This window comes from Cydia splendana, chromosome 3, assembly GCF_910591565.1.
Source record: "Cydia splendana chromosome 3, ilCydSple1.2, whole genome shotgun sequence".
NCBI lineage: Eukaryota > Metazoa > Arthropoda > Insecta > Lepidoptera > Tortricidae > Cydia > Cydia splendana.
In genome coordinates this window covers 12,804,060-12,865,007 of record NC_085962.1, presented here as the reverse complement: position 1 = coordinate 12,865,007, position 60,948 = coordinate 12,804,060, and the positions used below count along the sequence as shown (strand labels likewise).

The following is a 60,948-nucleotide window of genomic DNA, read 5'->3' as shown; positions in this document are numbered from 1 at the left end:
AGAAAATTTCATATCTTGCAGCAAATGGGCCGCTGCCGATCACCACTTCTCGTGTTGACTACGGATTTGCCGTGTAATAATTTTCTTGTACTTTGAACATTAATATATCCTGCTTATTAATCGAAAAATGAAATATGTACCTATACTTATGCGCCACGGCGACAATTATTCAAACTTGGATACGCGTGTGGAAATTCTGCAATTTGTTTGTTCACATGCGTTATGTCCAGGATACTTGTGTTAGTCTAAGAATAAAATAATTATCATTCAACGTTGTAGTTTTATTTTGTAACTTTTTCCTTATCCAGACTTTCTCGTCGCTCAGCGACTATATTTTTTCGAATTCCGTAGATTCATTTCCAATGTGCTCGATAGTCGTGTGAGGCACGAAATCTGTGAATTTTTTTTTATACCGACTAGCGACCTCTTATCCTCTAAACTAAATGATGTTGCGTTGGTCTAAATTATGGTATGGATAATTTCTATGTATCTTGTATAAAAAATTCTATGTAAGTATAAAAAACCGGCCAAGTGCGAGTCGGACTCGCACACGAAGGGTTCCGTACCATTATCTATAAAAACGGTCACCCATCCAAGTACTGACCCCGCCCGACGTTGCTTAACTTCGGTCAAAAATCACGTTTGTTGTATGGGAGCCCCACTTAAACTTTATTTTATTCTGTTTTTAGTATTTGTTGTTATAGCGGCCACAGATCACGAGATACAGCCTGGTGACAGACAGACGGACGGACGGACGGACGGACGGACGGACAGCGGAGTCTTAGTAATAGGGTCCCGTTTTACCCTTTGGGTACGGAACCCTAAAAAGAACCTTGTGGAAAGGGAATAATCATAACTTTACATTTTTGAACCTCCCTCACCTATACCTACTTAAATATGACTTTGAAATTAAGGAAAATGGTTGCTATGAAAAATGTGTTCACATGATGGATCGAAATTATAAGAAGTAGAAAAATATGTTGTAAGGAACCTTACATCAATTAACTTGAATGCTTCAATAATTTTCCTCTATTATTTATAGGTAGATTAATTCTATATCGTTACGGCGGATTGGCACTTTTAAGACTTAGGTTTTTGTATTCTTCGAGGCATATTCTATAACAACTTTCTCGGGGGAGCCTCACCCCTAGAGAACGCGTCCCCAGGTGGCGGATAGGGGAAAGCTCGACAGACATGCAGGGCAGGAGGGAAATAAAATACCTCCCGCGGACCAACAGGCACCCTCGCCGGGCCACTCGGACATATTCTGAGACCGGGCCGGCGAGGAACAGCGGCAGCAGGCAGGCTGACGCGCAGAGGACGGCGGCGGAAGAACACTTAACGTGTCAACGGCGGCATCCTAAGCCCCAGTTAGCAGGAGGGGTTACTGTCTTGGCGTCAGGTGGCAACCGGCCGTAAAAATACATAGCTAATAAAACCATCTCCTAATCTAATGAAAAGCAAGAAAAAGAAAGATACGATAAGGGCTAGGGCGTCCCCCGTAAGCGACGGACAAATGAAGGCGCGAGGAAATGCGAAAAATGCTAGGGCGTTCCCCCGAAGCGACGGCAAGGTCGCTGTAGCGCATACTCCAAAAATACGCATCGCGAGTTAGAATGTGGGCTCCATGACAGGACGCAGCTTGGAACTCAGCGAAGCATTGCTCAGAAGGCGCGTCAGCGTCTGCTGCGTGCAGGAGACGAAATGGAAGGGGTCGAAGTCACGAAACATAGGTAACGATTACAAACTAATCTATAACGGCACAACGACCAACCAAAATGGAGTCGCAATAGCAGTCAACAAGGACTTTCAGAGCCGTATCATCAAAGTGAATAGAGTCAGCGATCGAATTATAGCTATCAAATTCGCTATGGACGACAAAACATGCATGAACGTAGTGTCAGCTTACGCGCCTCAAACTGGACTACCGCAATCGGTGAAACAGGCTTTTTGGGATAGCCTCCATGACCTTTTACATTCCATCCCCCAGTCGGAAACAAAATACATTGGCGCGGATCTCAATGGTCATGTTGGCGAAACATCAACTACCCACAGCGACATCCATGGGAACCGAGGTTTCGGAAAGAAAAACTCTCAGGGCGACGACATACTGAACCTCGCAGTAACATTTAACATGGCAATCGTTAACACCTTTTTCTCTAAGCCTGAAGAACATCTCATAACGTATAAAAGTGGCGGAACTTGCAGCCAAGTAGATTATATACTAGCAGACCGACGCATGCTAAAAGACCTTTAGAAATTGTAAGGTAATACCAGGAGAACCCTTAACATCGCAACACCGTCTGCTCGTAGCGGATCTTATGATACCAAGGCCAGTAAAAACAAGAATAGAAAAAGATCCGAAAATCCGATGGTACAACCTGCAACGAAAAGAGGGCGAAAAACTATGTGCAGAACTGGGTGAATATTTGAAAGGAATTGACACGTCTAACACCACCACCTGCATCTGGAATGAGTTTCATCGCCTCTGCACGGAAAAAGCCTCCGCACATCTGGGGATATCTAACGGAACTGCTCGACGCGATAAAGACCCATCCCTGTGGAACCCAGATGTACAAGAAAAGATCCAGATCAAAAAGACCTTCTTTAAAATCTGGCAACAAACAGGAAGCGACGCTGATAAAATCACATACCAAAACGCAAAACGAGATGCTAAGCGAGCAGTGGCACATGCTAAAGCTGCGAATAGGGAAAAACTGTACACTGAGCTGGAGAGCGCGACCAACGAGAAGCAACTATTCAAAATTGCTAAGCAAAGACACCGAGATACCCAGGACACAGGGCCAATAAAATATATAAAAGACTCACAGGGTGTACTCTTAACGCTCGACAACGACATAAAGACAAGATGGAGAGAGTATTATTCGGAGCTGCTAAATAACACATATCCCTGCGCCCCAACTACCGAGCTGTCTAGCATTGCTGGCCCCTGGAATGAAGTGACACACGCAGAAGTCAAAACAGCTATTGGTAAAACGGCTAACAATAAAGCAGCAGGCCCCGATGATAATCCGGTCGAACTATGGAAGAGCCTGGGAGACGCCGGTGTATGTTTTCTTCAGATGCTTTTCAATAAAATCCCTCATGAAGGCATACCGGACGCATGGAGAAAAAGTGTACTCGTTCCATTTTTCAAAAATAAGGGAGATGTTAGGCTCTGCAGTAACTATCGTGCCATAAAGTTGATTTCGCACACTTTTAAAATCTGGGAACGGGTGATTAATGAAAGACTGCAGAGATTGACCACCATCACAGAAAACCAGTGTGGATTTGCGCCTGGGAAATCGACGACCGACGCTATTCATACAATCCGATTACTGATGGAGGCTTACAGAGCAAAGAAAAAGGACTTGCATATGGCCTTCATAGACCTGGAGAAGGCATTCGACCGCGTTCCAAGACCTTTGATCTGGCAAGCACTGCGCTCCCAAAATATCCCAGAGTGCTATGTTAATATTGTAAAGGACATGTATGAAGGCGTCTCTACAAAGGTACGATGCCCTGCGGGGACCAGCGAAGAGTTCCAAGTTGAGGTCGGAGTTCATCAAGGATCGGCAATCAGCCTCCTACTTTTTAACTTGGTGATGAACTTTTTGACAGCAGAGATACAACAACCTGCGCCTTGGTGCATCTTATACGCGGATGACGTCGTCCTAATCGATGAAGACCCGACTATTCTGGAAGCAAACCTTGAAAGGTGGAGAACGTCCCTCGAAAACAGTGGTCTCAAAATCAGCAGAGAGAAAACGGAGCACATGTACTGCAATTTCTCCGGGACGACTACTCAACCCACCATTAGCCTGCAAAACTCCACCCTAAAGACTGTGGATTCCTTCAAGTACCTTGGCAGCATGCTGTCAAGAAACGGCGATATAACACCCGACATAACGCACCGTATAAATGCTGGTTGGCAGAAATGGAGAGACCTGACAGGTGTCCTCTGCGATCCCAGAATGCCTCTAAAAATAAAAGGCAAGGCCTATAAAACCGCAGTAAGACCTGTTGTGGTCTATGGCGCGGAATGCTGGCCGACTACCAAGCTACAGCTGAACAGAGTGCACGTGGCGGAAATGCGGATGCTTAGGTGGGCCGCAGGAGTGACCATGCTCGATAAAGTGCCTAATGTCCGCGGAAGCTACAAGATCAGGCCAATACAAGACAAAGTCACAGAATCGCGCTTACGCTGGTACGGCCATGTCATGAGAAGACCAGATGATCACATGACAAAAAGTGCGTTAAGCCTCATATCGGGACCATATCCTCGTGGCAGTGGCAGACCCCTTACTACACCCCTTACTCCAGTAACAATTTAGATCCAGCAACGACCCAGAAACGATATCTCTGGAGAAGGAGGATTAGGAGAGCCGACCCCAATTAGAAATGGGACAAGGCCGGAAGAAGAAGAAGAAGATATTCTATAACAATATAACCAAACAAAACGGTTCGAAAAATAGCGATTAAATCTAACCGTGGCTCCAATGCTGTACCTAATTAGTCTAATTACTAACTGCCCGATTCGAACTTTAAGATACGTCAATTAATAGATCTAGAAACTATATGGATTAGATGCGTTAGAGTGTCAAAAGTGACGTTTTTGTTTGAAGAAACGTTACATTTGACACTGACATATCTAATCCATATCGTTTCTAGATCTATTTGCTAACGTACCTTAAAGTTGGAATCGGGCCGTAAGAAGCGAGTGTTCGGTAAGCGAGAGGAATTATCCCAGGAATAGGTATCAAGAGGCTATGGCTGAGGCACGCTAACTAATGCATTTGCATACGGATTTCGGTGATTCGGTGCTGCATGATATCCGATTAGAGGATTTAACTGCATGGATCTCACTCGTCCACACTCAAAATACTTATATTTTATTTTATTAATAGTGTTATGTTTCTGGAAACGCGACGCTATCGGTAGGTATGATACACGTTGTTTCCGATTGTGTAATTGTTCTAGTCGGGATATGGTGTTTGTGTTTTGTGATTGTGAAGTGTAGTATGTGTGTGTGTGTGCGTAGTGTGAAGTAATTTGAAAAGGAAGATATTGAGAAATGAAGGAATTAACAAATGAGTGATTTCGTTTTAAGTGCCATTGAAAGACTCAAAATAAGTAGTTGTCCCATCATGCATAATGACCTAATGTGACATTGGATTATAAGGAGTTAAACTTCAGTGAGTTTCAGGTCACATACTTTGCACATCTGGAGAGTCAGTACCGAGCGTCTTAAATTATCGATTTGTTATTTTAGGTACCTACTTTTCCTCTGAACAACTCGACTCTGTTAAACTATGAAAGTTAAGCTGTGTACCTAGTATACAATTTCAGAAGCAAAGCACCTCGCCTCTTGGTCCAGAATATCGAACTCATGATTAAGCTTCTAAAATGGAAGCTCTGAATTATAACGATTTAATTAAGATACAATATCAAATTTTCTTTTACTGGAAACCAAACACAACATTTTATAATCTAATAATTAAAACTTCGGCAATGGTTTGTATTTAATATTTATTTGAGATTTTAATATTAAGTACTTAATTTCAGTTGTAGTAATATTAGGGAACGCCACGCGATTAATCTAGACATTAATTAGAATCTTGTTAAGATTTTAGAATCAGTTTATTTTTAATTCGACCGCATAAATCCAGCGGAGTAGGCCAGAGGCTGCGTCACAAACAAAATATTTAAGCGAGAACTTTACTCGTAGGCTCCGAAAGTTGCTTTAATTAAATCTTGAGCGACAATTTCAAAACATCTGGCTCGAAACTTGGGGCTGGGACACGGAACTGGGTATGACGGTGATGTCGCATTATACGTACAAAGACTTGTGTACTTACTGTTATAAAAAATAAACGCGTTTGTTAAAATGTCAAATGTGAAATGTCAATGAATAATTATATCTTTTTTCTCTGTTTTTGGCGCTAGAAGAAGTCTGCAAATGTATTTCTTCACTATCCTTCCTGCGTATTGTCATTATAGAAATTATTTTTACACAATTTAATGTATCTTGGCCTTTGCTCGTTTGATTTTATACGTTTTTTTAAATTATTATTAATTTGATTTTATAAAAATATTTTCCAGAAAGGAAAATGGTGTTTACATTTGTATCAAGCCAGTTGTCCTCTTTTTACAAGCTTTTATTTAGTTTCACCTGACCGTTGTCTGTCGGTCTGTAATCAAATCTTGCAAGTTAAATTTGATCCACTTCCCGGTTTCCGATTGAGCTGAAATTTTGCATACATATGTAAGTCGGGTGACAATGCAATATTATGGTGTCATCGAGCTGATCTGATGATGGAGACCAGAGGTGGCCATAGGAACTCTGTGATAAAACAACGAAACCTAATTGTGTTTGGGGTTTTTAGAATTGTCTCGATGAGTATTAGTTGCATGTGGAAAGAAAAGTACAGTCAGCGATAAAAGCTTGTACCAAAAATGAAATTTTTGCCAAAAACTTTATTACATGCTTTTATTTACTTTCACCTGTCCCGTTGTCTGTCTGTCGGTCTGTAATCAAATCTTGCAAGTTAAATTTGATCCACTTCCCGGTTTCCGATTGAGCTGAAATTTTGCATGCATGTATAAATCGGATGACAATGCAATATTATAGTACCATCGAACTGATCTGATGATTGAGACAGGAGGTGGCCATAGGAACTCTGTGATGAAACAACGCAACCTCATTGTGTTAGGGGTTTTTAGAATTGTCTCGATGAGTATTAGTTGTCTGTAGAGATGGGTAACTACCCGGGTAAATACCCGAGAGCGGGTATTTACCCGGTAAATACCCGATATTTACCTACCCGCGGGTAAATACGCGGGTATTTTCGTTTTTCTTCTAAATTTGATGTGTTTAATGGTATGTTAGTATAAATAAGATTAATATAAGTATTTTTTTATAATGTTACATAAAATGTATGTTCAAACTAATTACGAAAACGTTGCCTCATAACTTAAACTTCACCTCATAGGTGAAGTTCGATTTTAACATATCAGTCCAATTATGAAAATCGTGTTAAATCATTCCCTGGCTTCCGGAAATGTTTTAAAATGCTTTTAATATACATTAGAAAGATGAAAATAAAGAATACTTATGAATGATAATAAAAAAAAATTGTGCAATATCCCAACTTGTGAAGCTTATAAGTCAAACACAGTCAGTTTTAGGACAAAAACGTATATAACCTTTTTTGTAGAAAATTATGTCTACTTTAGTTTGTACATACAACACTTTTCGATATTAATGACAGATTCCAAGAAATATGAAAAAGTTCACTTTTGCCCCCCTCCCCCCAACCACACCCCCCGCTGACTGAAGTTGGAATGTGTATTATCAACGTATAAGTACGATAATTTACTCAAGTTTAAAAAAAATACTCTTATGACGGCCTATTTTTTTATTTATCAAAATTGTACTAAAAATTCCTTAGTTACAACTGCAACTGCAACTAAACCATTTAATTTTAAATGACACACAATAATTACAGCTATTAACTCGGTTTATATCTCCACTTTAACACAAATCAACATGTGCAACGAGAAATGAATCTACCCGTCCATTTGGGTAGATACGGGTAAATACCGGGTAGATGGGTATTTACCGGGTATTTACCTGGGTGGGTAAATTGGGTAAATACCCGCGACCCATCTCTAGTTGTCTGTCGTAAGAAAAGTACAGTCAGCGATAAAAGCTTGTACCAAAAATGAAATTTTGGCCAAAAACTTATTTCTTAAGAATTTTAGCCACTTTTCCTTATTGTATAATACGCTTATAAACGTCGAGTAAACAATGTGCGTGCAAAATTATTCATTTGATGCCTCCGTGCACCGTGGTGTCGCATGCGCACGAAAAAATGGCACGCGATAGTTTATTGGCCTAAGGCTAGTAGTTTGACTGTCATATCGGACGTTTAATATCATTCATTTTTACCTCAAACATAAAGCCTCTATAAAGAAGGCCTCAATAAAGATTCAAGCATACATTTTGGAGTAAGTAAGGCTTAATAAACATTTTGTGGTCGCAAACATTCAAGCGCCGCGCCGCTCTGTCAAGAAAATGAGAAATCTCTAAATATTTTTAAGTTTCTGTCAAAAAATTCATTTATAAAACTAGTTTTTATCGCCAACTGCTTTTTTCTTTCAAGAACTACTCATTATATGCAATCATATGTACGTACGTAATCATAACTACGTCAAATCTCAGCTCAATCGGATACCAACAAGTTGTCGAAAAACAAATTGCAAAATTTAAAGACGTACTTTACCGATTTTTATTATTTTATAGTTTACGGACTTTTTTGTGGGTTTAGATTAGATTATCAGTAAAAGAGTAGAGGGACCATAGTAAAAAACATCCAAGCGACAGAATGACAAATTTAAAATATTTAACGGAATTGAGTCTCCTGCTTTTAAACTTTGAAGTATACCGGTCTATTATATTTGATAAACAATACCTGCAGCGTGGAATATCATTAAAACACTCTCAATATAACTATGACCGCGTTGCGCAGGCTGAAAAAAAGAGAAAAAACCGATTATCGTCAAGATATGCATTTAGCTCGAACCTGCAACTGATGCAGATACTCTGCACGCCATCGTTGCCAGAAGGACTGCATTATCTTATCCAGGAGGGCATGTCGGTCACGTAAACTCTAAAATTGATCAAAGTAACCTCGGTTTACGGTAAAGGTAGAGTTAGACCAAGAAAAGTCTGCAGCGATTTTGATAGCCCACGTAGTGCAAGTGTTATTTTAAACGTCAAACTTCTATGAAATTATGACGTATAAATAACACATGCACTGCGTGGGCTATCAAAATCGCTGCAGACTTTTCTAACTCTAATAAATAATAAACCGAAACCAGTTCATGTAATACTCTTCAGAACGAGTAATATTTACCCAAGTACCTACCTTTCAATTTTAATAGTGACTGTCATTAGTGCAGTATTTTGTGATAGCATAGCTTTTCATTAAACATTATTTTAAATGTGGCAAACTATTGTCAACCCAAACGAGTTTGATATACGGTTCAAACTATAATGCGGTAGCATAATTACAAAGACTTACCATTTTCACAATGAAATTGCTGTTGCAATGCCTAAATTAAAGTTTTCAATTGCTATTATTTGCGTTGTGAATAAACGTCAACATCATGCTTGTTTTGTTTATAATATTCGTTGGAAATTTTATATTTCATACCCGACGTGTAGCTGCTCGTTTAATTTTTGTTATTCGTATATGTACATTTGTATTTTTGATGCATGAGTGCTTCAATGATGTTCGACGCTGTATGTATCGTTTATTTTTAATATTAGGTGTATTCGGTTAATTTCGGAAATCAGGTAATTCCGAAAATCATTTAAAAATCATTCATATTTCGTTGCAATAAGAGATTTTTCGGTAGCTTACTTCAATGTTTAAAAACAGTTCCTCAATTCCGTCAAATATTTTATGTTTGACATTCTGCCACGTGACAGATATCGGTAATATCATTTAGTCTTTTTTTGTTCTTTTAAATAATTTGTAGCCTCGTTTTTATTACACAACAACAAAAACAAAATATTTACAATTAATTATCATCATATTTCCGTAGAGTTAAAATCACAATAGGCATAACTAACTCTTCATAGATATAAGGTTAAGCTTAACCTTATCGCATAACTTCAAAAACATTAAAATACATTGTGTTTCTGTAAGAATATACAACCAGCAACATGAGATGCCCATAGTGTTTCAGGGAGTAACGCACTTTGTCGCTTCTCACCCACAGCCACACGTATTGAATGAAAACACATGTATTTTACAGTAAGTTATTTTTGAAACTTATTTTAGTAAGTTACGGTATATAATGCCTTGGCTAAATTTGACGTGGAATGGATATACCACATAAGGTTATTCTTGCTCACCTCTCACAGACTTGAACAAAACGAAACACCACCAATTTCATTGGAAATTCCACGTTAGAAATATCGACTACTCTTGGGAGGTCTTGTTATTTTGGCGATAGACAAAGAAAGAGGAATTCGAAAAATTCAATTTCCTAACAGTGAATTTAGTACAGAGTGTAGAAATAACAGGCCTTCCATCGGCGCGGTCTCGAGGGACGGGGTAAGAATGTAAAACATAGAAAATGGGGAGAAATTACACGTACAAGGTTCTCAGATCGCGATAGGGGTGTTTAGTGCTGTGCATAATCAAGGAGGGGTTCGTGAAAAATCGAATTCGATATTTCCCTGTCAGTTCGTCTTTAAGTGTGGGATTCTGGGGGTTAAGTGGAATTTTGGCCGTTTAGGGCGGGGTGAAAGGGAGGGTGGGCGTGATGGTATGCACTCGAATTTAAACAGGATCGAAATTTGACATTAAATGTGTTTGATTGTATGTACAGATGTAGTGCATAATTGTTTTCCATCGTATTTTAGAAACGTTTGTATTTGTCATGCTACTTCAGTCAACCTTAGTACTTTTTGTACTGAGACTGACTGAAATAGCAAGATACGTTCGAACGTGTAGTAAAACACGCGAGCTAGTTCAACACTGATTTATTATCTATGAATGTAGGTAGATACAGTATTTTACAAGTACCCTTAACACTTTCGCAACCAGGCAAAATTTCAAACAATACCCCAGAAACCGACAGTACTCGCTAGTCGGGCAACGACGTGCAACTCAATGCCGCACGCCGCGAACCCGCTAGTCGGGCAAGCGGCGGACGCTCAGGGCTGTGACAAGTAACTTTCGTATAAGTACGTGGATAAAATTAAATCTGCTGTCTCATCTGTTTAGGCTCCCCGTTTTGTTCTTCTCCTAATTCTAACTCCTATTGATACATACCCGTGTATGCAATTTCACGTAACCAACTAATAAGAATTTTTATTTTGTAATCGCATTAGGTAAAGTAAATAAAAATACAAAGTGAAGTAATAAAATATAATAATCAACTGTACCAACTTTTCGACCACATAATAATCAGAAGACTTAAATTTTTTTCTGTTAGTGGCAGTGGCAGCCCTGAGGTAGTGAAGATGCAATGCTTGCCCGCCTGTCGGGCACTTCGGCGTCGCGTGTAGGTTTATAGCTCTTGCCCGACTAGCGGGTATGCCGGCATCTGAGTAAAGTTTACGAGTGCCCGAGAGTCGGGTACGCGGTGTCGAATGTGTTAACTAATATACTACAGAACGTTTCCGTGAAAATACGATGGAAAATACTTATGCACTACATCTGTGATCTAACGCGTACTAGTCTGACGTTATTGTTATTGCAATAATACCTTCGTGTTTATTCCGTTTCACTATTTTTTACTTACCTATGATGGGAGAGTATTTTTAATTTATTTGATATCTATATACTTATTTAAATTTGATATTTTAATTATAAGTCTATAGTAATATCCACTCTATCTATCATCGCAGCTAGTCAAAGAATGGGTGATAAAAACATTGTATTAAATTAACGGCAGCCGAGTTCTCTCCAATGCAATTCAATTAAAGTGAAATGCAATAAAAGCGCAGCTATCGGGAGTAATTAAAACGAGGCTAATCCTGATAAGGATGGGCAAATGAAGATTAGGGGACTGAAAATGAATATGAGAATGACAACATAACATTGAACAATAATGAAGATATTCAAATTGTGACGATATTTTGTTTACGAGGTACATATATTATTATTAATATACGACATTGAAAAATGTATAAACTTATATTAGTATTTAGATTGATAATTAAAAATACATAATATACCTATATAAGATCTCAAATGTTTTAGAACCAAGCGACTGACTCTGGTTAGCAACATTGACGTATTACTAAGAGAAGTCATACCAAACAATGAAATTGTCGCAATCGCAACCTGTACCACGCGACCAAAACGTCGTAAGCGTCATGGTCTAATAAAACATGGTCTTCTATTCCCAGAGTGACACGGGCCTACGTCACAATAACATTGCCACTTTATTTCAACATAACATGTTACATGGGTACATTATACCTATGGTTAATAAGTTAAAACATTTCTTTATAATTTTATAATTTTCATTTATATGTATTTTATCTTAAATTTTACAATAACACGTAATTTTTAATTATTCGTTAGCAATATCTTCCGATTCACGAAAGAAATTTCAGACGTTCGGGTAATTCTGTTTACATTACTGGCAACACAGGATAGCGCTGTCACATTTGACAATTCGGATCTAGATAACTTCATGCCCTGACCGTCATCCTTGTCGAACGCGTGTTAATTGTTATTTCCTTCTCGCTCAGTGTCAGCAGTCGCAGTGTTTTCCAAACTTTTCACGTCGTAAGCTTGGTAATTAATGTGTAACTGTGAATTCGTTTTTCAAACGTTTCTCTTGTATAGATAAATAAAGTTTAATTGAATACATTAGATTTGTTTTATTTTACTATGTTTCTACATGAATAACTTAAAATTAATGCCGTTAAAATAATTTTCACCGTTGGTTAAAATTCTCCCACATTTTAAAGTTTGAGAACCTGTAAACAGCATGACGACGTAGGCCCGTGTCAGTTAGGTCATACGCGAATCTCGGAATAGAGTACCAGGCGGAGTATATTATTATACCATGGTAAGCGTATAATTATAATAACGATAACGAGAGACATACGAGATGCAGATCTCTCTATCGCTCGCTTTTTCATCTTTTCTATATTGGCGGTAGACTCTGTTTTCTGAAAAGTCTTTCCCTGATTGATCGAATAATAAATTCCATGCTGGTTAAATCTAGCCACGAGTCTATTACTTAGTAACCAATTACTTGCGAGCATAAAATCTGATCAAATGCCGGAGATTAGTGATAACATCGTTACGTCTCTCTCGAGAGAACTTGATGATATTAATAGTTTCATTTCATTTTTACTGCAGGATAACGTAATAAACGCATCTTCTACATGACAGCCATTTCTGGTGCCACTTTTTGCGATTCCGGTGCCGATGGTGATAGTGGTTGCTTGTTTCCTGCCATATAAATAGATAAATAATAAAATAAATTACTTATAAAATTATACTTATTTAAGTCTCAATACTCAAAGCCTTATAAGGAAAATACTAGTTCCTTCAATTGGATATGGAGGCCGCACACTGCTCCGAGGCCAAGAACATTTGGTCTATAAACTGTCCAAACACAGACCTGACTACCAATCCCTGCTCGCAGAGGTAATGGAACAAGCCGTTCTGTCAACTAGTACGGAAAAACCTTTTAATACAACCACCAACAACAACAACTAGTTCGACAGACCGAGCTCGTCTCCTTGCGACTGCAGAGTGGGAGTCAGGACTGTGGCTGCAGAGGCTACCCTCTCCAAACATTGGCACTTTTCTAGATAACACTAGCTAAACCACACAATAGAGTACTGAGAAACAAGGTGATTTAGATTTACTTACCTTACATGGGTTGACTACACTATAATTATATTACATATATATACTTTTTATTCGTCTCGTTAACATTTGAATACTTTGTTCAATTAATTTATTTAAAAAATCTAAAAATTCAGCGTTTAAATATTATTATGTAGACGAAGATGCCCAGGTCTTTAAGCACGAGTATCAGGGAGTATGCAGTGTGAACACAACATAAAATATAATAGCCCATTAAGACACACTGCGGCACTATAGAGCCGTAACTGTTATGTTCGCATTAGGTGCCATCTTAATATTGTGCCGAGAGAGCTTGCTGAAAAAAGAACCCTTATCCATTATGTAGTTACATGGCATCTAACATAATAAGTAACGGGACCTTTTAATGAATATTATAAACACATCATAACTTGAACTCCTTAATTTAGTGATCCAATAGACTCGAGCCCTTTAGCTCTTTTTTTAGGGCTCGCCTCATCTCTTGACGCCTAAAAGGCTAAAAGCCTATTTCTATTTAATTAGTAAAATAGGCTTTTAGCCTTTTAGGCGTCAAGAGATGAGGCGAGCCCTAAAAAAAGAGTTAAAAGGCTCGAGTCTTTTGGATCACTAAATTACCTACTATTATATTTTATGTACATTAGTAAATATCTTCTCGCCATTCGTAGCATTTAGAATTTAAAAAATTATTACTTTGGGCTCGATTTTGAAATTTCGATCGCTCGATTTCGTCTTCTTTCTTTAGGTAATACTATCTCCACTACTAGCCATTTAAATTCTCTAATAGAATTAAAAATGTCTGGTTAATTCCCACTAAATTCCCAATTTCTATCTCTCGTATTTCAAAAATAGCACATGGAAAAGGCTTCCACAGATTTTCGAATGTTGGAATCGAGCGCTCGATATTCAAAAATCAACCCTCTGTCACAGAATAGCCCTCTGTCTGTCTGTCTGTCTGTGACAGAGGGCTGATAGATAGATACAGAAGACTCACTCTCTAACAAAACGCGTCTGTTACGATCAGGACAGGTATGGCCGCTAGGTGGAGACAGCGCCACGCGCGGCTTATGGCTAGAAAATTGGTGTGGAACGGATGTACTTTTAGCTACCTGTTGCAAAGCGACTAAATCTCGGAGTGAGCCACGCCTGCCTCTGTTCACTTTTTTCTTTTTACGTACAAATTGATCTTGATCTGATGAATCAACGTATAGTCTGGTAATTATAGCTTCGTCTGATGAGTAGTAACGTAGTATGGCGCGGCTGCTACGGCATCCTTATTGTGTTCCTCATTATAATTAGTTTACTTGAGAAACAATTTTGTATCGAGTGATGAAATCTTCAACCTCAGTAGTAGTAGGCACTTAAAATATTATTATGAAGTACCTACGTACCGGCTCCCGTGCTAAATACATCAGTTCTGTTGCGCGCCTAATGCACCCCATTCTCCAATAATGTCCTGTGTCATAATTTGCACTTTAAGTATTTTGCTACCTAATTTGCACTTTAAGTAGGTACCTATTTTGCTACCTAACATATCGGGAGCCAACTTTAACAACATAAAAGTGTGGAGTGTATCACATTCTAAATGAGTGTCGGTAGCATAAACACGATTGAATCGAATGCAAGTATTTTACAATGACACCTTTGCCTTATTATACGTTTTACATTTACAAGGAAAAAAATATAAATATGAAGGTTCAGTATTTTCCTAATGTCTGATTGAAAAAGGATTTCTGATTTAATAATTTGTTATGGTATGGATCTTGTCTTAAAGCACGCTCATCTTAATTCGTGCATGCGAAATGCAATGCAAGATTTATTCTGTGCCTGTACATTGTGCTGGTGCATGGTGCTCACATACCTGCATTGTACACCATGTACTTTGTATACAGGGTGATTGGTAATTCGTCGTATTCCTTGAAAGGAGTTATTCTATGGGTCATTTGCAATGATTTAAGTCCAGTCAACCAGGGGTCAAAACTCATTGGTTTTCAAGTTATTTGAGTTTTTAGTTTTTTGTTTAAAAAACCCGCCTTTCGACTAAAAAGTGGTAATTGTGAATAAACTACTCAAATTTGGATTTAAAAAAAGCATTCATCTAATAAACTACTGATTACGTGAAATAAAAAAAGATTGCCAAAACTATCCAAAATTAAAAAAAAAAAGGATTTAAAGTCACAATTTTATGTAATTTTCCCAAGGTTTTGTAACATTTTAAGGCATTACTTTAAAAAAAAGTATGACACTGCGTATAAAATACAGAAATGAGTTACTCAGTTCCTCAGCTTTCCAAAAACGTACGATTGTCGACATTTTCTCTTAAACTTTTTAAAATAATAATAATAATAGCAGAGCAGGCGGAAGACTTGACCTAGCGTACGTGACCATTAATTGGTTTGTTTGTGTCACTTTATTATCACCATGGGCTTTATTTGTCCCTTAATCGGTTTGTTTATGTCATTTTAGTATTTCCTTGGGCTTTATTTGTCTTCGTTACCTGACCTTATCTTATTTTCTTGGGGTAGGGGTCACATGTTTGCCTTCGGTGACACAAACTAACTAATTAAGGATCATTAAGGTAATTAGTTTCTACGTAAGCATTTTTTGTCTTCGGTACTTTATCTTATCTTATTTTCAAGGGGTGGGGGTGCTGTATGCGAATCCTGTATATTCAGTTGCGCACTAACTTTCACTAACCACAGCTGGCAATTTTTATTTTTTAAGATTAATGGTTATACATCAAATGAGGCATCAAAACGTTTGTAAGGGGAAGCGGTTGCCCACTATCCTTTGTATAGTTTAGTTTGTGCCGAGGCGATGCGATGTTGTTACGATACGAAGTGTGTGTTACAGTGTGGTGTTTCATACAAGAATAGCAGATGATGAGCGGGTCGGGCTCAAGCGGTGTAGCGTTGTGTTGTTGACAATGTTTACTATGGTGGGTGCTTCTAAGATCCCTCACGTCCCGTCCGCTACCGATATGGCGGGCGACGCAGCGAATGATTGTGTGTGGATAAATTTTATCCCCACGCGGCATCGGTCAGGTGGCGGCGGGCCATCGAACCCCCAGTCTTACCGTGGACCTTTCTATTGCATCAAAATACAACACATGCCGCTTATCGCCAATCGGTGTGTAATAAACTGATTGTCGTGTTAAGAAAGTGTTTCCTTAATGACTGTATACATTAATACCACGGTAATTACAATCGGAGCACTTCATTAAATTACTGATGACAGTTACGATTACACCAACTAGATTGCGAACTAGCGTTAAGTATCATATGAGTGAATTGTAAAAAAAATTGTACATAGCTAAGCACCTGTAATTAGTCTAAAGTTAATTGATTCCATTGTGTTACCACAGTTAAGCCATTTCTATTTAAGTTAGATGCATGAAAGTGTGTTAGCGTATGCTATAGACATATGTGTACCTACGAATTAAGTACTATACAATACAATTTACATATTTAATTTTCGTAACACAAATGATCAATTAAGTTAAGACTAATCACAGCTTCTTAACTGCGCTTAATTAAGTAGGGGAGACCGAGGAGAGTTGTGACATTGTCGATTTTTTGGAATCTAATAACTGTTAGTGAGCTCGCAACAGTGTGCGTTTGTTAGCTCGCAACTTGAACTAACAAACGCGCGCTATTGCGACCTAGTTTTTAGTTAATAGATTCCAAAGAATCGACAATGTCACAACTCTCCTCTGTCACAACTCATCTCGGTCTCCCCTACGTAAAACAATTTTTTTGCAATTCACTCATATGATCTTCATGTTTTTTTTAACTTATTTAGTTTGTTTATATTGTAACATCGAGTGGTTCAAATAAGTTTCTTCTTTAATATATGTAGACATTAGGTACCAAATCTTCTTAATGTAATAGTGTTGCGATGTTTTATCTTTACAAGTTGGCACCCAAACATCCGGCTCTATAACGTGAACAACTATGAAACTGCGAGAATTAGCTTCCGAACTAACTCACTCCGGCCGATGTTACGTATACTGAACATAGACACACACTCCATGGAAGAGCTGCATTGAAATTATCTTGATGATACCTACTGCCTCAACAGCTGCAATTTTTAGGGTTTCGTACCTCGTAACGAAAAAACAGAACCCTCATAGGATCACGTTGTTATCCGTCCGTCGACCGTATGTCTGTCAGACCTTTTATCTCGGGAACGAGTGGAGGTATCGAGTTGAAATTTAAGTCCCTTGTTGAAGCGGTGAATAAATCAAACTTCTATTTAGTTCTAAGTTAACTTTTGACGGTAATGTAAAAAAGTTATATTCCCAAAACATAATTTAGGTACCTAGCTACATACGTATTAGGCCTATATCGGTCGTATTATGTGCAATTGGACGACTAATGATTGAGTTGAAGAGAGTGATAGAGCGAGAGATGCCTGTAAGTAGTAATATAATGTTGTTATGTAAATTTGTGCCACTGTGGCTTTAGCTGTTTAAGGTACAATTGTCAATTGTCTTAAATAATAAATTATAATCGGTATAATAGAAAAGAATAATGACATTTCCACGGCAATATTAGATCCGTGGTAACATGTAACCTATACTCGTTTCGGTCAGTGTTGCTTTAGTTTACTAGTTTGTGGACGCCATTGGGAGACCTGCTACTCGCACGAGTACTTGCCCTATCGACTAGCAAAGCCAATGGAGTTTGTGTATTCATAGAGTAATAATGCATCTATAGGTAACTAAAGTTTGGCAATGTAACAAAAGTTTAACCTATCAGATTTTAAGTTGCCGGGCAACATTTTACTATTACCATACTAGCTTTTGCAGCGTGGAATTATTAATTTAGGTAGATAGCTATTATTTTATTCAATCTGCTTTTTGTGGATTCCCCATACAAACTTCAACCCCCCTTTTCACCCCCCTAAAGGGTGATTTCTTGAATGAAAACTACCCTTTGTCCTTCCCCGGGACTCAAACTATCTCTATAGGTACCAAATTTCAACTAAATCGTGCACCAGCGCCGGTGCTACACCGCGCGGGCGGGACAGTTCCTATTGACAAAGTTTGTTGTGCAGTTGTTGTTAAGTCCCCATACAAAATTCCACCCCTTTAAGGGATGATTTCTGGGATAAAAACTACCATATGTCCTTCCTCGGGACTCACGCAATACCAAATTTCATCTAAATCGGTTCAGCGGTTTAAGCATGAAGAGGTAACAGACAGACAGACTTCCTTTTATAATATTAGTATGGATAGATGGGGGGGCTTCTTTGAATTGCTGAAAATAGGAACATTGAAAACTCTCGTTCTCAAGTAGTAAAATTTACGTATTTTTGTGGATAAAATTAACAAAGTAATATAAAATATATATAATAGTAATATAAAATAAGTAATATAAGTAAACAAAATAATATAACGCTTAACTTTTAACGAGCGATGTGTTTAGAGATTAGTGTAACTAGCGAGTTTAACTAGCCGTGAAAACTGAAAGCGAGAGTTCAACTAGACTCCGCCATTTTGCGTAATAGGTGAATTAGAGGCGCGAGTTGAGTACACAGAGGTCCTGGCCTCTTGTTTAATACAAATATATTCTTCATTACTTTTTGCATACCTCGCGTAAAAAGTGCCAATACTTATATCCGATAAAAGCGAAAAATTTCAAATTGAATCACGAGCATAACAAGTGGGTCGAAAAGTGGAAGCTTGAGCGTTGCAAGGGTTTCATAGCACGATGGTTAAGAGGAAAAGGGACTGTAATTAGATATACCCATAACAGCCGTAATATATACCTATATGAAAAATATAACTGACAAACAGGGACCTAAACACAGGCGAAAACCAGTAAATGTCAAAAAAAGACTGCTAACATATTTTTCACCTCAGCAGCTCGAACAAGGGTACTTTGCTTCTTAAAAACAGTGAGCAAAATGCGATTTTGCTCACTGACTCATTTTGTCTCACTCAGTGAGCAAAATCGTATTTTGCTCACTGAGCGTGTTTCACTCAGTGAGCAAAATGCGATTTTGCTCACTGAGTGAGACAAAATGACATTCAAGTGACCTTTATAGTCAAATGTCATTTCAACATGCGGGGTCTAATACAAGTTCGATATACTTGGGTTCTATTATCTCTGTCCCTCTAGGTATGTTCTCACTGCTTAGGGTGAAAAATTTTGTGTACTACACGAGATCAAAGTTATTTACATCTCGTGCGGTTTTGAATCCCTTACTACGCTCAAGATTCTAAATTAGATTCACTCGCTACGCTCGTGAATCTATTATAGAATCTTTCGCTTGCACGGGACTCAAAATAAGCACTCGAAGAAATATCCAACTTTGATCTCTTGTTGTACAAATAACTATAGTGTTATACTCATGGTTACTTATTGCAGTTATTGCGTTCTAGTACTTAATTTTTAGGGTTCCGTACCCAAAGGGTAAAACGGGACCCTATTACTAAGACTTCGCTGTCCGTCCGTCCGTCCGTCCGTCCGTCCGTCCGTCCGTCCGTCCGTCCGTCCGTCCGTCTGTCACCAGGCTGTATCTCACGAACCGTGATAGCTAGACAGTTGAAATTTTCACAGATGATGTATTTCTGTTGCCGCTATAACAACAAATACTAAAAACAGAATAAAATAAAGATTTAAATGGGGCTCCCATACAACAAACGTGATTTTTGACCAAAGTTAAGCAACGTCGGGAGTGGTCAGTATTTGGATGGGTGACCGTTTTTTTTTTTGCTTTTTTTTGTTTTTTTTTGTTACATTATGGTACGGAACCCTTCGTGCGCGAGTCCGACTCGCACTTGCCCGGTTTTTTATCTAAGTAAAGGAATTATTCCTTTAAAAAGTTACCTAGCAGTTACCAACATACGAAAAAGATGAATGCTTATTGTGATGCAATAATGAAACAGTTTCGCTTGTTTTTCCCTATTATAGTTGGAGGAAATAATTACATGCCAAGTTATGAATTCCGTTTTTTAATCATAACTCGTAATTTCGCATTTAGTGCTTATTCTGTTCGTACAGTCAATAACAATACCGCATTTAAATATTTAATTCATCGTCGACACGATTTTGTTGGTTATTTATTATTTATTACGGTTCTTATATCTACCTACCAACGTATAATAAACAAACATGTAACAAACAAAGATATACAATGACATGCATACAGACACGTAATAAATACGATTATGTACCTATCCTATCCTAATGTACCTACTTCAATGATTTTCTCTTGGACTCGATACCAAGTAGCTTTATGAGAGCATTATAAAGGGTGGATTGCTGTCATTTGCTGTACTGTGACTTAAGTTTCACATTTTAATTGTTCTTGTACAGATATTCCTGCATCTCATCTAAAAGATTATACTTATATACTCATATTTACAGGACTGAAATTCACATAATTGCTTTTTATTTCCAAGAACGACAATTAAAATCTTTTATTTTTGGGAAATGGTTCAGTCAGCGAAACAAAAGGAAGTACCTATATTTTTTGTAGGTCATTAATTGGGTCGAAAATTAGGTAATTACAATCAGATCACTCGAAATGTCGAAAATAACTCCAAATTTTGTGATTTATGATGCTCTGTCTAATTGGAATATCATATTTAATATACAATTATTAAATTATGGTCCTTATAATCCAGTAATTTAATAAGCCTTCTTGCCAGCAAGTGAAATAAATTTTAAATTGAAACTAAGTATCCTTAATCGCTAAGTTCGTGAATCTTCGCCACTGCTCGTCTACCGTCGGGATGTTAGCCAACTCCGCGCCGGTAACTTGCGCAAGAGTGGATAATGAAGCCTCCGGCCACACCGCCTCATCGACTGACCTCACGAGGTTGATGGCATTACGATGAAATTATAGGGGGATATCGGTTTGGCAACTGACTTACACGCACTTTTCATAAATAAGGTATTTAACTCAGAAAATGCTAAAGAAATGCTTGAAACAGGTTTATTTTACTCAAGGGAAATGCGTATTAACGAATAATTTTTCTTGTATTTTACAAGCTTTTATTTAGTTTCACCTGACCGTTGTCTGTCTGTCTGTCGGTCTGTAATCAAATCTTGCAAGTTAAATTTGATCCACTTCCCGGTTTCCGATTGAGCTGAAATTTTGCATGCATGTATAAATCGGATGACAATGCAATATTATGGTACCATCGAGCTGATCTGATGATGGAGACAGGAGGTGGCCATAGGAACTCTGTGACGAAACAACGCAACCTAATTGTGTTAGGGGTTTTAAGAATTGTCTCGATGAGTAGTAGTTGTCTGTCGTCAGAATAGTACAGTCGGCAATAAAAGCTTGTACCAAAAATGAAATTTTTGCCAAAAACTTATTTATTGACATCAAGTACCTACATAAGCCATCAAACTGCTTTATTGTTTTTTAGTTTAAACCTAGTGTTACATGATAATTACTTTAAATCATTTATTTTACTATGATAATTAGTGTAATTGTAAATTTTATTAAGTTATTAAGTAACGTGTCCTGTATTATATGCTCTAGCAGGGTGTCATGTACCTACTAATATAAATAATAAATATTAAAATAAATTTCCATATTATGTGGCAGTTAGAATAATTACCTACCGGCAGCCGTTTCTAACTATCACCTTTTACTTAGTTGTATTTTCAAGGTGACATAAACCATAATAATATGATTAAACATTAAAGGCATAATATCTCATAAATATTAAAATAAATCATGTTATAAAGACGCAATAAACCCATACAAATAGGACCTAATAAGGAAATAAAAGACCATGGCATGGTCCAATTGGTTTGTATACAGGTGGTTGGTTTTTATATTGGTGGTTATTATAAAAAAAAATTCGCGATTTCGGAGTTGGTCCCATAGTTTGCAAAAGTTGCTCAGTATAATTCCAAAACCTCCCTGGCAACGGGAATGCACTTATTTTTTGGCCACCGTGTATATTAAGTAAATCTATAAAAAAGCGAATGCCGCTCCAGGGCGTGTCTGACGTTTGACATGTTTTATACATTACCCCCCAAACACTCCTACCACAAATTTGCCGGTCGCTACATGCGCGCGCGACAACCAGTCTCTCTGCGGCCGTTGTGCAAACAAGTGTTAAGATTTACTCGTAGGCAAAATGTGCGGGGAAATGGGAAAGGCGGTTCTGCGGGCGCTGACCGGCGCGCTGCTCTGTGGGCTCGTGTCGGACGCTGCATATTTGCAGGTACATATAACGAAACCTGAAATAGTTCATTATTTGTTTCATAAGGGGACAAAGTTATTGTTTAAACTCTCGTGATAATGTTGATACCCGAGCTAGCGAAAGATTCCAAAATGGAACCAAGAGCGTTGCGAGTGGTTCGAAAAGTGGAATCTTGAGCGTAGCGAGGGTTTCAAGGCGCGATGATTAAGCAGAAATTAAACACATTTTTTTTATCACACCAATGCGAGGAAGATACTAACTGTAGAACAATTAAATTAAAATTCAAATGAACGCTACCCTATTAAATATAAAATAATCACTTAAAAGTCAATTCTACCAGCCAACACGAGGAAGCAACTTAACTTAAAATGCAACTTTCTCAGCAGTTTTTGAAAAATAAAGTGAGCCTTACGAGCTGGTGTGGTGAAGAAATATAAGTACCTACTGCTTTTGTAATTCTAATAACTTTAGAGTAATAGTGGATTATGTCACAAGGGAGCGAATTGACATATTTACGGCGAGGGCATACATTTAATTCTAAACGAAGCGAAGGATTTCATAATAGAATCCCGAGAGTAGCGAGGTATTCTAAAGTAGAATCCTGAGCGTAGTGAGGGATTCAAGTGTGTTACGCCCAATCCAAAATGGAAACAATTTTGGCACGTGACTCGTACGTACCTACAGATAAACTCAAGTAAAGTTGTATTTAACTTTTACAGAATACCTATCCATTTAGAATGAGTACATACCAATCGCTAAAGGGTAAATTTTTGAAGAGGGTGTTTTTTCGACATTTGTATGGCAATTCATTATTTTTGAAAAATCTGATTTATAGTCGTCGTTTTAGGAAGGGTTCTTAACAACAAAAAATATACTGTTCGGACGTTTAAAGATCGACAATTGTATGGCACTATTTAGCCATTTGTAAGGCGCTTTTGACATGTATAAGGCATTTTTTTGACATTGAATGGCAGTATCAACATGTATATGCCACTATTTATTATTTTTGTTGCATTTATAAGACCCTGACGACATTTGTATGGCATCTTCTCGACATCTGTATGACACTATGTCGACATTTGTATGCCACAATTGACATTTTTACGGTCAAAATAGCCGTATAAATGTCGCCATACAAATGTCGCGACATGTCGCCAATAATATTTATAGCGACATTTCCTACACAATACAACCGATTCACTTATTTATTTTACTATATATTTTAACACTATATTTACAACTATTATTATAAAACAAACATTTTTATTTCAACTATGTACCAACGTATTAAGCGTCCATACAAATGTCATTGTGGTCGTACCAAAATATATCGAAAGAGATTCTTACCTGTTTTTAAATATTATAAACTGTTTCCGCGTGCACACTCGATGTCAATCGATGCCCAACTAACCGCACTATTGCATCGTAAATTTAATCTAACCGTTATTCAATAGACAAAGAAGATTATAGGGGGTATATTTAAGTCAGAACAAAACAGGTGCCGCGCGGGACAGCGATAAAAAGGCTTCCCTTGTTTTATTAAATAACGCATTAATTTATCAATATGATTAAATCAATTCTCTAGAAAATGCTCTTTATAAAAATACAAAGTTGTTTATAATACGTTGCCTACATCCAAATTTGTTTTTTTTTATTGCGCTATGCCGCCACTGGGACACGCGAAAAAGCGGCAAATTTCGCCGTTTTTGGAACTTCGAATGCGATTTTGTCAGAAACAAATAATATTTTAGCTACAGTTGTGCATGATTTTTAAAGCTTATAATACATTGAATGAAAATATATACATACCCAGTCTTATAGTCCTATGGACTTCGAGTTTTACCCGTGGGACAGCAAAAAATGCCTATTTGAAAATTGACCCTAAACCTATAGGTAGAATGATAGAATCTCGATAGCAACAGCCCAACGATTTTAACAAATATTAGCCAGACCGAACGGTTTCGATGACATGTTTGTTAGTCTAACGGCCCGATTCGGACAGTGTCTATAAGATGTCACAGCGATACGATTATGATCTGTCAGTGTCAAAAGGGTCATTTTTTGAACCGAACACGTCACTGACACTGACATATCAGTATCGTATCGCTGTGCCATCTTATAAGCTTTATTTGAACCGGGCCGTAAGACTGTGGCGAGCTGAAAGTCAATCAACTTGTTTTAATAATAGCTCGTGACATGGCGACTATGTTTAAAGACCACCACCATCTGGTCTATCATGAAAAATGATAATTTAATGTGCGAACTGTAAGTTTCCTTTTCCTTGCCTAGTTATAAATTTCTCCCGATGTTAATTACGTGGAGGGTAATGAACTAATGAACTAACGTACGGCAAAGGAGTATTTGAATTATGTAACTAAATCATATTATGAACCATATTATGGAAACTATCACCGGTAGGAAGAAGGACGCAACCAACATTTTTTTCTTTCAAACTGAGTTATTTATATTGTCGTGATCAGCAAACAAATCCGCACATATTAGATTTTTTTATTTTCTGTTATTATATTAGTAAGTTTTTATACAGTTACAGAAAAGTTTTAGTTTTCGGACTTTCAACAGGTATTCATTTTCTTGGTATCTTCTTCACGTCAATTGCGTCCTTCTTTCTACTGGCGGCAGTAAATATAGATTATAATATATTATAATAAATACTCACACATTATTTAACTCGTTGAATTGTGTATGATTATACTATTTCACTAATTTCGTACCAGCTTATAAATACAAAATGCAAGGCAGAATGGCAGACCAGTATTATTATAATCAAATCTTCTATCTTTTTTATTCAAATGTGATGAAAATATTAGGTAGGTATAACATGAGAAAAAGTCATTAAGGCCCTCTCAGGCTTTCATTTCAATATATTTAATAATTACTATTTTCATCACATAAACAAAAGTGAATATTCGAAGTTTCATAATAACTAGGTAATTTCAATGACATGAGTTTGGAAAAAGCATTGTTACATAGCGGCTGTCCACGCATGCGTAAGTAACTTGTAAGTGGATTCGGATTGGTAAGGGAATTGGAGCAGGATTCAGTTTGATCTCTATGTATGTACTTACCTACTTATTAAACAGGAGACATACTCGTAATGTACATATAAACAAGTACTAAATGCATATTTCAGTCAGATGTTGGTCTATGTATGATCTTTACCAGGGAGGGAGGGCCCATAGAAACAAACGCTCTTCAGTCCTATTTTAATAAGGCTTGTTAAATGAAGTCTGTAACAGGCTACACTAATTCATTCTTTTTTCATTTCATACAATGCGAAAAATGTTTAATAATATTTGTAAGTAGGTACATATTATTATGCAATAACAACAGTTAACAGTAAACGGGTCACTGAAGGCTCAAAGGAGTCCTGGCCAAGATGGGACACTGATGACAACACAGATTATGGAATGTATGGTGAAGAGGAAGCCCTCGTCAGACAGGTAATGAAGGACTTTGGAGCAGGTTACCTCGAACCAAAGGAATTCAAAACGCTCACTCCATCATTTGGATTATTTTGGATACATGAAGATGCTCGAACAAGCTCTTGCATAAAATATCCCGGGTCGAAGGGCATCCCAAATCTTTAAGATAGATAAGACATCGTGCAAAAAACATCAAAGTTATAACGCCATCAGTTTTAATACATGGAAACCCGTCCTATCCAAGGAATTCTGTATTGTATTGGATATCAATTAAAACTACCTACAATTAAAAGAAAAAGCAATGATTTTTATGACACATCAGAAAACTGCGATAAACTGGGATAAACTGCGGCCTCTTCCTGATTTGAACTTTTAACTGTCTTAACCATTATAAATCTGTATCGAATTAATTCTGTAGTGTTTTTAAATTTGTGGGTCGTAACCCAAAGGGCGTCGCGAACAATTTTCTTATCTCATGGGGGCCCGTCATAAAAAGTTTGAAAACACAGGATTAAAATATATGTACTTAATTAGAATCAGACAAACGACTATACATGCATTAAATGGTAATTTCAAATTAAAACTCACTATTGTACAAAGGGACGAGGCCCCTAATATTTTAAAAACTTTCACAAAAGCGATTCATAATTCGCAAACAGTAAACTTTTGGTAATTGCCGTTTAAATCAGAGTTATGGCAATTAAGCTCGGGATACACCGAGTATTTGAAGTCTCAATTGAGAGTAATAGGTACTAACTTTATATAAAATGGCCATTACAATAAGACAACCTAAAAAGTACATACATTTTCGCTAAAACATAAATTTTAATACAAAGTAACTATGGTTTCAATTACCAGGGTTGTCATAGGACTGTCATTATTGTCGAGATTCCATCCTTTGAATTCCTGTTGCGCTTTGTTTGATATGGACAATATTGCTTATTTTTTAATGTCGTCAGTACTGCCAATTGCGATTGCGAAAATACTCTTACTATAATGAATCTCTATCTACCAATACGATCAATCTCGACACGTGTTTCGCTTTTATAAAGATGCTTTCATAGCATACTGGTGATATTGATGACCCCATCTTAGGCCACAGAACTCTCTACCTATAAATAATAGGCATACAACTATTATCTATAAATACATATAGTCGGTCAAACAACTTTGTCAGTAGTAAAAGGCATGAAATTCAAATTGTTCATAGGACGATAACCCTTTGCACCTACATTTTTTATATGTGTCGCTTTTTTCTACTGACGGAAATGGGTTGACAGATTATAGTTGATAATTAGGTAACAAACATGTTGCTTAAGTGCAGAAACATCATGAAAATAAATTGTATCTTGCAGGCAAAAACCGTCTAAATACGTAAATTTTAGCGTTATTGAGTGAAATAAAAATCAAACTATGTCTAGTTACTGTGTGTGTGGCAAAATCTATGGAGCCACGGCAATTATTAGGTAGGTACATATTATACGGTGTGCGTCTGTAGTGTAACCAGAAAACTAACACCGGCATAACCCATCATTAATATGTCCCCTATGCGCAGGCGACCTTTAAATATCTAGTAGCAATAACTCTCTTCTCATAAGGGAGCACTAACTTTCGCAATTTTCTCTCCTCCCAGAGCCCTCAAAGGCAAATTACTGTTGGTTGAATTTACTCTGAATTTCGTACCAGAAGGCCTGTTTTTTAGTTCAATTTCTTTGATCAAGCTGTTCAAAGTGGAAATTGTTTCAAACTTGGAGTCGCTACAGAATTGGTATTCAGGGGTAATTTTACAAATTCTCACCTCGAACGAGGTTTTTTTTCACGCTTTCATTGAATTATGAGCGAGTGTCTGTTTGATCTCGGAAGTCGTTTTCATTAACCAGGAGTGAGTGTTTTTTAGAAGTGTATGAATCTTGAGAATATATTATTTATATTTATGTTGTAAGAGATGATGACAGATGAGTGGTTTGGTCTTTTATAGCCTGTTTTAGTCTTTTTAAACTCTGTCGTGGTATTTATACTAGTGGCTCTGTGAGCTGTAGACCTCGCGAGCAGAGCTTGAAATAACATGGTGCTAAGAGCTTTAAATACACCGTGTTTTTTTTGATTTCCGTTAATTTCAAGGGTGCATTCCTGAGCTTAAATCAAGTAACTTTCTCAAAGACACCGATGTTCTAATTAAGTCCATTTCGGAGATAATCCATAATTTATTTTTTTACTGTAAGGCCTCTACAAGCGTGTACAGTTGCCTTAGGGCCGGCTTACATATTGATTAGTGTTTAGAATGAGTTCATACATTTGCTACTAAACTTAAGTACAATCTCGGTCGATTGATGTACGAAATGACATTGATATGTCACAGATTTCAATTGTTTGGTTGAGTTAAATGTAATGCCCGTGTTACAACAACGCTATATGCTACATTTAATTACTTTTTAAACAAAAAAAAAACAAAAAAGAAAACAAAAAAAAAAATTTTTTTTTGAAAATTAACTATGCCATTTAGTTCTTATAAACGTACTTAACTATACCCCGAAGTTAACGGAATTCAATAAAAACACGGTGTATAGTAAATTAAAGAAAAACAATACGAAATTTATGTGTAAAAAAATACAAAAAGTTATAATATCCCAGCATACAATTACTGGGGATCGAACCCAGACCCTCTGTGCAAACAGAAAAAGCGAACGTTTACAAACTGAGCCAAATAGTTCTTAGATGGGTTGACGAAATTTAGCTACTCCTTCTCAAATTAAAATTAGTTAAAATTAAATATCTAAATACCGCCTAAACCAGCGATAATTTTTTTCTGCATTTTTTGCTATTAACTCTGTAAACATGTCTCAAAAAGAAAAAAGTCTTATGATATCGATACGACTATTTGTTTAGGCGCCAGGTATCACGACTCCGCCATTTTTAAAAATTTCCAAAAACCGGATTGACAAAAAAATTTTATTTAGTCATAAAATTCGGTCACAAAATTTCACGAGAATCGGTTAAGAATTGCGACCTGTAGAGGAGAACATCCGGACATACGAAAGCAAAATGCCCGAGTCAAAACGTAGACCTTCGCTTCGCTTCGGTCAATAAAACAAATAATTTGTACGTTTCTTTTAAGTTACACGTTATGCTTAAACGCCTGTTTACAAGACTGTTTACAATGTGTAAATAGGCTCTAATACTTGACAATGTAGGTATCTGAATTTAACTATAATATATTATTTTACCACGTCAGTTAAATGAAAAAGTTGCATTTTATTCACAAGACTGCCAAAGTAAGCTAATGCAAAATTTGAGTTGTTTCCTCATGTTGGCTGGTAGGATTAACATTTAAATGTTGATTTTGAATGATTACTCGTACTCTTATGTATTAGCGTTCATATGGATTTGATTTGGAATGTTTATAGTTAATTTTCCTCGCGTTAGTGTGGTGAAAATTCTTGTGTTACATTAGGTAGAAAAAATTGTTTAACCCTCGTAGTACATTGAAACCCTCGCAACGCTCAAGATTTCGCTTTTCGAACCACTCGATGCAATGGCATAAATAGGCGAGTCTTTAAAAGCAATCTCTTCCGTGTGAGTTTCAGTAGGTACCTTGTGAAATTTTGTGTTGGTAATAAAAATAAATAATATTTAATGATTTTATTTTAGTAGCACCTATATGTTGCTCGTTATATCACAAAATATAAAAAGAATACTGTTGTTATACTGATACTTTAGTATCAGTTCTAATTCAATTTATAATTTCTTTTAAAGTATTTTGCCTGTGATTAAAAACTTGTTAACATCATTTTCAAGCCCTCTTACACGGATTTCAAAGTTTCGAATAAAGAAACATCAACAAATAAGGCAGGAATCATTAGTTTAATTATTTAAGACGCTGAAGTTTGAAGTAATAAGTAAGAAAATTAAAAGTTTGTTAGCGTGTAATAAAATACTTACCCGCCATGAAGTTTTTCTGTGTTCTCACTTAGGGCAAGTTTAATATTAAACGTTGGTGGATATTAAGTTACGATTTTTTATACCTGACGTTAAAAACGAAGTTAGCATCCGCACTTCTGAGCTAGGTACTAAGTAATGCAATTATATATATTTTTATTCATGAGTGACTGTCATTCCTACTCACAGTCTTGGCCGTAAAATAATAATAATTTCGTATCAAATCAATAAAATAAAGCATCAAACTTTATTGAAATCATTAGAAATGTAAAATACTTAGGTATGACGTAGTTAATTAGGTATACTCTAACCATACAATTTGACATAGTAGAATAAAATAATAAAAATTACATTCGTTCCACAGTTCTAAAGTCGAATCGAGCAAGTATTATGAATTTTATATATATGTATATTTCCAAAGATCTAGTTATTTTAATAAACTGTGCCCTTGTACCCTTGTCATATAGGCTGTCCCTAAAATCAACACCAAGACTTAAAGTACTTATAGAACAGTTGATGGGCTACAAGATTAAGCAAATTCACCCTTAATGAAAATCTCTTTTTTTGAGATATCCTTTAAGTCTTGGCGTTGGTTTTAGGGACACCCGATATATCGAAAAGTACTCCAAAACGAGCCTGAGCGTTTGCGCAACGCCGGGCGGCCGTGAGGCGCGCGCGCAGGGCTTTTCGAAAGGTCTGTTTTGCAATTGTCTGGATGTAGGACTAGTTATTTAGAGGGATCAATTTCGCAATTTGTATTTATTAGCAAAAAAAAAAAACATATTTATGCTTTATTTATTTTTTATGGCCAGTATTTTAGTTCAAGTACACTGAGGACAAGACTATATATATTCCGTATAATTAAAGGTGCCTTTAAGACTCGTACTTTGTTGCAGTTGACACCTTGGTTTGTTGAGTTAGTTAAATACATGAATGTTTTACATTATAAGGTAAACGCAGCTATCAACGCCCCACCAAAAATCTGCAGGTATTGCCGACCTATTGAACTAATTAGATATGTTTTCGTTGCCTGAACTATTTCAGAGGTAGGTAGATAAACATCCAAAAGCGTTTGTTCCTTGAGTATTGGGTACTTTTACGTTAGTTTGAGTGGTAGTCCGAAAAAAAGATAAAATACGCGAATCAAGCCGCGGAAGGCGTGTACGCAAGTCTTGTCATACTGGCGCTTGTACCTTCAAGTAAGTAAGTGACTTTTCTGTTTAAGACACTTATTTTAACAATTGACTCCTGTACTTTACCTTTTATTACTAAATGTGTTCTTTCTATTGTAAATTCTTGATTTTGTATAACAATTTATTTAAAAAAAGTCATGTACAACCATAAAACATTAAATTTTAATTGGACGGGAATAGCTTCATTACTTTTAGTTGTAGCAGCTATCAACGACCCGTAAGTCGGTAATGACCTTAACATAAGGTTTAGTTTTTCTTCCTTTTATATTATTATATCATAACAAAACAATTATTTTAATGGACCCGTTTAAATTTAAATAATTATTCTTTTTAAAAATCTATTACCGACATACACGTTATTATCTAGTTTTCTTCTTTCAACGTTGTAAAATTACGCAAAGTTATGATATTTTTGGAGGACCGATGTTGTGTACTAACAAGATTCATTAATAACTTTTTATTACTTAAAACTGCGTGTTAGTGCTTACATCAACAATTTGACACATGACATCAATTTGATATATTTTATCAGATCATAATAAATTCAATTTGATTATTTCTTAAAGGTAAAATTATTGGTACTTATTGGTGGCAAAGAAGTGGTACCTACTATTTTGATTTTTTTTTAATAAAAAATAAAATAATATATAGATGCAAATATGTATTTGCATTTTTATTTTGTTTCATCACTGGCTGGGCACATACCTTCTCTTATACACGATCGGAATTAGCAGCTTAAAAATCGTTAATAACTTCACAGCCATTTTTATGGGTCGGTAATAGTAACAATCGAGTCAGTAACTTTATAAATTATTTTTTACATTTTAATCCTTTATTTATGTATAGGCAACTTAGTAATTACCTTTTACAAACATGATACTAGCATATAAAAATGGAAAAGTGAATTTGAGGGCAACCTGTATACTTAAAAACTATGGTCGAATTTAAAACTGCCTTAAGGGGGGCGTTAATACCTTCATTTACTTACCTTAAATTACCATAGTACTTCAAGCCAATCTCAATCAAAACTAATGAAACAAAAATAACGTTCACCAATAGAACTACAAAATTCTGTAGGTACGAGTACGATGCGAAGTTGCATAAAGCTGTTATACAGATAGACCCTCATTACGACTCTTATGGAACTAGTTCTGTTCGTATGAACTAGAAAGTTAATTGTGATACGTAACCATTATATAAGTAAGTCAATGTCGCCTTGTGATTTATATCTTGCCAGCTTAAATGTTGTTATTTCGTAATTTTTGATTTTAACTGATACATACGTTAAAAGTTAGCTTGGCTGGCAAATCAACTACAGGTGAATTTTAAACTTTAGCATACTAAAGTTTCGTATATTATTAATTTATTACAGTGTAAATAATATCGTAACAATAATGGTAAAGGTAACCATGTAAAGATTTGCTGATAAATAAAATGAACAAAACGAAAAACATCTATCATTGTAGGTACAGTCGAAAGTTTTAATTTATGACCCATTTTGTACCTTGTCACAGTGACAATAGTATGAGGTCTCTAGCGACTTTAATATTGATTGTCACTGTCACAAGGTACGAAATGGGTCATAAATTAATACTCTCGACCGTACCTATACTGTGACTTTAAAGTATCTACTGACGTTTTAGCATTTGTCTGAACACACAGAATATATAGTACGTTACGTGTGTCTAATGACCAGATATCGTCAATGCTGTAGCAATTTAGTGCGCCATTGTTGCGTTAAACTGCATGGTTACTATATATAGGCTGAAATCATTTTAGATGAAATAATTAATTACAATTAACTACAGTAATTTGGACCTACTGTCTGCTTCGGTGTTTTAATAACTTCTATCTACCTATCAATTAACCTCGATTGATAATTATTAATTACTTCTCTTTACTCTCTACGCTGTCTGGAAGTGACATGTACAGCGAACGAAATTGATGTTAGAACTGACAAAGCTGATCGAAATTGTAATTTGCTTGTCATCAACACCTGATATTAATTTACTGTTTTGCAAGCTGTTTGCAAGTATCGATTGTCTACCAATTCTTAAATTTACACTCAAAAATTCTATTCTCTAATTGGTCAGTCATAAAATGAACATAGCATTTGACTTTTCACTGAATACAATTACTACGTCGCCTTTGCGATCAATAAGTAGGTATATTTTCGAGTAATGACTACTTTCTTTATTAATTACATAATAGGCCAAATTACTTAGATATCACAATAAAAAATACAATCGTTAAAAATACTTAAGAACTAAGAAATATAACAATGATAAAATTTCATTGTTTTTACCTTTAATTCCGACGTTTCAGCCGAGTTGCACCAGCTGTGGTCACGGAAAGACTGACGTCCCAACAAATGTCAACGGAGTTATTAATAAAACACCACTAAACTACTCGAAATTAGTTGATAATAAAAAAACCGGCCAAGTGCGAGTAGGACATCTCACAATTTTTAACGATTTAAATTTTGTACGTGAAACGTAATTGAAAAACCCGAAATGGGTCGGATCGGATTAAAAGCCAAAATATATTACCTAATGGAAAAAAATATGGCGCGGTGCCTTATATCTCTGCAGCTATATGCATAGTTTTGATAGCGATGTTCAGGAAAGAAGTCATTACTTCGAATTGAATGTACCGCTGACAGAGATGGCGCTCATTTCGCGCTAGAAACGACGCATTCGGAACTAAAATAATCCTTATTCGTATTTATATTTAGTGATCTCATCATTACATACTGTATGCATTTAGAAAAGGCGCCGCGTAGGGCCAAAAGCTCGGAGTTTCCCCAAGTATTTTAATAGCGAAGACCGAAGAGAGAGCTGTATGAATGTAGTGTTCAAACACAGAACAATCAATCAATAATACAAGTACCATTGCGGCTGTTTGCCAGATACAGCCAGGTCGCATTTTTTTTTCTTCAGTCCGACTCACGCTTGAATATAAAGGCGCGCTTCTGGCCTTCGGTCCTACGCGGTGCTCGGCCTTCGGCCTTCGCAATTAAGATACTTAATTACTTAGACAAATATTCTGTGTTTAAGCATTTATATCCCGCAGCTCGGCCTTCGGCCTCGCGTGTAGGCGTGCCTCTCCCTTTTTTTTCAGGAAGCATGCATAAGTCGGAAGCTACGGGTCTTCGGCTCTACGCGGGGCTCGGCATTCGGTCATCGAATTCAGAGACTTGTACTATTGTTCTTTGTCTGAGCACTAACCTTCCGCAGGTCGCCTCGGCCGCGGGTAGGCACGCCTCTTTAGTAGGTTTTGGACCCTCGGCCGCGGCCCTACGTGAATCTGGGCCTTCGCAATAGCTATCTACACCACATTTCACGTAAACCATTGCGGCTGTATCTCTTAAACAGCCTAACCGCATTTTTATTCAAAAATCCGACTCATGCTTGACTGTAGATTTCTAATAGGTTTTCCTGTCATCTTAGGTAAAGAACTATTTTGTGTTTTTTTTTTTTTTCAAAATTTTAGACCTAGTAGTTGCGGATATAAAGGAAGGGGGGAATGGTCATTTTTTGCCTATTTTCTTAAATAACTTCCAACCCGTTTATTATAAAATTATTAAAAAAAAATATTTGACATTCTTATAATGAGCTCTTTCATTTAATATAACACGATATAGTTTGTAAAACTTTGTTTTTTATTTTTCTCATTTACCCCCCAAATGTGGCCACTATATTTAAAATTAATTTGTTGACGTTACTTGTCCGTCTTTGGGTCACAGACTTACATATGTGTACCAAATTTCAACTCGATTGGGCTAGTAGTTTCGCAGTAAATAGGCAGTGACAGACGGACAGACGGACGGACAGACAGACGCACGAGTGATCCTATAAGGGTCCCGTTTTTTCCTTTTGAGGTACGGAACCCTAAAAATGAAATTATGTCGCAGTAGACCCGTTTGTGTAATTTAATTAACTAAGAAATCTCTCAATAATAATACATTTTGTTTTCAGAGATACGAGCAGTACCCTATCCGTTACGAGCAAGCTGTATACCGCAAGCCCCTGCGCGAACATGAAAAGCCGCAAGACTTGCGCAACGTGCCTGGGATCCCTGGCGTGGACTACCCTATCTACCACGAAGTTCCTGAGACTGGGTTCTCTTGTGCACATGTGCCTGTACACCCTGGAATGTACGCAAATGTGGAGACTGGATGTCAGGTAAATATCTAAATAAACGTTGTTGTTTTAAATTACGATCAAGTGTACTGATGAAATTGTATAGATTTCGAATTTTAGGTATTCGTAATTCGATTTTTACATAGCTACATTTTAGCTACATCACTGTACCAAAAAAACACACACAGATCGTTAGTGGATAACCGTAAGCTAAAAAATACGCTGTGGAAACATCTAAATAATAACGTTAATACATAATTACTTTATGTTACATATAGCGAAATATAACAGCCGATGTGGTACCACCATAAGACTCTCCAGTATTTATTAAATCGCTGGTGCTGGTGAGATAAACTCAAAAACCCGACGCACGCATATAATATTTTAACGTGACGAATTTTAAATTTTATTCTTTCGCCATAGAAGCTTAATTAAATTGGAACCACGCCTAAAAAATTCTAGGCCTGTTTATACAAACAAAGCATCGTATTGCAATGGGCCTATGCAACTGGCCCCGGGCCACAGATTAATTATCCATTCGGACACAGCCCAGACACAAAAGGTCCAGCAAGTGCCTAGCCTGCGGGCACAGTTAACGGTTTAAAACAACATTGAACATTCGAGGGTTGGAACCAGACTTGTTGCCCCTTAAATAAGTTGCATTTATAATCTGGTTTATTTACTTAACGAACTAGAAATGAGAAATTGTGATGTAGGTAGTGTAAGAAGGTTTATTTATATGAAAGTATGTTACGAATTTTAACTACATATATGCACAATTTTATTGTACTCAAATGTTATTTTAAAGTACCTAATGTAATATTTTCCAAATAAATAAAGAAAAGAAAACCGACTACAAAGAACATAAAACTAATAATTTCGAAAATACCATGGCCCCATGCCATGATGAAAAAATATTTTGTGTGTCTATTTGCTGATTGAATTTTTATTTATATTATAACATGTAGGTATCATTTATAAGTAACTCTTAAACATACAAATTAGATACCGTGTTTTATGTTTGGTTCCGTTAATTTCAACATATTATCCTTAGTAAGTACTAACAGGCCTATTCGGATTTCGAGATAAGCACAAGATCTTGAGACGATTTAGAGATCAACTAGATCTACATTACATACCGACTAGATGTGACTTGGATATCTAAGTCATAACTTGTCGAAATCGTTCAAGAGGACCTCCAGAATCGCGGAAACGTCAAATTTGACATATCTATCTTACAAATATCTTTAAATTATCCGTATCGTAACTTGTTGAAGTCTAGTAGAAATCTAATTCATTTTCCGAATCGAGCCGTAGGTAGAGGTAAGACCTTTAAGAAGACGAAATGAGAAAGTCAATATTCTCAAATCCCTTATTTTTCGTGTAAGAATCAGATTTAAATATCGATGGAGGTTGCCATTGTCAAACAATTTTTCATTCAAAATAATGAATTAAAGATGGGTAAACAAAAAGTAAAATAATAATATTGCTTCCTAAATTCCCAGGCCTACCACGTGTGCCACGACGGGCGAGAAGGCCACCAAGGAGCATCTTTCCTCTGCACTAACGGAACCCTGTTCGATCAGGAGAAGTTCGCCTGCGACTGGTGGTATAATGTCGATTGTGGCCAGGCTATAGCACATTACAAGTGAGTGTATAAGCGTTTTTGATTAATTTTAATAAAATTTGCAAATATGGTTTATAATTAGAATGCTTTTTTATAAAATAACTTGGGGCTTTTTGTCATGTTTTTTTCTCATTTGAAGTCTTGATAAAAACTGTTCATCAGATCATAATTAAAATATAATCAGATTATATTTAAAATATTCGACAAAATGTCAAAGTTTATAGATTTCCATGAAACACACTTATCTCTAATACAATAGCTTTAATTCAGTGTGAGATATGTACCTCACAATTATGCAAGAAAATGTAATAAGTACATATCTAATTACACCTAGATTAAAGTTAGGTCTAACATCAGCATTGTTTTCAATTCTTTTATTATTTTTTCAGATTAAATGCAGATCCTCGTAAAAACCCTTACGTACCAAAACCTAAACACGAAGAAGAATTAGAACACGAAGGACCTCACGGCATTCCCTATAAAAGGATTTACCATTAAATTTATACTGTCATTTACATTCCTATTGCTTGCATCGTTCTACATTTTGGAATCTCAACAAAAAATCTCACCTAGCCCTATTAGGTAATAAAGGTGCACATAAATTTGACGAATTGCCTCAGGCACTAGTTTTTAACAAAAATATTGCTATCTGACTCCAAAATAAAAAAATACCTACTATTACTACTGCTCGTACCTACTATTGCCATTAATTCTATCAAAAATGTTTCATCATTGTAAGATTAGTACTTAGTTAAGTAGGTAGTAGGTAAGTTTAGGATTTTAAGATTACCATTCTCATGCATTAGGTTATTTATTTGCTTTGTCTTTTAAATTGTGATACGTCTAAATAAGAAATATAAATCAATTTTGTTAATAAATCTATGCCTATACCTTGTCTTTTATACTCAGTCACTGATTGGGTTGCTGATTTCGGAAAACTTTTATTTTGTATTGTTTACAGATGGAAATAAAATGCGTTTCCAGTTTAGTGTGCGTATTTTTTAAATCCTACTTTTTATCCGACTTCTGGATTATGATTTTAGCCTTTAGCCATCTCTGCCATATTGCTTTCAATTTAAATATGTACAAGCCCAATTTATTATACACTGTTTAATTTGACAGATCCCGGTACCCAATATTGGCTGTAAAAAACCTTAAAAATTTAAATAACATTAAACAAAAAAACAGACCATTTTCCTCTGCCTAATTTATGGATTGTATTTTTGCCAGAGGTAGAATAAACGCGGGCTGGACCTATTATCTTTACAACCGTAGGCGTTAATTTGAAAGAAATCCTTGTCACATAATTTTTTCTCAAGGATAGCTCTCTGATTACTTTTTATTTTTTTGTTAGACAAATGAAAATCTTAATTGACATCTCGGAATATTAAACAAACTTCTCCCAATGTTCGTGGCGATCGTGACGGTGGTGGCTACGAGGATATTTTGTTGTTTGAAATACAAACAAGTGTATTTTTGTGTTTATGTTTTTTTTTGTATCTTTATTTACCTCAGCATCAGAAACAAGAAAATCTGTAATTCATAGGTACATTAGGTACCTAATAAAATCATTCATAAATCGTTTATTTTAGATTTCTAAATATGTAAATGCAAATTTAATGAGAGGATAATTGGTGATTAATATAATTTATAAGATTTATATACATACAAATTACATATTTTTACCATATATATCTCTCATACAGTATAACAGGTATTTGATATAATAACTTTCAATCTAATGCCAAGGTAGTATAACGCACATACTTTATAATAAAAGGTTCGGTAAAACATTAATTGGCTATTATCATATACATGTAATAAGTTTAGTTAGTGGCTATATTATGTATTATAGACATATTTTTTGATATTGGAGTGTCGTATCTAGTATAGTATAGGTTAAGAAAATAGACACAGGTTAGGTTCGTTAGTTACCTTTTATCCCTCAGAGCAGAAAATAGAAGGCCCGCAAAGCGGCGCTTCGTCGATTTGTCAGTCGTATTTGCTATTTTAAAACCTATATTAGTATGAAAAATATACATAGACATTATGATTTCTAAATGTAAGCTCTCCGCATATATTTAATTTTATGGATTGAACCCAATATAATTTCACACACGATAAAATAATAAAGCTACATTTTCAGTCATATACGAATGTTGGGTGATTCAATTTTAGAGACGAAATATTTAATGTCATATAATATACCTAGGTACAGCTAGAAATTATGTCATTTATAACCTATATTCGGTACTCGTTATATTACATTTATTTTATATCTACCCTTAACTATACCATATAAAATTATTACTCTAGTTGGTATACACATTGTTGATTATATTGCCTTAGTGATATATCTTTCAACATTATACCATATGTTGTTATATCGAATGAAAATAGATCATTTATTGTTATAGCGATCATTACACACCCATGTTTTTATATGTATCAGGAACAATGATATAATACCGTTATGTAATTACGTATAATCCTCCAAACAGCCATTGTGTCATTTGCGCCTGGGCTCAAATTGAAACGCAGGTCAGCGCCTACACAAATTCACATAGCAAAAGCAACGAGCTCCGCTTGATTGCGAACGAAACAATCCCCAGGCGTGAACTGCACACGTGTCGCCGGTCACACATGGTACCTAACAAATAAAAAAATGCTTGTTAGGAAAAAGTTCTTCTAATTCGTGTTTTCACACTTTTTATAAAACGAATGTTTATCAAATAAATGTAGTAGGTATTTGTTTGTGTTTATTTACAATAAATAAATACCTATCGGTAACGTGGGTACCTTATATTCAATTGTTTGTTTAATAATTGTACCCCGATAAAGAGGGGGGCAAGAAACACAGTTTATTTGCTTGAATCAAGCGTTATTTTTATATTTTGTATTATCATTTAATTTAGTTCTTAAAGTCTTAGTAAGTATCTCTAATTGTTTATTTTCCCTACAAGTGTTTCTCTTGGCCATAGTTTCTCTTATCTCTGCCGTGTCACACCTAACTCCGTTAACTCGAGTTACGCGAGTTACGGATAACTAGTCTAAATCGTCTTAAAAACCATTAACCCTCTGTATCATACTGTTGCCTACGGGCAACATACTCTTGACACCTTTCTCAATTTTAAAGGAATTTTTTAAACGCTAGTTTATGCACTGTATCTTGTAGTCTACACACCGATGCATGGACTAGACGCTTCCTCAATTTTCAACTAGATGGCGTTACTCGGTCAAACACAACAATGTTTAGTGTTTCGGAGAAATTTGAAAAACATGTGTTTGTGAATTTGTTAAAATCTTTTAAAAATAGTAGTTGGTGATTTTTGTGCCTGTTATCGTGAAAAAAGTTGAGGTAAGTGTATAAATCATAACATATATTGTTATCTTCAAGTAATTCCTTGTTTTTATGAAAGTAGTAGGTACTTAGTGTTTGTAGCCCATAAGCTACATTATCGTAAAAGGGTCAAAGTTTAGTACGGTAAGTATATGTTTTTAACGTAATTAATATCTTGTCCTAGGATGTCTTGTAAACGTCGTTTGCAAGATACCGACATTACCGATGATGATGCGAGTGAAGATGGGTTAGAATTTGATGACGATAGTATTGCCGACCCTGATTTTGATCCTGAGATGGAGGGGTTGACTGAGGAGATGGTTGATGAGTTTGGCGATGCTTCTTCTGACGGGGAGTTTGATAATCATGTGGACACATTGATTAGAACCTTACAAAATGACGAAATTACCACTTCGACTCAGGTAAAACCAATACAATCGACTTCAAGCGATTGTAATCTTCCAGCTTCAAGGTCCCAAGGAAAGAAGCCAAAAAAGCTGAACTTACGGTGGAAAAAGAAGAACCTGGAGTTAAACGCACTTCAGATAGCATTCAAAGGTCAAGACACTTAGTCCTGATACTTTAGAACTCGATACACCCGTGCAGTTCTTTCTGAAGTTGTTCCAACCAGAGTTAATTCAAATGATTGTTGAACAGACCAACCTCTATGTGGTACAGAAGGATCCAAGTAATACCTTTCGTGTAAATGACCTAGATATACGACAGTTCATCGGCATAGTATTCCTGATGTGTCTGATTAAACTACCCAGGGTTACCAGTTACTGGGCACCTATACTCGGCACAGAACTAATTCAACGTACAATGGCCTTGAACAAGTTCGAAAAAATAAGACAGTTGCTGCATTTCAATGACAATAGCAAAGCAGTTCCCAGAAGCGATCCAAGTCACGATAGAATCTTTAAATTTCGTCCGGTTGTTGATACCTTCATACAAACAAATCACCTTGGAGAAGCAGCTTTGTGTAGATGAGCAAAGGACAGGATTTTGAATATTTTTGATATGCTTGTTACTCAATGTTGCCTACGAGCAACGCTCCCTTTTTTTTGATTTTTGTAGCGAAATAAAAAAAAATTAAAAAAATGAGAAATTAAGTTTTTTATTTCAACTAGTTCTATCCAAATTTGCTTGAAAAATTAAAATTGATGTTCTTGAGTGACAGAGGGTTAAATATATATCTTCAAAAATTTTTTTTTTAATCTTCATTATTTACTGAGAAAAGCATATGACTAACTCATGTAACTTCATTTTTTTGCCGATGGCGTCAGGCACAACTCAGTTAACTTGAGTTGTATGACTGACACAACCAAAATATCACCACCGTTTCTTAAGTTACCGGAGATAGGCATGACTGACCGAGCGCTTGGATATACGACAACAATATTGGTAAAGTAATACATGCCACGTCTGATCACGCGTATGTCATGTAACTTGACTTACATGACTTCGTGTGACCACTATAGTATGGAAGAGTTGATCATGCGGAATCATTTAATTCGAATAAAATGAAAAATATTCAATTATGCGAAAAAAAATTAAAGGGCCTAATCTGTGACCATATTTCCTACATGTAGATTAGAAAAAAATAAAAAAATACGACTTTTAAAGTTACATGAGATGTGCGTGACACGGCAGATATCACCTAACATTGCCTACCTAGACCTAGTATAATTTTGACATTTGCAATCTTGTACTTTCGAGTATATAATTATTGTCGGTAGTGACAGTAGTCGAAAAAGGCCATCTCTAATAGCAATGTATTTTTCAATTGGTATATCAATTCAATAATTTCTAGCAAACATAAACCTAATAGGTATTAAGGAATGGTACCTATATTTATAGTCTATTTTCCTTAATATTTCGCGAAATTCTGGACGATTATTTTGTGCTATGTTCTGCGCGGCACTAAATAGTACCTACTCAATATGACAACATTGCCCTAACGAAAAACCGATAATATAAAACAATGCAAATTAAAACAAAAGTCGACGAACCGAACAAAACAACACCTGTGTCAATTTTCCCTATTTCTCCCTTTACAGGTAAATATTTTTTATAAGCGCACGCAATTGCAATCCTTATTAAGACGGCATTAGGGTCTGTAATAGTTTGATTGTTGTTGATCGTTGATTTGGTGGCAGTGAGCGTAACATTGTTTGACTCGGCACACGTTTTCTGTAATAGTCAATGAAACAATGCACTGGCCATCCATGGCCATCTATTCCTATTCCATAACTACCGAGTGTAGGTGAGTTCGGTCTGGTGAACCAGTGTAACCAGTATACCTGATGGCGTCGAGAATCGTGTCGGAGAGACCACTAGTTCTTCTGAAACAGGACTAGCGTTCGGTAAGTAATTGAAAAACTGCTTCTGATAACGTCAGCAAATAAAATAAAAGTTTCGCGTTTCGAACATTTGGTTGGCGACCCATAATGGGTGAAAGAATTTGGGTACAGGTGTTAATTGATTTCAGGTAAAGGGTAGATGTGATAACGCGTCAAACTACTTTTAGAATGGAGTAGAATGCGTCGGCTTACATAAAAAAAAATCTGAGAAAAAAAACATTGAACTAACATACGTACAAACAATTAATGGCAAAGCAGAACTCGTAATCAGTTGATCCTCCCCCCTCCCCCAAACCCCTCTCTAATTTTGAATCGGGGTTACAAAATCATTAATAGGTAACCAGTTTAACAAAAAAAATAGATTCACTGGACACTAAACTGTAAGACAGTTTTGACATTGTCAGTCAACTTAAAACAGTCCTAGGGCTTACACACAGCCAACTAGGTAGGTATTTCTATCAAAATGTTTGAAAGCCGCTGCCTGTGGCGTACTTATTAAAGAAATAAAGGTATCCTCGCATGCACCTTGTTACCTCTCATCTCAACACACGCTGCTTATATTAAACCATGTTAACTTTCCAATTTTAGCGGTGTCAGTCGCATTCGCCTCCAAGAAAATTCGTTTTCAACATAAGAAAACTCTAGACTGGCGTTTAGAATGCAAAATCCTATCGTTCGGAAATGGGCGTCCCGCTGTGTCCGGTGTCTCTCACTTTACGTAAACACTTATCTGACAAAGTAGAAATTAACTGGAAATAAAGTGAAATGAGCCTTGTCTCTTTGAGTTACAGTTGTGGGGAACTACATAGAAAATTTTGGCAAACCCACACGTGACAAGACAGGACCCTCTTTCGATTGGAAACATCTGTCGCGTCGATTCTGTAGGGACACGAGGATTTATGTCGAGTGAAAACTAAATAAGTAATTATCACAAGGAGAGGATTAAAAAAACTACTTCTTACGTAACAAACCTTAGTGAAAATTATTTTTTCATCACTTGCTCAAAAAAGATCTTATTTCATCCAGGTGTGCTGAAGGGTAAAGGCCTATACATATTGTTCCCGCGGGAGTTATGGATTGTGAAAAGAAAAATCTTTTTTAATTAAGTCACTAATTCATACAAACCAAGTTGTAAGTCGAAAAGGGTCGAAAAATGCTCGAGTGGAGACCACGGACTAGCAAGCGCAGCGTAGGACGTCCACCCACAAGATGGACAGACGATCTTGTTAAGGTCGCCGGAAGACGCTGGATGCGGGTCGCTTCCAACCGGCACGTATGGAGGTCCAAGGGGGAGGCCTATGTTCAGCAGTGGACGTCTTATGGCTGAGATGATGATGATGATGAAGTTGTAAGTAAAATACTTTGTTTAAAGTCAAGGTATAAGGGAGTTTTATTTTTAAAATGCTGACCTTTACATATTTTTGTTTACGTTTAAAAATATTTTTATAATTGAATAGCCGTTTAAAATATTTTTAGACAAGTTTAAATCGTGGCTGAATGCCGAAGGTCTGTGCCTCCGATGCCTAAACTGTCAAGAAATGACAAATATGGAGGACGAATGTTTAAAATATCACCGTATTTAATAATTATTTCGCTTAAAAAATATAGTTTTTTCTTCGCAAGTGTGATGAAAAACATTGTGTGTAACTCCGGGGGTAAGAATATTGCGGCTGTCGGGAATTATAGACCTCGTTTACAAAGTCTAGTTTATCCCCCTGCACAATTTATTATTTTCGTTGCGTTTCATGTTTTTTTTAATACAAAAGACAACTATATTTTTTATCACCAAAATATAGATTTGTCACTAATTTGTATCCCCTGATTATAATAGGTATAGGGCCAGGTATCTGTCCACAACAAAAAAAATGTACGTGTAATTTTATTAGGTAATCGTCTACTCACAATGGCGCATAATTCATCATTAATCATGGGCGGGACAGAATATACCTATAATCACGCGCGTGCGATAGAGATAAGAGCAGACAGATCAATGTAAGAAATTCTTCCTGCTTAGCGTCCTTAAAATTTCTCTTCGCGACAACTAGATAATATAATTGACTAAAAATATGAAACAATAATTACCTACATAAAAATACAAAGCTGCAAAAACCTTGCAAGCCTCTAAAAAAACAATATTTTCTTTACGATCGCAAACGCTCCTCCGAATTCCCGCCTTAACAGAACAACAATGCATAATAAAGGGAATCTTTCATTAAAAGGGCTTTTTGTCAGTTCGGGGCTAATTCCGCGAATCTGACACAGGCTTCATATTTAATTTACACCGGCATTATGATTCCAGGGCCGGATTTGAGCCGGCCGTTTCCCCCGTTTTACAACACCCAGCAGAGTCGTTTGGGCCGGACTCTGTAATACAGCGTTCCATTTATATCTAATTTGTGGTTATGGGGCATTAAGGATTGATTATTATGTAATGCGCAATTGAATTTGGAATTCGATTTTCTCATGTTAAGGAATTTATCACCGCGTTCGGTTTATGTCGTTTAGTAAGTGTTTTACGGTTAACTTTGGCGTTATCTTCGTTTAACGGGGCTCAGCGGTGCCTTAATGTAGCTTTAAAGATCGGTTATTGGAATTTTAAAAACAGCTAAGGCTCTATTTAGACAGAGGTTAAACGACAACGAAAGTTCTCAAAAAGTCATGTTGTAGAATGCACTTACATTAAAACCACACTTTCACCTCCATCTAGCATTTGAAGCGTCGGTTGAAAAAATGAAATTAAAACTTAATAGGTAGGTACTTACAATGATGATGGATCGGTTAAGCCTTTTTTGAGTTTTCGTATAAAATCACCCCTTACTAGGTGAATGGATGATGGAGTGCTGCGAAGATTGCCCTTTGCTTGTTATGTCCGTAGTTAATAAATAATAAAAACCTTCATTAAAACATATAAAAATGTATTTATAAAAGGCATGCAAAAATGGAAAATTGAAATTTGCCAAGATTAAACATTAGGTTACAATTCTGAATCTAACAACACTGCATTTTTTAATAATGACTAAAACGCTTCTTCTACACCTCCGTCCAGTAATATGTAGTCCAGAATTTTTAGTAGCTTCATTTACGGGAAATATTTAGCAAGGCAGCAGGGAAATTCAAACTGTTACCTACAGCCCCGTCAAATATGCGGGGCCGGCCCAACTGGAATTAAAATACCAAGTGCCGTCGCAATTTTGCGCGAAACTTCAAAATTATCCCAGCAATATTAATTTAGCACAAAAACTGTGACCTTTTTCACCGGAGCACGCTCAAGCGTTTCAATTAAACAAATTAAATGTGCCATTATCAACCAAAAGGGTACTTTTTGTCGGTTGTCAATAACTCTGTTTCCATGTAGCCTTCGAGCAACACCGGCTTCCGACACGTCGGAAGGGAGGGGCCCAAGCGATATCTTACCGTACAAATCTTTCTGCCATTTTTTGCGGGGGGAAAGGTGCACAGTCGCACTTCTCACACACTTACATACAAAATCCAATCTGTAATGACGACACAAATACATAGAAAGAAATACAAATACATACATACACACGTCAAAGACAAATGGCTTATTATTAACCGGGCAACTAAAATATTAAACAGGAACTTTCATTGGGCATATAATAATATAATTTGGCTGTGCATTAATATTTTAGCGCCAAAAAAAATATTTTAGCCTCAAATATAAGCATCATATTATTAAAAAAACTGGCAGCAAAATCAAGCCATCTAAAAAAATTATAGGGAACTTAAAGTGATAAGTTGGCGTCTAAAATAATAAACTGGCAACTAATATTGTAAAGCGATCATAAAATATAGTTGTCATCTAGTTGTTCACACCTAAGTAATCAACTAATCATAACTGAGCATATCGTTTCAGCTAGGTAGTATTTTAACACGAAAGCAGTTAAATTTAATGAATATTGGTCACTTTTTACACAAAACACCTCAAATTAATTTACCAATACGCAATTGGTCAGTATACTTATAGTCGAAATTTCTAATCATGAAACGCCTAATGGCCATTATACCATTAGATCTTTAAATTTTTAATTACTAATTTCAATAATTACCACCGTGTTCTGCTTCAGTCAACAGAGTCAACAAATAGGTGCGACGACGAGCGAAGCGAGGAGGAGCGTGTTAGGTTGACCGTGTAATGATCAAACAAAATATTTTAAAAGAACTTCATTTTTAAATTAATAGATAGCCGTTTTCTTTTTAAAATGTGCTTCATAAATGGTCTCCAATATATTAATTCAGTTGCCAAATAAATACTTGGTACCTGCCTAAAAATAATCAAAAGCTGTAACGGCATTAAAATACAACTCATATTGATATATTTTAAGGCTCCGTTTTAGTTGCCAAACTATTAATTTTAGTAGGCATTTCTATTTTTTTAAACTACCCAAATTCGATTAATTAGTTGATCGGTTAAATACGTGCCAAGACAAATCTTGCAAACCTCGATCTCTTTTTGTGTACGGACGAGTCACAAGTGTCACAACACGCACACTAACACATTTACGTCGAAGAATTTTATTGTATTCTGAGAGATGAGAAGTCGGATTTGTCGCTCGACCGATCGGCAATTTGTACTGGGCGAGCAAAATCGATACTTCCAACAATTACATGAGACTAAAATAATTATAATAATTGTGTTTAAAAGTAATTAAACGTATGATATGTAAAAAAATATTACACGTGAAATTCACCTTCAAAAACACCTTCTTTTTGTAAATTTGATGTCCCCGACCTCTTTTTACAACAAAAAATCGAACAATTAGGCCTTTTTTCTGCTGCTGTGTTCACGCGCGCGTCTGGAATTGGTCTATTTAAAAATCCGAGCGCAACTAGTTTTATTAGGTACCCGCGCTAGATCAGTTGATCTTGTACCTAGGCAGAGGGGACATGGTGCAAATGCCGCCTTCCTTCCGTGTTGCTCGAAGGGTAGGTACCTTTTGGATGAAAACGTCACAAGTGCTCGACGCATCGGTTTTCAGAAATTAATTTGGGCGCTTCAAAGGACGATAGGTATTTTTTTTAATCACCTACACATCAGTGCTGGTTTCTGAAAATGGTTTTGAACAGTTCTTCATACGCGACGGTGCGATTAATTGAAATTTGTTAAACCGAAATAGCTACGATCGATATAATAGATAATTGAATGTATCCGTATGCTAACGATACGATATGGAGACGGTTGAATAAATAAAAAAGTTTAATATACTTAAATGAATTCACTCGCAAATGTTTCATTATTTAAAAAGTCTGAGGGCATTAAATGCATCTTTTATAGGTAGTATACCTACCTACTAGTATTTAGTATTAGTATCACTACACCTATATAACACGCGATTTTAACCCGATTAGAAATTTATAACGCCTCAAATATTCTCAGTAATGAGTTTCGATTGTATAAAAAAAGGTACGTTTCACATAGCTTAACTAATTTCTAGGGTGCTGGACTTGTTTTGTACCGTGGAGGTAACCGCTGGTGTTAAAGGCCCCTGTACACAATGGGCCAGCGTGGGCCATTCTGGGGGACGCATTTATGCGTTAGAGGGATCAAGTGATATTGCTATCTCATTCTACCGCATGGCTGCGTCCCCTGAAATGGCCGGCGCTGGCCCATTGTGTACAGGGGCCTTAAAACACACCGCAGGTGTATCATAAATCGTAGACATAAGGGCACCGGTCCATACACGTTCGCCAAGTGGTTTATAAGCCCAATAGATCCTCGCTTATCGTGTGCTCGGGCCTTATTTATAGCCCTCCACTGACTAAGTCATTCCGCAAGACGTTATGGAGTTGTTTGGCTCATCCCCTATTTTTATGGGTATTTGGAAGATAAATAAAGGTGTCGGGGCGAATTTGTGATAAAAATAGTGGATTGTTTTTCGCTGGTGGGAAATATTCAATTAGGTCGAGCGTAATCCACCGTTAAAAGAGATTATTGGTTTGTACGAATCGAACCAATCGAACGAACATACACAAACATATTAATTTCAGATTCAGTGCTTACAAGAACTGTTCCTAATATACCTGCAAGACGAAAATAACACAAGGACAGGTAGCCATCATTCTCATGCAGTCGTGAACGAAACTTAATCCGGCTGCATAGCGGCTGACGAGTTTTGTGCAATATTTTTTTTATTAGCAAAAGAAGAAAAATAAGCTATACCTACTATACCTAGTATACCTACAGGTATTTATACGGTTGCCTTTTATTTCCCGAAAACGATTCACATGTGACTATAATTTACAAAAAATATTATAATTTTAAAATGTTACGTTCATTCAAATAACTAACTAAAAAACCGGCCAAGTGCGAGTCGGTTTCGCGCACCAAGGGTTTCCTACCATTGCGAGAAAAATGGCAAAAAATGACTTTTGTTGTATGGGAGCCCCACTTTAATATTTATTTTATTTTGTTTTCAGTATTTGTTGTTATAGTGGCAACAGAAATACATAATCTGTGAAAAATTCAACTGTCTAGCGGTTCATGAGATACAGCCTGGTGACAGACAGACGGACGGACGGACGGGCAGACGGACAGACGGACAGTGGAGTCTTAGTAATAGGGTCCCGTTTTAATCCTTTGGGTTCGGAACCCTAATAAAATCGCAATGAAAACTATCAGTTAACGGTGTATGAAATTCTTTGAAGTGTATGAGACTGCAGATTTTTTTTGTAAGTTTCGACTATCAACACTGCTCATAAGAATAATCCAACCGTTTATTTTACCCATAATCTGATTACCGAAATTCATCACGCTTACTAATACTCAGTATGACCTAATCGTTTGAGCCGCTAAGTGAAACGCGCTCTGCGTTGAAGAGTCCTTCCTGGCACAATATGCGGTTATATTAATAGAGATGCCTAATTTCGACGCATTAGGGGCTGGTCCAAGTCAAGACATTACGATTTCTACGATGTCTTAAGATCATAAAAAGTTTAGACACGAGATGTCCATTCATTATGAAGTCATAGTATGTAAAAACCGTTTGTATTATGTATATTTAAATTACTTATAATTAAAAATTGGAAGGATCAAATCGGAAAAGTGAAGATTATTTAATTTTTAGATGTTGTAACTCCCTACCTGTCAGAGAATGTTGCCCCCAAAATTCTAATGTCTGTTTATAAAACATGCGTGTGTAATATTTTATAAAATACCGTTTGGCCGTTTTGCGTGATGGAGGAATAAAAAACCAAATATCCAAACATATAAACTTTCACATTTATTTAAAAAATTAGCAGGAGTGCCAAAACGTAGGTATTTTTTTATTTTAACTGTACTGTACAATATCTCCGTACAATATTTTAATGCTGTCGCCAACGAGTAACGTACCTACACATATTTATGTGACAATTAGTTATGACATGGCATCACGTTAGTTCTGCCCTCTCAAGTCAAATAGCGCTATCTCAATAAAAAATGATTATGAAAATGGAATCATCAGCTACAGAAACTAGTATAGGTAAGTTAGTAATGAAATTCTGGTTGGTGTTATAAATTTCTTAAGAAAACTAAGTGTTGATACCTACATTGCTTGCTGAAATCAAATGAAAAATTAAATGTAAATTTTAATTAAAACATATTAATATGTATGCTAACTACCTTATGCCACCAGCCTAAGCTGTGAAAGGCGCATGGGATCTTGAACATTCCGCTGTCGCATTTAACTGACATCTTACAGGGAGTATTAATTCCACAGAATGGCGCTAAGTGGATGAGCTGCGGTAATTACTGGTGTACATCGGAAACAGAACTTGTGTGTTTAATATACATAATATAGTTATACGAGCCACGATTAACGTCTAAGTATTTCATTCAAAATCTTTTGTTCACAGCCGTTGTGGCGTGTTTGTCTTTTGGCAGTAATAGGTAAAATCGAGGTTTAACAACGGATCCCGGTAAACGGTTTTATCCTCTAGCCACCCAGAGACCTATAAAAAGTCTCCTGTCCAATTCTAATTTGAATCTTTGCTTTGACAAAATCAAAATTCCATTTTGCTTGGCAAGCTTTGACATATTAGGCTAGGCTAGAGGTTAAAGTTATTGTGTATGGCGGATAGTTTTTATTAATAATCATCATCATTACACACAGACAAAGGCGCGGGCAAAAGCTAGTAGGTAGGTAAATAAATGCTCATGATAATTGTTGAACAAATTAAGAAATTAACGATTTTGATTTTACAATGATATATATTTGTCGAATACCGATGGTCCTAAAAGGCGGTGGGCGCGTGGGGGTAGTACGATTATGTATTACTTCACAGCTAAACCAGTATGCTACCATTGCTACCAGTGCATGAAATAAACATTAGGACTCGTTAACCATACTAGTGCCTACTATACTTCAGTACTAAATGTTTAAAAGAACTAATTGCTATTTTTAACTCAAGGGAGCGATATGAAATAAATAAATAAATAAATAAATATTAGGGGACATCTTACAAACTCAGAGGGACAAATCTTTTCAAAACAAGTTAAAACAACACATAACACATTATTTCTTTATTTCACAAAAGTAAGCTTCTAATGAAACATAAGAAATCAAAATAACACTTGAAATAAAACACTTAGCTAAATGGTTAAAGAACGCGGGATTCTACAAGCTATCAGAATAATCCTTCAGGTATAAACCTTCAGGAACGTAGCGAGTTAGGCACGAGGTTGGCTAACGAGTACGTCCGATCTCTAGCGCGGTCCGATCAAGAAGAACTACCAGCGGCGGAGCCTCTCCGCTCCCGCCTCAGTCAAGTTGGCAAACCTGCTCGACCAGTCTACCAACATACCGACAAAAACGCCAACTCGTGCCTACGCTCACTCGAGAGAAACCTCTCGACGTCCCAAAGCCTTCTACCTGTCATCTCAGTTCAACAACACGCCAATAGATGGCGTTACTCTCTACGCAACTTTATTTCAACAATGCGCCAATAGACGGAGTTACTCTCTACACAACTTTATTTATTTTGTTACAACCAAATAATACGTAGCTCAACATTGCTAATCGATTTTATACAGGCGTCTAAAATAATGAACTATAACGCTGCAATACGTCTTTCTGGTGTCAGGGTCCGACATATTTATATTTATACAACTATTATGGATTTGCCAATTTTCTAGACAAATGATCGAAAATGATGTCAAAAAAAAATATGATAAGATTTTGAACATCTAAAATCTTTACTGTGGATGTACCTATGGATTAAAGTCAGAAAATAAACAAAAAATTAATAAATAAATTAGAAAGTACTTAAGTATGAGCTGAGGCGTGAAAGATATATAAGAAGGGAAGATTGACCTTAGTGGAGTTATTACAATACATTTCCCATAGTAAAAAGCACTTGTTTGCAAAAACTAATGTTGTACACTCTATTAACCAGCTATGTAATGTACATCGTACACATCACTTTTTAAATAAATGTATTAAAAATAATTTTAAATATTCGTACTTAAATTTATAACGAGCACTTTATTCACTTTGAAAATTAGGAAACCAATGTTCCGTCATAATAGTTTATACACCGAGTCGATAGGTTTAGGCGATACCGATTAGTATTACGGTATTTCAGCTTAGAGTAAGCCTGTTACCTCAACGTTGGGGTTCAGACAAAGGCACCAAGTGGATTACTTTCGTGGAAATACACGATGCTGCTAACGGGATTTGCTCTGAAGGAAATAAGCGAAACAATAATTTTGTGAACATCGATACAGATATCAAAGGAAGAAAATAAGTGGCGAAGAAACTAAGTATGAGCTGAGGCGTGAAGGATAGGACGGGAAGATTGGCCTCAGTAGAGTTATTACAATACATTTCCCAAATAATTTTAATCCGAGTAACTTTTTAAACGCTCTGATAATATTCAAAAACACAATGGGCCCGATTCGAACTTTAAGATACGTTAAATATTACGACTAGATACGATATGGATAAGATATGTCAGTGTCAAAACTGACGTTTTAGTTTGAAGAAACGTCACTTTTGACCCTGACATATCTAATCTATATTGTATCTAGCCGTAATATTTGACGTATGTTAAAATTCGAATAGGGCCGTCTATCTTCAACTGTTTTGAGATCTGACTATAAAGACGTGATTGGCAAACTGATAAAACTAAACTACAATAGTTTTATCAGAATGCACGATAATATGTTTATGTTTTTATTTTTAATGTAATTTTTGAAGTATTTTCCATCTAAAATACCGACTAGATGTTTACAATGAAATATTCATCATCATCATCTCAGCCATAAGACGTCCACTGCTCCCCCTTGGACCTCCATTCGTACCGGTTGGAAGCGACCCGCATCCAGCATGAAATATTGTTTACCTAAAAATATAGCCAATATAAAACATTACAACAAATAAGATTCATTACTTTTAGATTACCATACTGCATAGTTACATTAAGGCTTAAGAAACATAAAATACTTGATTTTGAAAGTAGTTGGACGATCCAAGACACCTTTGAAAGAACCTTCTTAAATCCTGAAGCTTAAATTAAATCTCTTCAAGATTAAAGTTCTACGTTTTTATTTAAGAACTTACGAGCCTCTTACGAGCAATATTACATCGCATAGGTAATAAGATTATGCTGAATTTCAATATAGTGGCAGATTATTTTATTTTCTTTGCACAGCGATGAAAAAAGAAAACTTACACCTTTCTTTACTCAGTATGACAAGTCCAGTAAGGGAAAATTTTAAGAAAACAATTTACAATCTCAGTATATATCGGAAGATTCTTAATTTAGATATACGAGTAGTTATTGAATCTATTTCAATTATTTCACGTGCTTATGAAAATCATTTTTGCGGCTCATTTCATAACCGTAATTTGCTTTCTGTATCTATAGGTACATAGTGTTCGTTTGTTTTAGTCCTACCTGTAGCTCGTGAAATACGGCGTTGCGTGAACAAAAGATTTCCTTTGGCAGGATTTGTTCTTAGGACCCAAGGATGAATTTAAAGTTTTCATTGAAAGTACTTGTTAAGCTTTTATTTTAAGATTTTTTTCATTTTATGGACTGGGGTTTAAAAGTTCGAGGGTGGGGTCACATATTTTCTTTCTTTCGGAGCGATTATTTTCGAAAATATTCACTTTATCAAAAAGTGGACATGGCGAAACTATAAGGGTCCTTAGTTGACTACGGAACCCTAAAAAAGTCATGAGTCTTAAGTCGGAACAAGCTAACTTTGGATGGCCTTTGATGACAGTTCCACACTAAAAGTATGATGTTTATAATATAAGTAAGTATTACCCGACATTCTGAGTTTTTCTAAATTAGCCAAAAACACCTTAAATCAAGTGTCATCTTACCTATTTTCAGGCATCTGAAGTTATAGTTAGTTATTAAAACTAAAGCTATAAGTTCCATTTCCCCTTGTGATCCAGGTAACCTCGGCCTACTGCCCTTTGAGTTATATTAGTACATTTGAAACAAAATTTCCAAAGGAACATCATCAACGACATTTACGTGAATATAAAACCGGCCACCGAACCGCGAACACATTTAAGATTAAAAAACTGAGACGAGAAAAGTTTCGATTGCGAAAATGGAAGTACGGTTATCTTCTCAGACCATACTACTTTTGAGTTATGTTCGAGGGCCGAGACCCGTGGAATTACAATGCCTTCTGCCGCATTATAAAATTAAAATTCGCTGAGCGAACGCCGAGCTACGTATAAATAAGATCTTCCACAATTTGCAAACTCCAAAATCCACTGCTTAATTATATTTTCTCTGCCCTTTGTAACTGGCGTTAAGTGGCAACGTTGTTTTTAATTGCGTTTTTGAAAGGCTTTATTAGATTTTTTTTATTTTTATCGTGATTTAACTTTCTGCGTTTTTGAAATAATTTGTTAAGTTAAATTATCTTATAATATAATCTAAATGAAACGTCCTCTTGCTTTCTGAGATAATCTTGTTTGACATAATCTTTATAGGTAAATAATTGAGTTATCATGTCGTATTATATAAACAAGTGAGTGACCTACGTTCTTATAACGTAACATAATGAGATATATGTAATAAGTAACGAGAATACATCAGTAAACATTACATTTATTCATACTAAATAAATCTAACAAATAATTCGATCAAGTGAGTCACGAAATTTATTCATCTCAATTTTAAGCTCACGATAACGGCTACTACCTACCAGCTTAACCCAAATGAAATCCGTAGAAATTTGGTCGATATTCGTTTGATAGCAGCTGATTCGAACGAATTTGACATCCGATCTGTAATCAGGCCCACAAAGGTCTCAGAATTAGTGGGTGGTGGATCTGAAAAAGAAAAAACCCTTTCTTTGTGCTCTAACGAGGGTCAAGATTTGTGGCGTGACTCGTCGGGGAGGAAGAAAAGCATTATTCATTGAGGGTTCTGTAGGATTTATTTAATAACAGCTTCGTTTAACGAGTTCTCCATGTTTCCTTGATTGAAAATTGTTTGATCAACTACATCAGAATTGAAGTTTTATGGCAACCTTAAGGACAAAAGATATTAGTGGGGGATGGATGTATGTAAGTGCCGAAATGTAAGAAGGAGTATGCTCTTTTCTCTTAGGCGACGCCGCATGATTGTTTACTGGTTTACTAATATGTGGCCGAAAATTGTATGGCAAATTATCACTTCCCAAACTATTTTTCCCATAGTATCATTTGGCAAAACTATCAGATCGCAAACCAATGTTTCGCATATATAACATGTCGCAAATGATTATTTACAATATTATTTTATGGTAAAATATTTAGTTGGTCATGTTTCAAAATGTCTTTTATTGTTATGTCGAATGTATTGATAGGCATAAATTATTTTTCGCCTAATATTGTGAATAACCTACCTATCTCCGGGAGCAGTTTCGTTTTTAGGGTCATAAAAAAAAATAACCCTAACCTACCTATCTCTGGGAGCAGTTTCGTTTTACGGTTCATAAAAAAAAGCCCTAGCCTACCTATCTCTGGGAGCAGTTTCGTTTTACGGGTCATAATAAAAAAAAACACCCTAACCTACCTATCTCTGGGAGCAGTTTCGTTTTATGGGTCATAAAAAAAATAACCATAACCTACCTATCTCTGGGAGCAGTTTCGTTTTACGGGTCATAAAAAATGCTAAATATAATTGTGATTAAATAAAAAGTAACGAAGTTTTAATTTGGGCAAACGTTATTTAAGAATAAATAGTTAGGTATAATGAAACATTTGTTTAGTGACTATTTTTCTAAATAAATCGTGGTAAAATGAACATCTGCTAAATAATATTGTGATCAAATAAAAATTATGCTAAATAATAATATGCTAAGCATTGGTTTGCCAACTAAAAGTACTGCAATAAGTTAGTTGGGAAGTGAAATTAGGCGAATAATATTTCGGCGAGATGGCAGTACACCTTGTTTACTAAATACTATAAGGTTGAAAGTAGCCCAGCACAATTTCATATGTAACTGTTTCTCAGTAACAGTATGCCCGATGTTAAATATTTTAATAAGCCCATAATCGTCATTATATATGGCCTACACATCGGTAACTCGTGGCATTTAGGTAGCACTTAAAAGATTAGTGATGAGCACACGTCGGTAACTCGTGGCATTTAGGTAGCAGGCACAGCCTAGTGATGTGACAATGTTTTTCCTATACGAGTCGAGAAAAAGAAACCACTACCTAAATGCCACGAGTTACCGATGTGTATAATAAATATGGCTTTATTGCAAGAAGTCTTCACATTTTAAACATTTTGATACGACATAACGCCCTTTACGACGACTAATAGAATCTAATGAGTATAAGAGTGTGACGTACTTTATATAATGTATGAGCTTCGCAACAGAATTATTTGTTCTTAGCGTTAATAGCTAAGCCAACCAAGCCAAGGGAACCCAAGTAAACTTTGAAAGACGCATTTTCCTGTCTGAGATTACTGTTGCTTTGGCGTTATCATGAAAAGGAAATGAGCGTAAGTGAGTGCTGTTTCTCTTTATTTCTACACGGTTCGCGGTATTTCTTACTGTGACATTGATAAGAATATATTTTTTATTATTATTAACACTTATTAACACTAAGGTATCTAGAGGTAATTAAAAGGTAAATGTACATCCGTTCGTATTGAAAGATGTTTTTCCAAGACAAGTTAAAACTACCACCAAATTATGACATAAATTACTTATTTTTGAAAATCTTAACCTAAGTAATATATCTATGTATATAAGTACCTACTATTGGTACTATACGAGTACGTATATCACTCATACCTGCGTAAAGTAAGTATCCTTAATATGGTTGTGGTTTTCTGTAATTAATGTGGAGGTCTTTACGTACTTATTTCCCCAGCTGCTGAGCTACTTACTTTAGATTTGAACGAGATCTCATTTCGCACTGCCTACATAATTTCTTGTAGTTTTTAATGGTGAATTGAATTTCTCACCTGTTTCAGATGTATATAAAAGTTATCAAACTGCACAACGGGAATTAATCGCGTATTTAAGTTTTACGATTTACCTCCGACGTTTCGAGGACGACGTTGTCCCCGTGGTCTCGGAGAAGACTGGCTCAAGTTGACATCAACATCTTCTAGCCGCGCGAGTTTTTCGAACTACCCGCACTTGGTCTTGTTTATCAGTTTGAACGTTTATAGGCTTAAACTAATAACGCATAGACAGATAGTCCCCATACGGCTAACCTGCCAAAAGTGAAGCCGAAACACGATCGATGTGTGCGTGGGAGGCTCGTGTTTTACACTCAGTAACACACACACATATACAAAAACGTGTTGCCAGTATAAAGATATTTCCCTCAAAGTGGGGATTTAACAATATCCTTAACACTTGGTTATTAATAATTTGTGTGTAGATTTAATAGCAAAAGCTTTTTATGTTTATTTAAGGATTTTTTGCATTAGAGTCCTTTGTGAAATAAGGTTTAAATAAAAAAATTGATCCAATTCAACATTTTTTTATTTAAAATGTGCATGAAATTACTACATAATTTGAAATAAAATTATGAAATATTTAAAAATATATAATTTTTATATAATTACACAAGGAACTGAAGGAACTTCAATTAAGCGAATCTTTTAACCTGACAGGTTGACAGCTGCCACGAAAAATTTTTTCACATATTGAAAAATTCATTTAAATTTGTAATATTGTATAAATACAACAATTCAATTCTCGGGGTACAGTTTTACGAAAATCATCTGTGATAAATAGTATGTACATATATATGTGAAAACAAGCAATGCAAGAATTATGTGTTACGGTTTGAAATCGCATTACAACCCTTTCAAATTCATTGTTTCCCGATGTCCCCGAAGGCTCCTGTGAAAATCTAGATCTACCCATCGTAGTGCCGGTTTTCGCCCACCGTACGGCCTCTTTCGACGCCCCGTCTCTACCCAGCGTTCCGGCTACGACGAAAAGTCCCCGCTGCCGTCGCTAGAGGCGGCTGTGCACCGGTGCACCACACATCGAGAGAGTATCGACTCTGCCGTACCGTGCCAGACGTTAATTGTGAATTTATTTAGTGGTTTGTGTTTGTTATTTGATATACTTATGTAATTTAAAAATGACGGACAAAATAATCTTATATTCTTTTCTAATGTTTATTTTGTAAGTTGCTGTGTTAATTTAGTTACTATCCTATTGTATTTAGTTTAAGACTCTGTACTTTTTACTTAGTTTTAATTGTTAGTTTGTTACTTATGCAGGCTACGACCCTTTCGCAGTGCCCCTACAGCCCTAACTCTTCGCGTACCTTCACCGAGCACGGGCTGAAGGTACATATTACCCGCAAGCATAGAACCCGACCCACCGCCCTTCCTCCTACTCTAACAGTTCAGCCACAACAGCGGCAACAAGCCCTCTCAGGTAACAGTAGTTGTATAGACCTAGATGACCTTGCTACCCTAAAGCAATCTGTACGAGTGTTGCGTCACATACCTAAGGGGGCTCGCAACCTGGCGGCAGGTAAATTGTGCGAGGCTATCGAACAATGTATTAAGAACAACGGCACTCCAGACTGGTTTGCTCTGCTTTCATTTGCCTACTCTGCTCTAAAGGCGCCAGATTCAACCAGCGCAGGCAACTTAACAACCAAAGTTAAACGGAACATTGTATCTTCTGGGGTAATCGATTCTCTTTTTGTGGAAGCTGAGCCGGCCGCTTTGAGACCGCCCTCGATTCTCAGAACTATAGAGTCCAAAGTTTACGAGGGTGACCTTAGAGGGGCAGTACGGGTTCTTATGTCGGATGACGGAATAGCGCCGCCCAATCCTGAAACCCTTGCCACCCTAGTATCCAAGCACCCAGCCCCATCTCGACCGTTGACTTTCCCACCTGAACCAGACAATTCCTGTCCCGCTCTCTCTGTCAAGCTGGAAGAAGTCTCACAGGCGCTAGGCTCGTTCAACAATAGCTCTGCTGCCGGCCTGGATGGCATCCGTCCATCACACCTGAAAGAGCTCACTTCCAGTGCTGCTGGCGAGAATGGGCCTCGGTTGCTTGAATATTTAACCAAACTCTGCAATTTCCTACTCAGTGGCCAGCTAAATCCAGCAGTTTCCCCGTATATTTACGGAGCATCGCTGTGCGCGCTGTCAAAAAAAGATGGTGGCTTAAGGCCTATCGCTATTGGCAGCGTATTTCGCCGCCTGACTGCCAAGTTAGGTTGTCGAGCTGTGCGTGACGAAATGGCGTCTTACTTGCAGCCTTACCAATTAGGTTTCGGCACGAAACTTGGCTGTGAAGCTGCTATTCACGCCACTCGAGCCTTCGTTCTTGACCCTAAAAACGCAGACTCCGTTATCATTAAGATAGATTTAAAAAATGCGTTTAATTCCGTAGAGCGGGACGTACTCTTATCTGAAGTTAGGGAGAAAATACCAATACTGTACCCCTTTCTTCACCAAGTTTACTCATCTCCGTCTAAACTTTTTTTCAATGAGTCCCTCATCCAGTCTCAGGTGGGGGCTCAGCAGGGGGATCCGCTTGGCCCCCTGATCTTTAGCCTCGCTATCCAAAAAGCAATATCCGGTCCTCAATCTCCACTAAACGTTTGGTATTTAGATGATGGCACTCTTGGTGGTAAGCCTGAAGAAGTATACCAAGACTTGGTCACACTCCTCCCACTCCTCCATAATCTGGGCCTCGAAGTCAACACCAACAAATGTGAATTCTTCCCCTGCAGCGCCAATTCACATTCCTCATTACCTTCGTTTAGCACCCTACTACCTGGTCTCAAAGAGCTGTCCAGTCAAAACTTTCACCTCTTGGGTTCCCCTATATTTCCCGATGCTGTTCCTGGAGCTTTTAAGACAAGAGAACAACTTCTCTTATTAGCAAGAGAAAGGCTTAGAAAGCTCTCGGCACATGTAGCTCTGACTTTGCTAAGATCCTGCTTCGCCGTCCCCAGAATCACCTACTTCCTACGCACAGTGCCTACTTGGCTACACCCCACACACATGGACTCATTCGACCTGGCACTAAAAGAATCTGCTGAGTGTCTTTTAAATGTATCCCTCAACCATGACCAGTGGGACCAGGCCTCTTTACCTATCCGCAATGGCGGTCTGGGTATACGACGCTCACGAGATGTAAGCCTTCCGGCCTTCCTTGCGTCGGCGGCCGGGGTTGTGGACCTTGTCACTAAAATTTTACCTTTAGATGGTGCCAAGGCCACAATACCCTATGCCGCCGAGGCTTTGTCGGCTTGGAAGACTCTGAACTCTGATGCGCCAGTACCAGACAAACCTTACCGCCAGCGTTTATGGGATGACGTCGTGGTAAAGAGACTACTCGACAGTCTTATTCATACCGCTGCTGGTTCTGACAGAGCCAGGCTAATCGCTGCCTCCAGGCCTGAATCTGGAGCCTGGCTACACGCTCTTCCCTCCCCAAACTTAGGCACCTTACTAGACAGCGACTCGATGCGTGTGGCCGTTGCTCTCCGCTTAGGTTGTGACGTATGCCAACCACACCAATGCATCTGCGGTTCCACTGTGGAGAGCAACGGTCACCATGCCTTGAGCTGCTGCCGTTGCGCTGGGAGGTTCCCACGGCACCATGCTCTTAATGACATTATTAGAAGAGCCTTAGTGTTAGCTAATGTCCCATGCATGCTTGAGCCGCCAGGTCTCAGCCGATCGGACGGCAAAAGGCCTGACGGCTTGACCCTGGTGCCGTGGGAAAGAGGTAAGTGCTTATTATGGGACGCCACGTGCGTCAGTACTTTCGCCGCCTCGCATCTTAGCCGCACAATACGGTCGGCAGGAGCGGCTGCTGAGCACGCGGCGTCCCTTAAAAAAGCTAAATACTCGGCGCTAAGCGGGTACTT

General features: G+C 36.8%; 1 protein-coding gene across 1 annotated transcript; it reads left to right on the top strand.

Annotated features, from left to right (window-relative positions):
* Positions 1-22,436: 22,436 nt before the first annotated feature.
* Positions 22,437-37,898, top strand: LOC134806893 (uncharacterized). Its single transcript, XM_063780316.1, has 4 exons — positions 22,437-22,590; positions 35,119-35,325; positions 36,789-36,931; positions 37,300-37,898. Exons 1-4 carry the CDS (start codon positions 22,504-22,506, stop codon positions 37,406-37,408), a joined length of 546 nt encoding a protein of 181 aa, XP_063636386.1. The 5' UTR covers positions 22,437-22,503; the 3' UTR covers positions 37,409-37,898.
* The last annotated feature ends 23,050 nt before the right edge of the window (positions 37,899-60,948 follow it).

Excerpts from the sequence above, each read along its gene's own strand:
- LOC134806893 (XM_063780316.1), top strand. The coding sequence starts at position 22,504 with ATGTGCGGGGAAATGGGAAAGGCGGTTCTGCGGGCGCTGACCGGCGCG. Across the intron at positions 22,591-35,118 it reads CGGACGCTGCATATTTGCAG|AGATACGAGCAGTACCCTAT; the intron begins GTACATATAACG and ends TTTTGTTTTCAG. Across the intron at positions 36,932-37,299 it reads CAGGCTATAGCACATTACAA|ATTAAATGCAGATCCTCGTA; the intron begins GTGAGTGTATAA and ends TTATTTTTTCAG.